Here is a 72,089-nt window from a genome sequence, read left to right as displayed (position 1 = left end):
TGGACACTGTAATTATTTTTGCTTTACAGTTGAAGGAATTCAGTCACAATCCAAGTAAATATCCTTTAGAAGGAAAGATCAGTCAATGGTAGAGCACTGGATCCAAGGAATTTCCGACCCATGTCTTGGCATCTGCAGTCTCCAGCTGTTCATCTGAACCCACATCACCACAGCAGAGTATCTTCTAGCTCTATAAAACAGTAAAGTTTTAAGACAGTTGTATAGCTCAGTTACATGAGCCAAAGTCAAACCCAGGTTATAGGAAAGTCCAGATTTGAAATTTGATCTTCTACTTATTATATATGAGTTTAATCATTCATTCATATTTAAGTGCTCATGGAAGCCCTCTGTTTTTGTGCAAAGCATTATTCTAAATCCTGGGCCAAGAGTAGGAACGGATCATTCTTGACTTTTAGGAATACCTATCTAATAAGAGAACTAAAATGAGCAAGTAACAATGAAAACAGTTAATGCTGAATCCTTACTATGTTCCAGGCACTGTGCCAAGAATATTATATCGCTTTTATTACTGAAATCTGACAACAGATAATATGATCATTTCCATTTTGCAGAAGTGTAACTTAATGTCCAGAGAACTTAGCCAACTGGATTAAAACTACACAATGGTAAGTGACAGAACTAGCTGGCCCCCCACACCTGTGTTTTTAACTTCCTCACTATGATGGCTCTGGAAAAGAATTTTTCCACTTCAAAGCTGCCATAAAGGGCGGTTTGAAAGTGGGAGTTCTTCTGAAGAATGGGAGGGAATGGCCAACAACCTATCATGGCCTCACTAGTTGCTCACTGCTTTCCATATGTATCACTCATATTTTCACACTGTTTTGCTTTTGTTGCTGCTTTGACTTCAGCTTGAAATGAGCTAACCCCCATATTATTTGAGATTCAGGTCATGTGGCACCAATTTCATGATGGGCTTCTTTGACATTCACAGCCAGAGTTAACTGTATTTTTCTTGCACCCCATTGCATGACATGCTACTTGTACCTGTTCTTCACTTTGCTTGGTATCAGATTTGATTTTTTTAACCTATTTATTCTCTCTGTGCCTTTCCTTAATGCAAAATGTGTTTTGTTCATTTTTTATGCCTAAGATTGGGCGTGGTAGGTATACCAGATGTAGGTAAGTGTTGACCTGCTAGAATGCTAAGGGCTAAAAATTTGATCAAGAAGGAGTTGGCCATGAAGTAGTTATATTTTACTTAAACAAGTACCATTTATTCATCTGTCTTGAGGTCAAATGCTTCTCCATCCTGGCTTATCCAGAAGATTTATCTTGGATCCAGCTTTTTTCCTTCTCTCCATCACAGGAGAGAATAGCCAAGTTGGAGCAGTTTGTGCAAGAGCAGTGATGAGACTCACTTACGCATATTAAAGACCAATATGTTCCTACTGTAACTCTCTAAAAGCTCAGGAATATCCTAATGGTCTAGGGTATAAAGATTCTTTTCTCAACAACAGTCTGCTTCCACTTTTTAAAACAATAAAAGCACCAAGGGAACTCTCTGATGGTCTACTGGTTAAGATTTTTGTGCTTCCATTGCAAGGGGTGCAAGTTAGATCCCTGGCTGGGGAACTAAGATCCCGTATGTGGCAAGAAAACCAAAACGCTGAGGTTTTTCTGAGTCCTATGCTCTCTGCCCGGGAGATTAGGAGGTCTCTGAAGCTTGAATTTGTAAAGCCCATGCACCCTCTCCATTTCATGGGCCTGACTATAAGCTCTTGTCAGCTTCCTGAGTGTTCGCACACTGTCTCAGAGAGGTTAATTGAGTCATCCAAGATCATAGAGCTACTTACTATGACTTTTTAAAATGAATTTCCTGGATCACATGGAGCTAAGACAGAGTTACCAGGCATTGACTCTCATTTTGGAATGTGAATCATGATTGACTTCTTTCCATCATATAGGAGATCTAAGAGAATATATCTGAACTTTTGAAAATGCAGATGCTGTAGAAGAAAGGGTATCTTAACCAAGGGGTTAAGACAGTTAAAAAAAAAAAAAGGCACAGTTTCTAGTTTCCCTGTCACCTAAAATCCTGTTGGATCAGGCTGTGTCCCTTCCCAGCCAAAGTATTAAATTAACTGCAAGCTGCTCAGAAAGCTGTATCTATTTCAAGGTCGCCGCCTTGGCTGTGTCCGCCCCCTCCCCCCCATCTTTTTTTTTTCTCACATCTGAACTGTTGCGGGGGAGAAGGGTCCAGGAGTGTGGGGAGACAGAAGGTGGAAGAGAAGGGGGAGTTACTTCAGGCCTTGCTTCCCTAAGCCTTCAACGTCTGAGCCCCAGGATAGACCTTCCTGTTGTGAAATAATGGACCAGTTGTTGCGGTCTGAAGATAAACAACATTCCAGTAGTTCCCCTGGAGGCTACCCGAGGTCTGGTGCTTTTTAACATGTCCCTGGCCGTACGATGATCCAGGAGCTGAGGATTACCGCATCACCCGCTTGGGCGCACACAGCAATTTCGTGGTCTCTGTGTCTGTCCTGGAATGGGAATAGCTGGGTAGGAGGCAGAGGAGGGGGCTTCCCTGGTAGCTCAGCTCAAGAATCCACCTGCAATGCAGGAGACCCCAGTTCGATATCTCGGTCGGGAAGATCCTTTGGAGAGGATACCCACTCCAGTATTCTTGGGCTTCCCTGGTGGTTCAGATGGTAAAGAATCCGCCTGCAATCCAGGAGACCTTGGTTCAGTCCCTGGGTTGGGAAGATTCCCTGGAGGAGGGCCTGGTAACCCACTCCAGTATTCTTGCCTGGAGAATCCCCATGGACAAAGGAGCCTGACGGCTACAATCCATGGGGTCACAAAGAGTCGGACACGACTGAGTGACTAAGCACAGCACACAGCAGAGTGCTCTTAATCTGGGTTATGGTAATGAGCTCAGGGTGAGATCTGGATGCCTCTGCCTAGTTGTTAAATCCCTGAAACACTAGCATCTTTTGTGTAGCCTTGGACACCTAAGCTGTGCTGATTGGAGGTTTGTAAGAACAAGGGTTCTTTGCCCTGATGTGCGAGGTTTCTGTCTTCATTAAAGTTTGAGACTGAATTAAGACTCTGGGGTTACATAAGGGCAAGTTTGGAAACCAGACACAAGCCATTAACAAAAGCAACCTGAGTTCATTATGAAAGGGTTGGGTCCCAGGTTGCTGTACCCAATAGAACAAGCACTTCAAATGAATTTCTTATAAGTTCTGCATTCTTATATAGGTAGGCGTGGCTTTCAAAGGCATAAAACCACAACAAATCAAAGAATGGCTCAGACTTGCCTTTCACTTTACAGCTGAGGATTCAAGTGATGATTCATGGACTGTGAATGTCGGCCCTGGTCCCTGGCTTTGCTCTACCTGCAAATACCATCAGGGCCAACAAATTTGGGAAACATATTCTCTCCCTGTCTGGTCACTTTCTACAGTTTATCAATTGCATTCATATCTACTGTTATAATTGTTCCCCATAATCAGCTATAAGTCATATAAAGGGAGTGTTACTAATCTCATTTTAATGATGAGAAACTGAGGCTCAGAGGAAAGAAAACTTTTCTAAAATCTTACAGCTGCCACCACAGTATTAGTAAAGCAATTTAAATTTCATTGCCTTTAGTGTGGGTATATGTATGTATACTTGCTAATTCAGATTTAAGGTGTCTGTGACTGGCAGACATCTAAACTATCAACAGTGGTTTCTGATTCTTTTACTCTTAACAAAAAGAAAAACATTTTTTCTGATGTAGCAACAACTTTATTATGCTCTGGTGTTAAAGTATGGAATAGCTTGAATAAATATTCTGATTGAAATATTGAATGTGATTTTCCAATAAAAACCCCAAGACATCATAAAATAATAGAAAAATTAATAAAAAGATAAATTGCTGCTTTAGCCACTAGCAAATAAATATAATACAAACCTGCATCTTCAGGATAAAACCTGGCATCTGGCATGCCTAAATTTTAAAACAATAACATGACGGTAACAAATTACAGATAACCGAGAAAATAAATAACAATGATGAAAACATCTGTGCAGTCCTCAAGCAGAATGGTCATGTATTACTAGGACATAGAAACAGCTAAAGAGAGGAACATCTGTAATATGATGGCAGATTCACATTACATGGTGAAGAGCTTGAGGAGAAAGTTAAAAAGTGAAATAAATATAATCACAGTAAAAATGCCTCACATGTACGATGCCATACAGTTTTCCAGATTGTTTACTGTGAATGTTTTCTTTTAATATATACAAAAATTCTGTGATACAGTGAAGGAGGCAAGGTGAAGATTGTTTTTTCCACTTTATAGATATGGAAACTGAGGACCAGAAATATTAAAAGTTTTGCCTAAGATCAAAGAAAAGAGAAAAGGTTAATAATCAGCTTTTGCACTTGGAGCTTTTCATTAGGCTTCTGAATTTATGTTGTTGGTTAGTCGTTAAGTCGTGTCTGACTCTGCAACTCTATGGACTATAGCCCGCCAGGCTCCTCTGTCCATGGGATTTCCCAGGCAAGAACACTGGAGTGGGTTGCCATTTCCTTCTCCAGGGTATCTTCCCAACCCAGGTATCAAACCTACATCTCCTGCATTGCAGACAGATTCTTTACTGCTGAGCCACCTGGGAAACCCTATACATTTATAGCTTAGTATGTTATAATACTATGTATGTCAAAATTTGTGTGATCTTTCAAATATATAACATACAGTTTTGATGGCCAATAAATATGGACATATGGGGGAAGACAAGACTCTACATATTTTGAAGCAGCAATGGAGTAATTGAAAAATAATTTTATTTTTCATTAAAAATCATTGAAAACTTTTTAATGAAACCAGCATTTGAATAATTCAATAACTGTGTCACATAGACCCTTCTTTTCTCTTCTTTTTTAATGTTTTGTTTGCTTTTGGGGATAAGAAGGCCAGTGCCTGTAAAACGTGTTTGTAAAAAAGAGATTTTTCCTTTTATATAAAAATCAATGTCGGTTAAGGGTTAAACTGAATATGATTATTTATATTCTGTTTTTGAATGTACTTAAATATGCGATGTGGACTCACCAGACCACAAGGCACACTTTGCCAAGGAGTGTGATGAGAATGCACTCAGCAGAGACAGCCACAGGGGGGGTATGGCACTTGGAGGTGGAGAACCACAGGAATGGCAGCCATGACCCTGGAGCAAAGCGGAAAGCAGAGGAGTCCTAACTCGTACTCTAAGCTGACTGCGCAGGGCCAGTGGGATTAGCAGAAGTCAGAGCTTAGAGATCCTCTGATATAGACAGAAAAATAAGAAGCCAAATAAGGAGATACTTGCAGGTCATCAAGAAGAACAGCCATCTTCTATGATCGCCACTCTCATTCTCCCCTCATATTTATAACCTGAGACTCAGTGGTGAGAGGAGAAAGTGGTGAGTGCATCTTACATCACTGCCAAGATCTCTGGGCTCTTCCTGCGCTTCTCCCATCTTCTCCAGGGGCAAGTGAGATTGACTTTTCAGCCAAGATGGCTTGGACGTGAAGCTTGGACTTGAAGCTTGGCCATACATCTCCATGATGGATCTCTTGCTTGGTTTGCAAGCAAGAGATATCATTGTATTACGAAGAGAGATGTAATGTGCTTAGATCCAGAAATTCTGTTTCTGCCCTTTCCACCTGTAAAATATGAGATCAGTTCCTTAACTTTACATGGTCTCAGTGTTTTCATCCCTTTCATGAGGTTTAATATAATAGTTTCTACTGTGACACCTTCCCACAGTTTATGAGGATTAAATAAGATGGAGGGTATTAAGGTTTATAAGCCATGAAAGACAACATAGGTGTTAATAAATGCCATCTGTTCCCAAGGGGACATAGAATAGGGGTTAGAAGCCCAGGATCTACAACTAAACAAAGTTTCTTCAAATGCTGATTCTCTGGTGACTCAGATCGTAAAGAATCCTCCTGCAATGCAGGAGACCCAGGTTCAATCCCTGGGTCAAGAAGATCCCCTGGAGAAGGGAACGGCTACCCATTCCAATATTTCTTGCCTGGAGAATTCCATGGACAGAGAAGCCTGGGTACACAAAAACAATTGCCCATGTGTTCTTTTGAGCTAGCCCTTAATTATCCTTGGGATTTTCTTTATTATAGTGGGCAGTAGGACAGAAAAAAAAATCAAAAGGATATTTCCTTTCCCATGTTTTCTTACTTCTGTATTACCTCTAAGTTTTTCTGGGGGGATAATGAGACTTGGGGTGGTGGTGATTGTGGGAGAATGTGAGGAAAGGGAACAAGAGATTGCGGAGATCACCCGATTGCTTTAAGTAAAGGTGTGAGCTATCATCTCAGGTTTCTCACCTGAGAATTCCAGGTTTCCACTGGTGAAATGGGAAGGTAAGATTAGAGTTCCTCAATGTGATAAAGTAATCATGATAAAGTATATTTCTAGTACCGGGTTACTACTACGTAAGTAGTCAGTTTCTGGCATTTTCCTTTTTAAAAAAATCTCCAGTTTGGATATTCAGTAATTTTAGGAAGTGTCTTTTGGCAAAGCGAGACCCCTTTGCCTTAGATATGTTGAGGTATTTAACATAAGGGCAGGACCTAGTGGAAAAGGTCCCAGGAAATTAGGAGGTGGTTTCCTGGTCTTAGAAACTCTTTTCTAGTCTACCTCAAAGGTTGTTTCTTTAATAAAAATTTTGTGATGTCCTTATGGTTGAGGCCATGACACTATAGGGTACAAAGCAATGTGTACTTTTAGTCAGTCTCTCCAAGTGGTGATCAGTCTCTTGGTGCTATTATATACAGAGTGATCCACCAGAGTCCTTGGAAACCAATGTTTATTAAAGCAGAATGAACTGTACTGAGCCAAGCTCTACAGACCACACAGAGAACTGAACTTCGAAGCCTCACCTAATTAGTTGCTCTAATTGGCTTTGCTAACCAGCCAGCTTCACTACAGAGATATTATCTCTGAGAGCTGAAAAAAGATTTTAAGCATCCTCTCTAATCAAGCTCGTCATTTCTGGGGTGCAGGGTGGGAAGAAGAGGGGTGAGAAAGTACAGTGACTCTCTAGAGTCAGAGATCAGTAGAAGAGGTAGCACTGGAAGCTAGATCGCTTGACTCCTAGCCACTATATAATCAATGCCCCAGGATAGTTCCAAGGGATAAGGAATACATTTTTCTCCACGTACAACTGCCCTTCTTGCCACCAAACTTTCCAAATCTCCTCTAGACACTCAAGTTCAGTAACCTAATGGATAGTGTTTTGTATTCCTTAAATGAAAGGCACTGCAGAGGGTGTTTAAAATGGCCGAGAGATTGAGTTTGCTGCTCTTGCATGGGGTCAGTCTCTGCTCAGATATCACTTACTAAATGGAATCTCAATGCATGGATTTCAGTTTTGTCCTGTGGCTTTATTTGGTTTATTGTCCCAGCTGTTGGGAGTACATGTTATGAGTCTCTCGCCTCTGTTGCCCCTCTGGAGAGACTTCTGCTGGGTAACGTCAGGGCATGAGTCCTGCAGACAAGGTGTGAGGTCACTGGGAGGCCTGTTGCCTGGTGTGACGGATTTATGGAGAACCCTGAGGAAGGTGAGCAGTATCATGCAAGTAGAGCAAAGGCTGTCAATCTGGAGCACCAAAATCACCTAGAAGGTTGGTTAAAACACAGATTTTGGGCCCTACCCTCAATTTTCTGATTCAGTAGGTCTGAACAGGTCTCGGAAAAACTACATTTCTATCCGTGTCTTTGGTGATGCTAATAGTATTCATTTGAGGACCACACTGAGATCCACGAGGCTTCAGCACAATATGTTGACACACACAGCTGATGTCCAGCCACACACAGCTGATGGCCAGTAACTTGAATGGAATATAAAGAATTCTGGAGGCTTTCTCCGTAATGGGTTCCCTAGTTAAGGACTTCAGTTTTTCCTTTGGGTCAACTTGGGTCTTTAACGATCTGGCTAGCATCTAGGAAGGCATTTGATATTCTGGTTTTAATGTAAACACTTCCCACCTGTCCCAAGTATTTGTATCCCTTTCCAAGAGCCTCAATATTTCTGACATTAGCAGAACCCTAATCTTCCCTCTCCTCCCTTCTTGCTCTCTCCCTCTCTCCTGGCCAGCATCTGTTCTTTTTCACAGCTGTGGCCACTTCATTCTGTCTGCCTCTTTCTCCTCTTGTCCCCAACCTCTCACTGGCCCCTCCCCCCAACTCGGATCAAAATACTCTGTTTTTATTTATTTACTCCACAGCTGTCAGTGTTGTGTCTGGGTCATTGCAGTGCAACTTGCAGGGAAACGCGATCCGTAAAGAGTCCTTAAAACTGCAGATACTTGTAGTCACTAATGTAACCACACTCAATAACACAGATACCTTCTTTGGTCCCTGGGTCGATCTGAAAATGGCTGGCTTAGGGCTGTGTGTCAGGGTGACCCCAGGAGGAATGAAGCCTAATAGTCCTTGGAATTTACACTAGGCCATTTAAAGGTACTAAACAATTCTGAGTATTTAAGACTTTAGCGCTAGAAAAGGGGATGGAATTGTTTAGTGGAAAGAGCTCTAAATTAGGAGTCCAGAAACTAAAGTTCTAATTCTAACTCTGCTTCTAATAAGCTCAGTGAGCTTAAACCATGAGCCCTCCCCCTTCTCTCCTTCTCATCCTTAAATTGAAAATATTGGACTTGATAATTTTCAAATTCCCACCCTCAGTAAGTGTAAGTATATGAAGACTTCCTTGAACATTGGATTTCTATATAGTTGTTCCACATACTGTGTACCGATCCCAGGTTGGGTTTGAGAGAGTTTCCAATCTTTCATTGGGGAACTAAAAAGCGAGACAGATGCGGATTTTGAGGCAAGAGACTAGGACAATGAGAGCAATATAATAAATCAACCAATGAGGATTTATTCAGCAAGTAATATGTCTAAAGGAGATTTGAGAGAGGCAACTTGACATGTATTTATTTCACCAGTGGTTGAAAAGACACTGAACTGGAACAGATATAGGAAAGGTGAAGTGAAGTGAAGTTGCTCAGTCGTGTCCAAATCTTTGTGACCCCATGGACTGTAGCCTACAAGGCTCCTCTGTCCATGGAATTTTCCAGGCAAGAGTACTGGAGTGGGTTGCCATTTCCTTCTCCAGTGGATCTTCCCGATCCAGGGATCGAACCCAGGTCTCCCACATTGCAGTTGCTTTACCATCTGAGCCACCAGGGAAGCCCATAGGAAAGGTACTAGATACGAAAGAGAAATCAGTGTGATACAGAAAGAAAGTGATCAGATTCTATGAGTCTGTGCTCTCTTTTATCCTTTATATCCATGTTCTGAGGTAAACCAGCCTGAAGGGTGAAAAGCACAGAATCATGAGACAACAGTGGGGATATGACCTAATGGATGAAATGAATAATGAATACTGCTTGATAACATTTTTAATTCAATTGCACTGGTTTCTCACGTTAGTAGGTAATCTTTCTGGGAAGTTCTTAATGTCATATAGTTTAAAGGAAAAAAAAAACATTTTAATGTCCAAAGTGCAATCCTGTGTAAATTTATTTTCTCTTATTTAGTGCTGTAATAATTTTTTTCTTTTTTACTAAGTGGTGACCACCAAAAAATATGAAAAATTGAATTAAATAATAATTCATTTTTAAAGCCAGTTACAATCACATCCTCTTTTCCATTTGATTGATACAATCCCTCTGTGGCCAGGTAATCACTGTTATTCTCCTTTTTCACATTCGGGTGTGGGGTCAGAGAGGATCATTAACTTTGTTCATATGGATAGTAAGTGTAGTAATGTCACCAAAACACAGACCTTAATTTTCATTAATTAGTTTAAAAACATTTAATATGTCTTAGAAATAGGTCTAATCTGAGTTTATGAAGATAGGTATGTTTTCTGTCCTCAAATACAGTTCAGTGGGGAAGGTCAAGTGCATGAAGAAGCAGGTTGCAACCATGAGTTCCAGGTACCGTGATGAAAGCCCTATGTCAAGGAGGTGAAAAAGTTGAAAGCTTCAGGAAAGAAAGTCATATGGTTTAGTCTTAATCTCCAGGTTATAAAGGTTCCTGCCTGACAAACATTTAGACTGCATTTTATTATGACTGTATTCGTTAACATCAAACAAGTGATATGTAGTGTGCATACTAATAAGCATTTATGTAGAATAAATACCTTCTAGAAATATTGAATCTGACACCTATTTCTGTAAAACAAATACAATTTATTATTTCCCATAAATTATAAATCAAACATATTTCCATGATGATAACCATCTCAAAGTGTAATTTTGAAAATATTTTGCTGAAGAAAGAGTAAATAAATGACCCGTTCTAGGCATTCTGTGCAATGTTAAGCTATTGGTCTATGGCAATCAGGTCACCTTTCCATAGCACTTTCATGACATTGCAGAAACTTTTTTAAATGTTATTCTTTAATTGGAGGAAAAATTCTTTACAACATTGTGTTGGTTTCTGCCATACAGCAATGCAATTTAGCCAAGAAACTTTTTAATTTAAGAATTTCCCAGACATTTTAGTCTTTCTCCCACCTTCACTTCATTACCTTTCATTTTATATTTTCCATGTTGGTGAATCCTCAGGCTAAAAATTCCTTTGTGAATAGAAGTCATTTCAATAGGGGGCTTACTTATATATTTTTTTATATTATTTTTCAAGTTTTTGTCTCCTTTCAGAACTAAATGTGTGTATTTATTACTACAGAGCACTAGGGCATAACCTCACAAAGATTACATACAGTATAGTTGTTTGTAAAATAAATCAATGTGCTTAGTTAACATTTCCTCATTAATTTCTTTCAATGAAAGACATACTTTGAACTTTACATGACAAAAGAATTTTTCACTGAACATATGTGCAAAATTCTTTTAATAAATACTTATTGAGCAGGAACAGTTATGCTGGTTGAACTAGTGGAGCTCTCAGAGGAGCCTTAGGAATGATTTAATTAAATACCTCTATTTTAGAGAAGTTCAGTAAATACCAGAACTCACCCAACAATTTAAGGGCTTCACTGCTGGCTCAGTGGGTAAAGAGTCTGCCTGCAGTGCGGGAGAACCATGTTCGATCCCTGGCTTGGGGAGATCCCTTGGAGAAGGGAATGGCGACCCATTCCAATATTCGTGCCTGGAGAATGCCATGGACAGAGGAGCCTGGTGGGCTACAGTCCACTGGGTCACAAAGAGTCAGACATGACTGAGTAACTAACACCTTCACCCAACAATTCAGAGGTAGAGATGGCACTAAAGTATTCCCCTGCTGATTTCCATCCTCAGGGGCTGTTTTCCTATAACTGAGTTAAGGTCAATGGTATTTTCAAGCATGTAATTTTCCCAGGCCTAATCATTTCACCACAACTTAATTTAATCATAGGTTTTTAGAGACTTCTAGTGCATCAGATGTTGTACCAAATTCTGTTGAAGCTGTTTGGGAACTGATCCTTAAAAACTTCAATCAGATATTTGCAGAGTTTCTAAGAAATTAATTGACAGTAGTATGCTATAGTGCAAAGATCTCTGGTTTGTTAAGAAGTAAAGAATCCTACCAAAAATTTTTGATAAGCCTAAGCCTAAGTAAGTCCCTTGATTTGTCTAGGTCTTCATTTTTCTTTAGTTATGAGACTAGCTTAATGATCACATTTTTCCCTTACATTCTGATTCTATAACTCAAATTTGGCTATTGTATATATATTCAGGATGATAATTACTAGATGAGTCCCTTTATTTTAAAGGGTGAGTAATTCATGTCTCAAAAATTTTGGTATCTCATTTTTAATTGATTTAAGTAACTTTATTTTATATAGAATTCTAGTTTTATTTAACAGACATAAATGACATATGTGTGTGTGTGTATATATATATATATTTATTTATTTATTCATCAATGTATGAGGATTTTGGAATTTTGTTTATCCTAAAGTAACTGTAATATGAAAGAAAATGGGTTCAGAAATGTCACTTTCATGGGAAGCCAGTCCACTTAAAACTACCTATAAATAGACCATTAACACCTCTATGCTTTTCTTTATGAAACTGACAGAAGTTTAGCCTAGGTAAGTAAAATCAGTTCAGCATACAGAGAGATGAATGTGGTGGCCTGCACCACCATTGGAGAACCGACTAAAAATTCTTAAGTGGCCTGCAGTTGGAATAAATTGCTTCGTGAATTCTTTCCATATCCAATTCTCATGATTCTGCAATAACGCTACTTCCTGAATGTAAAAATAGGCTGTTAGCAGATCAGGGGAAGGGTGACTCCCTTCCACCCTAGGAAGGAAGGGTCTCTGTTAGGTGAATAAGCACAAAGCTGACCAGGTCCAGCTCGCAACCAGATTCACCTTTTTTTCAACTCAAGTGAAATACCACTCTGACCTCTTTTTGTAAACCACCTAAATTTTGAGGGCCTGTTATGACTGAAAGTACCAAGCTGTAGTGGACACATTCTTGGAAGTGAAAGGTACTCTAAAAATACAGATATCATTGACCTGGCGTCAATAGGCTCTCACTCCAGCCCTTACTTCCCCTCCCCCACCCCTGCAATCTATCTTCAGTAAAAGTGCATCCAAATATAAAGGAGATGGGTCGTGTCCCATTCCATGGGATCTTGAAATGTCTGTACTTAAAATGGGATAAAGCTAAAGCTGTGTTTGAAGTGTCCCAAACTAGGGCACCAGGAGCAGCTGCTCTTATTTCCATCTGGATCTCTTAGCCTGGCAGGGAATAAGGGCAAAAGTTACCTTGATAAATTCTGAGTTCGAGGCATCTGGAGATTTAGTTGTGGAGATTGCTCAAGGTAAAAAGCTGATACAAAACCTAAAAAAACAAATCAGAAAACCAGAATCAGAATAATAATAACAAGAATTATTCCCTGGTTTTTAATGGAAACCATCTATTTAAAGTGTGAATAAAACACACTACAATCTGTGATTCAAACTGACAGATTTTTATATCATCCTATAGCTTAGCTGTTTCCAATGTTTGTAGTTGTTCATATTCCCGATAAGGAGATAGGTGTTCAAAACTTTTCAGGTAGATTTTGATGACTACATTCAGAAGATGAGATATATTTGTGTAGAGGCTTGATCTATAGAACCAGGCTTCAAGTAATGAGGAATGATTTACAGTTACAGAAAAATTCATCATTTGCATTAGTATTACTACCTCTCATTTATTGAAATTCTATACAAGTCTGTCTTTAAAAATACTACATTGTGTGACAAGGAAAAAAAAATTGAATTTATTAACTGATACTTTTCTTCCTTAACCCTGGTGCTCCCTTTAATGCCATGATGTTACTCAGTTGAACTGCTGCTGCTGTTGCTGCTAAGTCGCTTCAGTCATGTCCAACTCTGTGTGACCCCATAGACGGCAGCCCACCAGGCTCCCGCGTCCCTGGGATTCTCCAGGCAAGAATACTGGAGTGGGTTGCCATTTCCTTCTCCAATGCATGAAAGTGAAAAATGAAAGTGAAGTCACTCAGTTGTGTCCGACTCTTAGCGACCCCATGGACTGCAGCCTACCAGGCTCCTCCACCCATGGGATTTTCCAGGCAAGAGAACTGGAGTGGGGTGACTCAGTTGAACTAGGTATGTCTAAATTTATTAATTAAGGAAAGAGATGGCAGAGCAACACCCATATTTTTTAATTGTATCATATAACTCAATTCCTAGCCCATGTGGCAATAGTGGTAAGTTTGCCTGGCAATGCAGGAGACATAGGTTTGATCTCTGAGTCAGGAAGATACTGCCTGGAAAATCCCATGGAGAGAGGAACCTGGCAGGCTACAGTTCATGGGGTCACAAAGAGACGATCACAACTGGTGACTTAGCACACAACACAATTCCAAGTGGGCTTTGTTGAGAGCTTTCTTAGAAGCCTTAAATTAATGTTCTGTATATAGAGTTTTAAAGGAGTACAATTCTGGCAGAAGAATAGTGCTTGACCTGGGTCTTTGCAGTTTGAGTAGAATTTTGTGACACGTGGGGTGGGAAGAATTGGGAAAGATATTTCAGAGTGGAAAAAAGCATCAGTAAAGTTTGAAAGAAAGAGAATGTAGAAAATTATCAGGGAGGCAGGGTGGGGGTGGGGGGTAGTGGTGGTGGTAGTGGAAATTTCTGCCACACTGATGTACTCAGAGTCATGGCCAGGTTGGAAAGTAGACCAGGGGTCTGGAGCTTGCCATGAAACAGGGAGTAGAGTTATCAGTAAAGGAAACAAACAATGGTATGAGTTTGGTTGACTGAGAGTCTCTTATAATCAAATTTTGGCAAAGTTAACCTGATCCCTGTTTGGAAAAATACATTGTCCGCTTGTTTCAGCAGTATACCTAAGCATGGGAAAGCGATAGAGGGGAGTTTTATCTGAGTCCTTAAGGAGGTAAGGGTTTAGCTTCACTGGGAATATTGTTTAAAATTTGAATTCAACTAGATACCAAATTAGGACTGGGAAGATGCTGGCTTCAAGCCAGAACACAGAAATACAATGGTAAATTAACTTAAAGTGGTTTGAATCATTTTAAAATAAACTCATTTGCCCATAAGAACTTGAGGGCTGTATAAGGGCCTGAAATAATTCACAAGTTTGCATTTTCACAGTGACAGGAGCAGCTGACAATGTCTATTCTGATTTTCCTCCTGAGGGCTTATTTTAACACAGTCCTATTTTCTCAGCATATAAGTTTTAACTTTTGGTAACGAAAGCTAATAGTCAATTCTAAAAAATGACACTAGGGTTTTCAGGCTCTGGGGCTTTTGTCAGTCTCCATCTGTATCACCTCTGCTTTTATTATATCTGGATGGTACTTAACAAATAACTATTGTCCCAAGGGAATCATTTATGCCATGGAAATAGAAAAATGAATGAAATCTACATGCTTTCTTATGATAGCAGCTGATCTTGCAAAAATTCACTCCATAATTTTTAAATTACTTAAAATAATGTATAAAATAATGTGAACTCTGGCTCTGGAGACCAATGAAAGTGAAAGTGTTAGTTGCGCAATCGTGTCCAGCTCTTTGTGACTCCATGGACTGTAGCCTACCACTGTACCCCGCCAGGCTCCTCTGTCCATGGGATTTTCCAGGCAAGAATACTGGAAGGGGTTGCCATTTCCATCTCCAGGAGATCTTCCTGACTCAAGGCCAAACCTGGATCTCTGGTATTGCAGGCAGATTCTTTACCATCTAAGCCACCAGGGAAGCCAATTGGATTTTAATTATACTCCTACTACTTTCTTGCTCTGGGGCCTTGGCAAACAATTTTTCTGTACTTAGTTCTTCATTTGTAATATGGAGATATTAATATGAGCTATCTCATAGAGTTGTTTTGAGAGTTAACTGAAATATCATATGCAAAGAACTTAGAAATGGTGCTTGACAGAAAGTGGCATCATAAAAGTGTTATATATAATAAACACAATTTTAATTAATTTATTTATAATCCTTACCCAGCTCCTCATACCCCAACTACAGTGGACTACCTGTTCTTCCCAGTCAAGGCAGGCATGTTCCCATAACTTTCCCATCTCTTTATTTATGCTGAAATCATTCACTTTGATAAAATGAACTTCCCTCACTTTACCTCTTGATGAAATATTCTCACTGTTTAGCTTTGGATATGGTGACATTGCATTTGTGAAGTCTCCTCACACCATGCCCTTTAGTAGCAACCCTTAGCAGAATTCACTACAACCTCTTTTTTTTTTTTTTTCCTTTTAACTCCATTTTCATTTCTAATTTATTTTCTTTTTTTTAAATTTTATTTTATTTTTAAACTTCACATAATTGTATTAGTTTTGTCAAATATCAAAATGAATCCACCACAGGTATACATGTGTTCCCCATCCTGAACCCTCCTCCCTCCTCCCTCCCCATACCATCCCTCTGGGTCATTCCAGTGCACTAGCCCCAAGCATCCAGTATCGTGCATCGAACCTGGACTGACAACTCGTTTCTTACATGATATTTCACATGTTTCAATGCCATTCTCCTCTTTTGTACTCCCATAATATTTTTCATGTTATTTCATTCTTATATATTTATCCTCATTACTAAAGTATGAGTCCCCCAAATATTGCCCTTTGACTTTTTCTCTCCAGAACCTTAAACAGTGTTCTGTTACAAATGAGCACTGTATGTATGGTTTAGTCACTCAGTCACGTCCAACTCTTACAATCCCATGGAATGTAGTGTGTCAGGCTCCACTGTCCATGGGATTCTCTAGGCAAGAATACTGGAGTGGGTTGTCATTTCCTTCTACAGGGGATCTTCCCGACACAGGGATCAAACTCAGGTCTCCTGCATTGCAGGCTGATTCTTTACTAACTGAGCTATGAGAGAAGCCCGCTGTATATATAGTCATCAAATTAATTAATTAGTTGGCACAGTGCATATTGATAGCAGAAAAAGTAAAATCATCATAAATCATAAGAATCCAACAAAGATATCACTGGTTTGTTGAACTTTCTAGATGTAAGAATTTAAGTAAATTAATACCACATGTAGGACTACAATGGATTAAAAGGAGGCTTTCAAGAGTGTTTTTTTTTTAAACTAATGCCAATTAATTTTTATTCAGTGTGAAAACAATTATGCTGTGATTTCCCCCTACAATTGCCAAAACAAAATTTTTTTAAAATTTTGAAGATTTTTTAGCATGATATATTACCATACTTCAAAACTTTTCAGTCCACCAGGTTTTATTTATCTAGTCCTAAATGCTGCAAGTTGTATTTATACACACATTCACATATAAACATACCACCAGTACCACTGCTATCATTCCACTAATCCAGTGCAATCTCTTATGGATCCCCTCAGTTAATTATTAACATTATTTTGCATTGCTGAGCAACATCAAATCCTTTCTTTTCACCTTTGGGAATTCATGAAGTAAAAGTACTTTTAACACTGATGAGTCTGCAAAGTAAAATATGTCATATAAATAAGAAGATAGTACCTAAAATACAAAATGCAAATTAATTGTTTTAGTTAAGTGGAATTAAGAAAGGCACAATGACAAAACAACATAATGATAATGATAATGATAAATGCTGCTGCTGTTGCTGCTACTAAGTCGCTTCAGTCGTGTCCGACTCTGTGCGACCCCATAGACGGCAGCCCACCAGGCTCCCCCGTCCCTGGGATTCTCCAGGCAAGAACACTGGAGTGGGTTGCCATTTCCTTCTCCAATGTATGAAAGTGAAAAGTCAAAGTGAAGTCCTCAGTCATGTCCGACTCTTAGTGACCCCATGGACTGTGGCCCACCAGGCTCCTCCATCCGTGGGATTTTCCAGACAAGAGTGCTGGAGTGGGGTGCCATTGCCTTCTCCGAATGATAAATGCTACAACCCAACAAGAACAGAGGACAATCATAAACTTGCAGTTGCCAAACAATATTGTCTCTAAATACAAAGTTCACAAAATGAATTGGACAAATTCATAATCATTGCAGGCAATTTTAAAAACACATGTTTCAGAAACTGATCTGTTGATTGAACAAAGTTTAACACTGACTATGGAAGATTTGAAGACAAAATTAACTAGTTGATCTAAAGATCTAAGCAGTTGGTCACAAAGGGAGTTTCACTAAGTTTCAAAGAATGAATGTCATGTTCTTGAACTGAAGTGGATCTAAATTAGAAACATCTACAAAAAAGAATGCCCACAATGGTAATACATGTTTGCAAATAAAGAAACACATTCTAAAATAAGTCATAAGTGTATGAGCAAAACATATTCAACTCAAGAAACTGCAAAAGAGGAACTGTGTAAAACTAAAGAAATTTGGAGGAAAGAAATGTAAATGAGAAGAGCCAAAATGATTTAAAACAAAAAGTAAACAGCAAATCAAAGGCTAATTCTTTAAGAAACAATAATTAATTAATTTTAGCTGCATAAATCTCTATACAAATTTAAAGAAAAAGAGAAAAGGCAATGGATGGGATAAATGTACTACCTATTCACTAATTAGTATTACATTTCAATAAGTAATTTTAAATTGTCAATAAATCTAGGGAATAAGAAGAATAAATGACTGTTTTGTAGAAAAATGTTAGTTGTAAATTTGAATCAGCAAAAGTAATAAATGATTAACTGAATGGCAATTATAAAAATTGAGTTTGTCAACTACAAATTGACACCAAGAGCATTGCCAATGACTGAACAAGGCATTTGCACTCTCTCTCTACTGAGATTGAACCCCGTGCTGCTATAGCTGTTGACCTTCAACAACCCCTGACTGAGTTCAGGGTGGAGTGAGGCACTCTGTGCTCCAGGGAATCTGGTGGGACAGGTCTTTAGATAGTTGGATGTTTTTAGGAACAGATTTTATTGTCTCAATACTTGCATCTCCTCATATCTAGAGAAGCACTAAACCCCTTCATGGTGACATCAGACCCTCAAGACTAACAAAAAACCTTTTGTAAATTGAGTGCTTCATGATATTGAACTCCTCCTTCACCAAAACCTTATATATTGACTTTCCCCGACTGCCCTTTTGGAGCAGTGTCTCAGAGCTATCTGAGGTGCTGCCTCCCAGGCTGCAGTCTTCATTTTGCCCCGAATAAAACTTAACTCACAACTCTCAAGTTGTACATCTTTTTTTAGTTGACAGGTTGATAATCAAATATTATCAGTATTTCCTTCAGAATATACAGAGTCAGACACGACTGAGCGACTTCACTTCACTTCACTTCACACAAAAGCACAAGCACTCGAGGCTGCATGCGTGTGATTCCAGACACAAGAATCAACTTATGTGACTGGACATGTGGACCCACGGGCACATCTTTGAAAGTTCGCAACTTGAAGATTTGTATTTGGAAGACTTACTGTAATAGTAAAACTTATATGATATTTTACCATTATAACTGAGCAGGACCCTATGGTGCCTTCCCAAAACAGACTCCCCATGTCTTCTGCCTGCTTCTTGTTTGTAGATAAACTTTAGCCTAGGCCTCTAAGTTTCAAAGAATGAATGTTATCAGAGAAGTGAGAAAATGCAGAAACAACAGAAAACAATCAAGCAAGACAAAAGAATAATAGTTTAGCCAGTAAACAAAGTCAAGGAACTTTCATTCCCCCTTAAAGGCTATAGATAATATCCTGAGCCATACCCTTTGAGCTGTTTGGCATGCACTAAAACTCCCACCTGGTGAAAGAAGTTAACTATATGCTGCCCACAAGCACACAGACCCAGACCAGTTGAAACCAGACTGTTGATGATGTTCACTCTCAATTACCTCCCCAATAACCAATCAGAAGAATGTCCATGAGTTGATCACACACCCCCCAAATCTCTCCCTCATCCTGCCTTTAAAAACCTTTCCCTGAAATCCATGTAGGAAAGCACTAGGTGCCTGAACAACTTGGGCTTCCCAGATGGCTCAGTGGTAAAGAAGCTGCCTGCAATGCAGGAGCCCCAGGTTTGATTCCTGGAACAGGAAGATCCCCTGGAGGAGGACATGGCAATCCACTCCAGTATTCTTTCCTGGGACATCTCCTGGACAGAGGAGCCCGGCAGGCTACAGTCCATAGGGTCACAAAGAGTCAGACACATCTGAAGCAACTCAGCACGCATGCACGCCTGACTCCCTGCCTGACACCGTGTGATGTAAACACCGCACTTGCCTTCACCACTGCCCTGTGGCAGTAGATTGGTTTTACTGCACATGGGCCAGTGAACCCAAGATGGTTTGGTAACACCATGTGTTACACACTATTTTAAGGGGGAGTTGTAAGAAAGAAATCCTTCTACACTTTTAGTGGAAAAATAAGATTATACAATAATTTAAGAGATACCTAATAAAGCTGAAGATAAACATATTCTTTGACTCCTCGATTTCTCCCCAAGAGATGCTCTTGTATTCATGCCCTGAGAGACATGTATTGGGATGTTCACTGAAGTGCTACATGATTTTTGCTTATAAATATTAACTTTCCATTTTTAAAAAATGAATATTAGAACACAATATTCATTTTTAAAAAATGGAAAGTTAATATTTATAAACAAAAATCATGTACATTAATATGAATGCATCTCAGAAACATAATATGGGATTTGGAAAGTAAAAGTAGAGCAGTCTACAGAGATTTGATAAAACACAAAGTCAAAATAGAGGTTCCAAGGAGATAAGGGGTGGGTTCAAATCAGGAAGGAAATTTTAAGTAGCCAAATTGGATCTCTCTGAAAAAGAAAGAAACTGAAGGAAAATCATAAAGGAATTGTTCCAGCATCTAATAGAGAAAGCTGATCTAAAAGATATAAAAATTCAGGCCAAAATCAGACATTGCTCCAGAAACATTCAATTTTGGATTACAACAGAGCAGTGTCTTCAGGTATCTAAGGAAAGAAACTGTGAAGGATATTCTACTAGTTGAGATTCATTCATTGTAGTAAAATAAAGGCAATTATAGGTCGACATCCTCTCACATGAAAAAATCCAGAAAGTATAAGTATGCCTGAGTCCTTTTGGAAAACATTTCTTGACAATAATTTCTAGTGAATTAAAGGATGACTAAAAGAATATGAAATTTCATTTCATTTCATTTCAAAAATGAAAAAGGTATGATTTTAAAAAATAATAAAGATGACCAATAAGCAGTGATTCCACTTAAAAACAGACAAAATGCCAAACAAGTCACTAATTAGAAGAGAAAGTATATGTTATGAACATGAGTGGTATAAAACTAATAGAAACCACAAGCTGAGAGGAGGGGTTTGATGCAGTAATTGTCAGAGCTCTCAAATGTTTAGTGTTGTAGCCGAAGGATTCACAATCCTGTCTACATTCCAAGTACATAGGTAAAACATAATGACTTCATCTATCTTTTCATAACTAATTTTTTTTAATTTAGAAGCTTTTAAAAAATAATATTTCTTGTAGCAAAGAAAAAATCATCAACTTCAGATTAATTTCACTTTCTATTGTCTCTGCTAAATTTAAGTAAAGTGCTTATAATTATTGTTAGCACTTATATCACTACATAATATTATATTAAACTATTATACTATTAATTATTATATTAATGCTGCTGCTGCTGCTAAGTCGCTTCAGTCATGTCCAACTCTGTGCGACCCCATAGACGGCGGCCACCAGGCTCCCCCGTCCCTGGGATTCTCCAGGCAAGAACACTGGAGTGGGTTGCCATTTCCTTCTCCAATACATCAAAGGGAAAAGGGAAAGTGACACAACTCTTAGCGACCCCATGGACTGCAGCCTACTAGACTCCTCCATCCATGGGATTTTCCAGGCAAGAGTACTGGAGTGTACTACTAATTACCATGTTGTTGCTGTTGTTTAGTTGCTAAGTTGTATCTGACTCCTTTGTGACTCCATGGATTGTAGCCCACCAGGCTCCTTCTGTCCATGGGATTTTTCCAGGCAAGAATACTGGAGTGGGTTGCATTTCCTTCTCCATGGGCTCTTCTTCATCCAGGTATTGAACCTGTGTCTCCTGGATTGGCAAGCAAATTTTTGTTGTTGTTTGTTTGTTTTAATCACTGAGCTACCAGTGAAGACCACTAATTATTACATTAAATAATATACTAATATACTACTAAAATAGTATACTATACTATTATATTTATCACTTAAAATAGCATACTTTTAATAAAAAATCTAATTCTCTGTCTCTTTCCTTTGGTCAATAGCTGTAAACAAAAAATTATTTGAAATGGTTTCATCTAGTGCTATCTGTGCTCATAGGTAATTATTTTATTATTCTGCTTTCCTGAGCAATAAGTAAATTGAAACTTCACCAGTTTTACAGAAACAATAATATGATTTTTATTAAGAAGTTTCCTGTGGTCATGTATGGATGTGAGAGTTGGACTGTGAAGAAAGCTGAGCGCCGAAGAACTGATGCTTTTGAACTGTGGTGTTAGAGAAGACTCTTGAGAGTCCCTTGGACTGCAAGGAGATCCAACCAGTCCATTCTGAAGGAGATCAGCCCTGGGATTTCTTTGGAAGGAATGATGCTAAAGCTGAAACTCCAGTACTTTGGCCACCTGATGCAAAGAGTTGACTCATTGGAAAAGACTCTGATGCTGAGAGGGATTGGGGGCAGGAGGAGAAGGGGACGACAGAGGATGAGATGGCTGGATGGCATCACTGATTCAATGGACATGAGTCTGAGTGAACTCCAGGAGTTGGTGATGGACAGGGAGGCCTGGCGTGCTATGATTCATGGGGTCTCAAGGAGTCGGACATGACTGAGTGACTGAACTGAAACCTAATCACTATCTTTTCTTGACCTACTCAAAAACCTTAATTTCCATCCATTCTCTGCCCATGATTTTCTGACACATATAATAAAAACATTTCAGGTATTACTTTTGAATATATATTAATTTTTTATAATAGATAATTATTGAATATAGAGATGATAAGTTTATTGATTTCTGTGTTTTTATATATATATATATATATATATACACACACACATATATATATTCTTTGTACCTCACATCTTCCTCTCATTTTCAGCTTTTATTTTGTGGAGCACATCAATCAATAATTCTTTTAAGAGAAGTTATGTGATGGTAAACTCTCCAAATTCTTACATGCTGAAAGTGAATTTATTTTGTCCTTACACTTAAGTAATAGTTGGTTATCAAATTAGAAGATCAAAATAACTTTTTCTCATATTGTAAAGATGTTACTCAATTCTAGTGTTTAGGATTGATAATTTTATTCTTGTTTCTAAACTATACTTCTTCTCTCTCAAAGATTTAAAGTCCCCCCCCCCCACCATACTTCATTTTAATGTGTCTAAATTGTGGACTTGTTTCTTCACCCTGCTTAATGATTGGTAGACTCTTCAATATAAAGAATTATGTCTTCAGTTATGAGAATTTATATTAGCCATATATAAAAAATAAAAAAGCTATATAACAATAGCCATGACAGTATTTTTATCAAATTATTACTTCCATTGTCTCTAAGTTTCTTTGAGATGATTATTAAAGTTTGCATATTCTCTTAACTTTTTTATATACTTTATCATTGACATTTCCCCTGTTTTTGGAAGAATTTATCAGATTTATCCCCACTTACAGCTATTTTACTATTCACTTAGCTTACTGTGAGAAAAGAATTTACTGTGGTTTTAATTTTGGTCATCACATTTCACATTCGTAATATGGTAAACTCTCATTACTCTGAAGGTATTAATTATAATTTTCAGGGTATCTTTTTGAACTAGGAACTCTGTTTCCTTAAGTGTCACTTCTCATGTTTATTGACATTGGTGACCATCTTTATCCCTCATTATTGATTTTCCTCAAATATTGACGATTCTGATTTGTTTCTCCCTCTTTGTATTTGAGAATGTTTAATCCTTTGAAAATTACTTCTTTATTTATTTTTGGTTGAGCTGGGTCTTCGTTGCTGCATGGGCTTTCTCTAGTTGTGGCTAGTGGGGGCTACTTTTCCTTGTGGGGACCTGGCTTCTCACGGCGGTGGCTTCTCTTGCTGTGGAGCGTAGGCTCTAGGTGCATGGGTTCCAGTAACTGTGATGCACAAGCTCAGTAGCTGTGGCACATGGGCTAAGCCGCTCCATGGCATGTGGAATCCCCGCAGACCAGGAATCAAACCTGTGTCTCCTGCATTGGCAAGTGGGTTCCTATCTGCTGTTCCACCAAGGAAGTCTAAGAATATTTCATCTTTTGAGACTATAATTTATGTGTCGTCAAAATTGTAAAAGAGTGAAAAAATGTGCTGTTTGTAAGGTTACACTAATAACTGGCCTTGAAAATATGAAAATTTCCTCTTCTTTTTAAAAGTAACCAACCATCCACGGTCCTACCTTGTGTCTCAGGTTTAAGTGTTCATGGTTACTGATTTTACTAAGCAAAAGCACATTTTTCTCTATTGTTTATTTCCTGGGGAGTGAGAGATGTTAAGAGGAGATCTCTTTGCATATTACCTTGAAGTTTTCTCCCAAAGACTTCCCTTCTTAAGGATCAAGCTTGGCAAACACGTATCCAAAGCCAGTTTTACCTTTTATAGCAGTGCTCCCTTTTAAGTGTACTGATCTGTGACTTTTCTCAGGAATTCTCTACATGTGTGTGCGTGTATGTGTCATATATATACATATGACAAAGATCTAGTATAATTTTAGTTAAATGGATGTGAATCTGCCTTGTTTTCAGCACTGTAACTCATTAACATTGATTCAAAATTCATATATGCTAATAATAGATACTTAATGCATAATGTCAAGTACTTGATACATAATTATTATTTATAATTTTGCATATACATACATACATTTAGTGATTTTTAAAAATGTAAAAATTAGAAGGAGGTAGATATATGTTCAGATTTGATTAACTTCACTCAGTGTCTTTTTAATTTGGGAACATAATCATTTTCCTCTGCGGGGTCTCCTGGTACACACAAGGTTTTGTTTGAGCCTTCTGAGTCTCTGGCAGGTATGCGGTACGATTCTAAATGCAATCTCATGCCTCCTACGATCTTTCTGGGGGCTTCTTCTTTGCCCTTGGACGTGGGGTATCCTTCTTTGGTGGGGTCCAGCATTCTCCTGTAAACAGTTGTTCAGCAGTGAGTTGTAATTTTGGAGTTCTCACAGGAGAAGATGAGCTTACCTCCTTCTCCTCCACCATATGATCCTACAGAGACTGAGCTAGACCTGCCTTTGAGTGTTTGATTGTCTTCTGTGCAGGCACAGGTCAGCAGTGGCCTGACACATGGGCAGGGGCTCTAGGTGCAGCAGACCTTGGTATGGCATAGGCCCTCTTGGAGGAAGTCTATGTGAACCCCATTATAGAGCTGCCATAACTTACAGAGGACTGGGATAACAGACTATTGGAGGGTACAAGCAAAACCTTGTGCACACCAGGACCCAGGAGAAAGGAGAAGTGACCTCACAAGAGGCTGACCCAGACTTGCCTGTGAGTGTCCAGGAGTCTCCACTGGAGGAATGGGTCAGCCAAGGCCTGCTGCAGGGTTGGGGGCACTGAGTGAGACCTCCTTTTGAAGGAGGTCGCACACAGCACCGCCCATCAACAGAAAATTGGATTGAAGATTTACTGAGCATGGCCCCACCCATCAGAACAAGACCCAGTTTCCCCCTCAGTCAGTCTCTCCCAACAGGAAGTTTCCATAAGCCTCTTATCCTTATCCATCAGAGGGCAGACAGAATGAAAACCACAATTGGAGAAAACTAATCAAACTGATCACATGGACCACAACCTTGTCTAACTCAATGAATCTATGAGCCATACCGTGTAGGGCCACCCAAGACCGATAGTCATGGTGGAGAATTCTGACAAAACGTGGTCCACTGGAGAAGGAAATGGCAAACCACTTCAGTTTTCTTGCCTTGAGAACCCCCTGAACAGTATGAACAGGCAAAAAGATAGGACACGGAAAGAGGAACTCCTCAGGTCAGTAGGTGCCCAATATGCTACTGGAGAACAGTGGAGAAATAACTCAAAAAGAATAAAGAGATGAAGCCAAAGCAAAAACAACACCCAGTTGTGGATGTGACTGGTGATGGAAGTAAAGTCTGATGCTGTAAAGAACAATATCGCATAGGAACCTGGAATGTTAGGTCTGTGAATTAAGGTAAATCGGAAGTGGTCAAACAGGAGATGGCAAGAGCGAACATGGAAATTTTAGAAATCAGCAAACTAAAATGGACTGGAATGGGTGAATTTAACTCTGATGACCATTATATCTACTACTGGGGGCAAGAATCCCTTACAAGAAATAGAGTAGCCATCATAGTCAACAAAAGTCCAAAAGGTAGTACTTGGATGCAATCTCAAAAATGACAGAATGATCTCTGTTCATTTCCAAGGCAAACAATTCAATATCAGAGTAATCCGAGTCTCTGCCCCAACCAGTAATGCTGAAGAAGCTGAAGTTGAACAGTGCTATGAAGACCTACAAGACCTTCTAAAACACCCCAAAGATGTCCTTTTCATTATAGGGGACTGGAATGCAAAAGTAGAAAGTCAAGAGAGTAACAGGCAAATTTGGCCTTGGAGTACAAAATGAAGCAGGGCAAAGGCTAACAGAGCTTTTTCCAAGAGAATGCACTGGTCATAGCAAACATCCTCTTTCAACAACACAAGAGAAGACTCTACACATGGACATCACCAGATGGTCAACACCGAAATCAGATTGATATATTCTTTGCAGCCAAAGACAGAGAAGCTCTATAGAGTCAGCAGAAACAACACCAGGAGCTGACTGTGGCTCAGATCATGAACTCCTTATTGCCAAATTCAGACTTAAATTAAAGAAAGTAGGGAAAACCACTAGACCATTCAGGTATGACCTAAATCAAATCCCTTATGATTATACAGTGGAAGTGAGAAATAGATTCAAGGGATTAGATCTGATAGGGTGCCGAAGACCAATGGATGGAGGTTCATGACATTGTATAGGAGGCAGGGATCAAGACCATCCCCAAGGAAAAGAAATGCAAAGAGGTAAAATGGTTGTCTGAGGAGGCGTTACAAACAGCTGAGAAAAGAAGAGAAGCAAAAGGCAAAAAAGAAAAGGAAAGATACACCTATCTGAATGCAGAGTTCCAAAGAATAGCAAGGAGAGATAAGAAAGCCTTCTTCAGTGATCAATGCAAAGAAATAGAGGAAAACAATAGAATGGGAAAGACTAGAGATCTCTTCAAGAAAATTAGAAACACCAAGAGAACATTCTATGCAAAGATGATCACAATAAAGGACAGAAATGGTATGGACCTAACAGAAGCAGAAGATATTAAGAAGAGGTGGCAAGAATACACAAAAAAACTATGCAAAAAAGATCTTCATGACCCAGATAACCATGATGGTGTGATCACTCACCTAGAGCCAGACATCCTGGAATGTGAAGTCAAGTAGGCCTTACTAAGAATCACTACGAACAAAGCTAGTAGAGGTGATGGAATTCCAGTTGAGCTATTTCAAATCCTAAAATGTGATGCTGTGAAAGTGTTGCACTCAATATGGCAGTAAATTTGGAAAACTCAGCAGTGGGCACAGGACTAGAAAAGATCAGTTTCATTCCAATCTCAAAGGAAGGCAGTGCCAAAGAATGTTCAAAGTACTGCACAATTGCACTTATCTCACACGCTAGTAAAGTAATGCTCAAAATTCTCCAAGCCAGGCTTCAACAGTACATGAATGGTGAACTTCCAGATGTTCAAGCTGAATTTAGAAAAGGCAGAGGAACCAAAGATCAAATTACCAGCATCCATTGGATCATTTAAAAAGCAAGAAAGTTCCAGGAAAGCATCGACTTCTGCTTTATTGACTATGCCAAAGCCTTTGACTGTGTGGATCACAATAAACTGTGGACAATTCTGAAAGAGATGGGAATACCAGACCACCTGACCTGCCTCCTGAGAAACTGTATGCAGGTCAAGAAGCAACACTTACAACTGGACATGGAACAACAGACTGGTTCCAAATCCGGAAAGGAGTACATCAAGGCTGTGTATTGTCACCCTGCTTACTTAACTTGTGTGCAGAGTACATCATGCAAAATGCCGGGCTGGATGAAGTACAAGCAGGAATCAAGATTGCCGGGAGATATATCAATAACCTCAGATTTGCAGGTGACACCACCCTTGTGGCAGAAAGTGATGAAGAACTAAAGAGCCTCTTGATGAAAGTGAAAGAGGAGAGTGAAAATGTTGGCTTAAAACTCAACATTCAAAAAGCTAAGATCATGGCATCCAGTCCCATCACTTCATGGAAAATAGATGGGGGAACAATGGAACCAGTGAGAGACTTTATTTTGGGGGGCTCCAAAATCACTGCAGATGGTGACTGCAGCCATGAAACTAAAAGACATTTTCTCCTTGGAAGAAGAGCTATGACCAACCTAGACAGCATGCTAAAAAACAAAGACATTACTTTGCCAGCAAAGGTCCATCTAGTCAAAGTTATGATTTTTCCAGTAGCCATGTATGGATGTGAGAATTGGACTCTAAAGAAAGCTGAGCGCTAAAGAATTGATGCTTTTGAACTGTGGTGTTGGAGAAGACTCTTGAGAGTCCCTTGGACTGCAAGGAGATCCAACCAGTCCATCCTAAAGGAGATCAGTCCTGAATATTCACTGGAAGGACTGATGCTGAAGGTGAAAGTCTAATACTTTGGCCATCTGGTGCAAAGAAATGACTCATTGGAAAAGACTCTCTTGCTGGGAAAAATTGAGGACGGGAGTAGCAGGGGACGACAGAGGATGAGATGGTTGGATGGCATGGACATAGGTTTGAGTGAGTTCCAGGAGTTGTTGATGGACAGGGTAGCCTGGCGTGCTGCAGTCCGTGGGGTGGCAAAGAGTCAGACCTGACTGAGGGACTGAACTGAGCTGAATCATTTTCCTGGTTTAAGAAAAAGTTACACTTAGAAATTTCAGCACAGGTTACACTGTCTGTGTATGTAGATTAAGGATTTAAAATAATCCTAATGTAAATAAATATCACTAATTAATGCTCTTTCTATTAAAAAAGTAAAGTTCTAAATTGTATCCATCATATTCTTTTTTATCAATATTAAGATACTTGCTATTACACTTAAAATTTTTGGAAGTTTAATTTTTAATTTCAGAAAGCTGATGAGCTATTGACATTTCATAACATGTACATTAATAAAGATATAAAAAAAACTAATATCTTATTACCATATATATGTTTCACAATTTAGAACATTAAATTAACTGCGATATATCATACTATTGACCATTTTCTATTAACTTCCCTTCTAGGTCTGTTTAATGGCAGTGTTGTTAGTGATGTGAGATTATCATGGTTTTATTCCATAGAACTACTAGGATTTACTGGAATTACTGACCTCACAGCTTCTTATATGAGATAGAAAACTCTTTATTGGTTAAATTACTTTTGACTGGCTCTCTGTTATTGCAAATAACATCCTAAGAAGGAAAAATAATTATTTTTTTAAGTTACTGACAGAAATACAATTTTCCCTTTAGGAAATAAGTTTTTAAATATAAGCTGATACTGTTTTATATAAAAGTTAAATTTTATTTGTAAATATTGTTTGCTTTGTTTTTTGCTGCTGTCTGATGGTGGTTAAAATCTGTTTTATTCTGGCTTCCATGATTTTAAGAGCAGTTCCAGAATGGAATTAAATGTTAACCTTCACAAACAACTTAGCCTAGTTCTGAGGCACAATGGTTGAAATAAACTACAATATTTAGCACTGGCAATCTATTTTTCAGGCTACATAAAAATGAATTGCTATCAGACTCACCATTTGATCCAGGAAGATAAAACTGTTCTGATTGTGAACTTTTAATTATTACATATGCTTGCATGTGTGCATGCTAAGTTGATTCAGTCATGTCCAACTCTGCTATTTCATGGACTGTAGCTCCCCAGGCTCCTCTGTCCATGGGATTCTCCAGGCAAGAATACTAGAGTGGTTTGCCATATACTCCTTAAGGGGATCTTCCTGACCCAGGGATTAAACCCTCATCTTTGTCTCCTGTATTGACAAGCGGGTTCTTTTCCTTAAGAAATGGTTTGAAATGAGCCAGAAGTAATATTTAACCTACTGAATTTAGGATCAGAACACCTAGGTTTACGTTTTCATTTGTTGTCTTTGAGACTGTGGGCTTCAGTTTCTTGTCTCCAAAGAGGAGATAGTAATAGTAATAATAACAACAATTTGTTCCAAGGAAAGGTGAAACTAAATGAGAGTTAAGTTTTGTGAGAATTCTCTTTAAATGAAAACTTTATTTTCTGTCTATGGGATTCTCCAGGCAAGAATACTAGAATGTGTTGCCATGTCCTCCTCCAGGGGATCTTCCCAACTCAGGGATCGAACCCATGTCTCTTATGTCTCTTGTATTGGTCAGTTCTTTACCACTAGTGCCATCTGGGAAGCCCATAGAAATTCTAAGTATTCTGAAATACTATGTGATGGGCCATGTAAAATATTATCTTAAAAAAAAAAAAGCAGGTGGCTTATTTAATACTCATTCTGAGAAGAGTTCTGTTTACAGTTTTTACTTTGGGGCTTTCTTATTTTGTTATTTGGGATTACCCAAAAGTGATCATTTATTTTTAAGTTCTTAACCTATTGCACGGGTCAAATGTTTCTTGGGGAATCCCACAGGTCATCTTTATAGAGCCATATAAGCACTAGAATTGGAATCTAGGAAATCTGGGGTCTGTTCACAGCTTTCATATTAACTATGTGGCTTTAGGCAAATCGCTTTAACCAAGCTGATCTGGGGCAAACCCCGAGTTTCATGAATAACAGATGACATTTTGAAAGTGTTCTGTTAACTGCCTCTGGTCCCCTTTGTGAACCTGAACAAACTGGGTACTCTCTGTGTGCCTCGGTTTTCTCATTCATAGAGTAAGTTGAACTGAATAATTTCTGAATTCCTTTTAGTATTTCTATTAACTCAGTCCATAATTCACACTGAAAGAAGTGTATTTTAATTTTTCAAGGGTTTAAACATTTTTGGGAAATACTAAAGCCTTAACGTAAATATTTGTTTTTGTCACTGTTTGAGTAGGAAGATAAAATTGGTGAAAGGACAATATCAGGGTCTGCCAATGTGTTTTATTCTATTTTCTCCAACTTGCACCTTTCTGTCTTCCTGGGTATCCAGGACTATGGTGACAGGATGCCTGGGGAATACAGACACACAGAGGCCCCCATAGGCTGACTCTCCCTTCCTCCGTTTTTTATTTTTAGGAAGTTCAAAGTAAAGATGAAACAAACTCTCCCAAGGATTTGTGTTATGAGCACTAAAAGACTGGCCCAAGTTTAGATCAGTTCAGTTGCTTAGTCGTGTCCGACTCTCTGCGACCCGCAGCACGCCAGGCCTCCCTGTCCATCACCAACTCCTGGGGTTTACCCAAACTCATGTCCATTGAGTCAGTGATGCCATCCAACTATCTCAGCCTCTGTCATCCCCTTTTCCCCCTGCCTTCAATCTTTCCCAGCATCAGTGTCTATTCAAATGAGTCAGCTCTTCACATCAGTTGGCCAAAATATTGGAGCTTCAGTTTCAACATCAGTCCTTCCAAAGAACACCCAGGACTGATCTCCTTTAGGATGGAGTGGTTGAATTTCCTTGCAGTCCAAGGGACTCTCAAAAGTCTTCTCCAACACTACAGTTCAAAAGCATCAATTCTTCTGCATTCTACTTTCTTTATAGTTCAACTGTCACATCCATACATGACTACTGGAAAAACCATACCCTTGACTAGATGGAACTTTTTTGGCAAGTAATGTCTCTGCTTTTGAATATGCTGTCTAGGCTGGTCATAACTTTCCTTCCAAGGAGTAAGCATCTTTTAATTTCATGGCTGCAATCACCATCTGCAGTGATTTTGAAGCCCCCCAAAATAAAGTCTGACACTGTTTCCACTGTTTCCTCTTTTATTTCCCATGAAGTGATGGGACCCGATGCCATGATCTTAGTTTTCTGAATGTTGAGCTTTAAGCCAACTTTTTCACTCTCCTCTCACTTTCATCAAGAGGCTTTTGAGTTCCTCTTCACTTTCTGCCATAAGGGTGGTGTCATCTGCATATCTGAGGTTATTGACATTTCTCCTGGCAATCTTGATTCCAGCTTGTACTTCTTCCAGCCCAGCGTTTCTTATGATGTACTCTGCATATAAGTTAAATAAGCAGAGTGACAATATACAGCCTTGACGTACTCCTTTTCCTATTTGGAACCAGTCTGTTGTTCCATGTCCAGTTCTAACTGTTGCTTCCTGACCTGCATACAAATTTCTCAAGAGGCAGGTCAGGTGGTCTGGTATTCCCATCTCTTTCAGAATTTTCCACAGTTTATTGTGATCCACACAGTCAAAGGCTTTAGCATAGTCAATAAAGCAGAAATAGATGTTTTTCTGGAACTCTCTTGGTGGCTCAGAGGGTAAAGTGTCTGCCCTGCCTGCAATGCACGAGACCCGGGTTCGATCCCTGGGTTGGGAAGATAACCTGGAGAAGGAAATGGCACCCCACTCCAGTACTCTTGCGTGGAAAATAACATGGATGTAGAAGACTGGTAGGTTACAGTCCTTGGGGTCTCAAAGAGTCAGACACAATTGAGCGACTTCACTTTCACCTTTCACCTTTTTGGAACTCTCTTGTTTTTTCGATGATCCAGTGGATGTTGGCAATTTGATCTCTGGTTCCTCTGCCTTTTCTAAAACCAGCTTGAACATCTGAAAATTCATGGTTCAAGATTGTTAGCCAAAGAATTCCTCATCCCTTTATGAGAAAGGTGGGTCTGATCATATACATTTGACTTTCCTCAAAGGGTGTACTTGAAAAGAAACTGTAAAGGGCACACAAGGTTTTAAAAATTCCTTTATTTCCTATGGTTTCTAGCACACACACACAAAAAGTACCATTTATGACACTTCCAAATTTTCAGATGCTTATTTCAGAAGGAAAGGAAAGGATCTAAGGGACATCAGAGAGGAGAAAAACATGGCCTTTCACATCATGTGCTACGATGGAAGGAAGGGTTTCCTGAAGGACAGGATGTCATGGATACTGCAGGATTGAGATATATCCCCTGGTATTTGTTCTGGAAAAGATGTTCTGTTCCACGTTTTGCAGGTCCCTGGTGTCCTGTGATCATTTATCCCTTATCCCTTTGTGTTCTCACTCCCTGCCCTCCTGGACCCTTGGAGTCTTCAGCTTCTGCTTCGGGAAGGTAGGATTGAGATTTTCCAAGTAATCCAGATTAAAATCCGTCTTCTCACACAAAGTTGGTTGTATTTCATACAGTGTTATAGGTGCATTATGGGCTTCCTAGGTGGTACAGTGGAAAAGAATCTGCCTGCTAATGCAGGAGATGCAGGTTCAGTCCTTGGTACGGAGGATCCCCTAGAGTAGGAAATGGCACTCCCCTCCAGGACCCTTGCCTGGAGAATCCCATGGACAGAGGAGCCTGGTGGGCTACAGTCCATGGGATCGCAAAGAGTCAGACACGACTGAGTGATTGAGCACCAACTCACATTGGTGCATTATAGATGAAGTAGATTTTGTGAAATAAACCTGCATCCCTAACCAACATGTTTTTCCAGTAGTCATGTATGGATATGAGAATTGGACCATAAAGAAAGCTGAGTGCGGAAGAATTGATGCTTTTGAACTGTGGCGTTGGAGAAGACTCCTGAGAGTCCCTTGGACTGCAAGGAGATCCAACCAGTCCATCCTAAAGGAAATCAGTCTGAATATTCATTGGAAGGACTGATGTTGAAGCTGAAACTCCAATACTTTGGCCACCTGATGCAAAGAACTGACTCGGTTGAAAAGACCCTCATCCTGGGAAAGATAGAAGGTGGGAGGAGAAGGGAACAACAGAGGATGAGAGAGTTGGATGGTGTCACTGATTCAATGGACCTGAGTTTGAGTAAACTCTGGGAGTTGGTGATGGACAGGGAGGCCTGGTGTGCTGCAGTCCATGGGGTTGCAAAGAGTTGGATGTGACTGAGCAACTGAACTGAACTGAACCAACATGCATGCCATGATTCACAAGAGAAATTCAGATCTCAGTTCCAAACTACTACTCAGTCTCTATATTAAGGAACACTTGAAGATAATTTTTTATGCCCTTCCAAGTTGAGGTTAAGAGGTATATGAGAAATGAGGGTCCACTCTAATTATGTTTTTGTGCTTGATATCACCTGAGTCTTGGGAGAATCGGTTGCTGGTCTCTTGAGCTTCCATTTGCTCAACAACAAAGGCAGATGGAAAATTTCTACAGTGAGTTGATAGTGATGTGCCAAGCATCTTCACAGACACAGGGCACAGATTTGTGGTTCCAAGTATATAGAATGAACAAACAATACAATTCTATTGTATAGCACCGCTGCTGCTGCTGCTAAGTGGCTTCAGTCGTGTCCGACTCTATGCGACCCCAGAGACGGCAGCCCACCAGGCTCCCCCTTCCCTGGGATTCTCCAGGCAAGAATACTGGAGTGGGTTGCCATTTCCTTCTCCAATGCATGAAAGTGAAAAGTGAAAGTGAAGTTGCTCAGTCGTGTCTGACTCTTAGCGACCCCATGGACTGCAGCCTACCAGGCTCCTCCATCCATGGGATTTTCCAGGCAAGAGTACTGGAGTGGGGTGCCATTGCCTTCTCCGTTGTATAGCACAGGGAACTATATTCATATCCTGTGGTAAACCATAATGGAAAAGAATATGAAAATATATATAAATATATATATATATTTTTTATATTGTTGTTCAGTTGCTAAGTCGTGTCTGACCCCATGGACTGCAGCACATTAGGCTTCCCTGTTCTTCATTGTCTCCCAGAGCTTGCTCAAACTCATGCCCAGTGAGTCAGTGATGCCATCCAACCATCTCATCTCTGTCACCCCCTTCTCCTCCTGTCCTCAATCTTTTCCAGAATCAAGGTCTTTCCCAATGACTCGGCTCTTCACATTAGGTGGCCAAAGTATTGGAGCTTCAGCTTCAATCTTTCCAATGAATATTTAGCATTGATTTCCTTTAGGATTGACTGGTTTGATCTCCTTGCTGTCCATAGGTCTTTCCAGGGCCTTCTCCAGCACCACAGTTTGGAAGCATCAATTCTTCAGTGTTCAGTTTTCTTTATGGTCCAACTGTCACATCTGTACATGACTAATGGAAAAACTATAGCTTTGACTATACAAACCATAGTCAGCAAAGTGATGTCTCTGCTTTTTAATATGCTTTCTAGTTTTTCAGAGGTTTTCTTCCAAGAAGCAGCTATGTATGTATCACTTTGCTGTGTAGCAGAAATTAACATGATATTGCAAGTCAATTATACTTGAATAAAATAAAAAATAAAGTATCTTCTAAAAATCCTTTTTTTAATTTTTATTTTGTACTCTGGCCACATGGAATTATTAATTACTTAGAACAGCCACTCTATCTCAGCCCTCTGACATTATGCTCCCTCTGTATCCTTAAAGATTCAGCTCAACCATCATTTCAGGGAAAACTTTTTGAGCACCACATACATGTGCAACACAAACACACACAAGACAGTCCTCCTGGAGCTTCCACACATCTGTGCTCACTACCATTACAGCATATACCTCACTGTGTCGACTCTGGCTCTTGAACCGTGGTCTCTCACTTTTTGAGAACGCGGGTCACGCAGTTTGACTTTGTGTCCCTGAACATTTGCATACCTCCTGGCGTGGTAGGTAATACATGACCATCTCTTGCACAAATGAATGAATGCATGAAAAATGATAAGGATGTGTTCCTGCAAAAGTAAATCTCTATTTTCACTTTTTGTATGCTGAGAGATGCCCCTCTAATTCACAGCTCAGCTTACCGAGGCCAAGCAGATCTTAAGTTGAGTGAGTAATTGAGGCTGCTCCCTGTCCCAGAACTCAGCAGCAGGAGCCCTGCAGGGTGAAACCACTCTCCTCCCCTCTCTTTCGTGCTGACACACCCTTCCTTTGGACTGTATCTCAGCCCCACAGGCACCAAGTAAGTGTTCTGCAGTCTGAGTCAGCCACTTCTGCTTGACTGCTGTCCAAGACTCCGATGAGAAACCACCCAGGTGCTCAGCCTCAGAAAACCAACAAGGTGGTCAAGGCCAAAAGAGGCCAAACTAACTGAGTGCAGAAGTACAGAGGAAGCAAGCTCTAGCCGAGAATCAGGAAACTTGGTCTAGTTTCTCTACTGATAACCTGTACAACCTTCAGGCTACAGTCCCTTCTCTTAGGGCCTAATCTCATCCTCTGGGAAGTAAGTGGGTTAAGCCCAATGAGCTCTAAGATCTTGTCTAATTCTCAAAATCTTGAGAGATCTAAGATCTTGTCTAATTCTAAGATCTGAAATAAAGAGCAGCCTAAGTATTTTCCCTACCTGAGAGGATAATGATTATTTGCTGTAGCAACTCTATCCACAGGGGAAGGGCCAGGAGCTCAAGTTCACTATCAGTGCTGATTCAAAATGTACACTCTTGGCCCTCATTCTATGATACTAGATTCTAAGAAAGTTTAGTTTCACAGCCTCTATGTAGTGGTAATCCTGTACTAGAACCAAGCAAGGGCCATGGTCTACTTTGCATCTGCCACTTAAACAAGCAATTCAGGGGACTTGCCTGGTAGTCCAGTGTTTGATTGCACTCCCAATGAAGGGGGCATGAGTTTGATCAACCTTAGTTCCTTAGGTCAGGGAACTAAGATCTCAGATGGCATGCCCCCAAAAACTCCAAAATGAAACCAACAGTCTAGTCACTCGCTATTCCAACCCACACACCATGAGTGATGGTACCATGCCTTCTGCACCATCTATCTGCAGAGTCACCCTCCAAGCATTGCATTTGTGCCCTGTGAATAGGCTAGGATCAAGTACTGATTTCTCTGGACTAGAGCAATAGGAATAATAATAATAAAAGCAATACTACTACCAAGAGTACTGCCTTTTATTCAGTGTGTAATGTTTCCAAAACTTGTGCCGTATGCTCTGTGTGTTTCCTCATTTTGTTCTCATAACCACTCTGTTTAGGAAGTATCCTATTATATCCTCCCAATACAAAATACAAAAGAACCCAAATTCATTGTTCAACCAAAAGTATAAACTGAGAAAGACAATATGACAATTTCAACCCCTCACAGGTGGATAGCATTTAAGCTTATAAAGACCATTTGGCAACATCATTCAATTTGGTTTTTACTGTGATGTAGTGGCTGAGTCACAACTGTTTATGCTTTAAGGAATGGAAACTTGAAGTGAGGTGAGATGATAATTCAGGTCACTTGATTCTCAGTCTTGGGCCTCACCAAGAAAACATCAATCTGTGCTGGATTCCTCAGAAGTAAAGAGGGATTGAAGGCCATGGGGTTTCCTGGAGAACTGACCTGAGGTTAGATACATGGTTTGAGGCTGAATTTCTGGAGTTTGGATTGAAATGGTGGGTGAGATCAGGGTATGAACAAATGCAGAGATGGACAAAGGACAAATGGAGGGGAATCATTTTGTTCATGGTATCGGGAACCATGCACAGATAACACCAGCAGTGCACAGCCATAGCTATGCTGAACTCATTTTCAGCAGCACAGATAAAGGTCCCAGAGAGTAGTAAGAAGAGAGGTCATTATGGGTGGAGATATTTCTGTTTCCTCAGGGGCTTTTGGTGCTTATTCAACTTGAAACTTCTAAAATAACTCATTTTGTGTGGAATAGCAGATGTTCACATTCAATATATTTGCATGGCCTCATGTTATCTGTTGTTCTACGGCAATGTCTCTTCTTGTCTTTTACCTACTGTCAGGTCATTAGTTAAACAGAGTGAATCATGCATAATGTTTAGAAAGGAATTATATATCTGAATCCTTAGGACAAGGAAAACTGACATCTCAGCTTCTGGGTGGAATTAGACTTGCCAAATAAAGCTGGTGATGGTCATTCTGTCCTTCAGTAAAAGCCAAAGCTTAGAAAATCCAAGGTTGCTCTTCTTTTGTGTATGCTTAGTCTCTAAGTGGTGTCTGACTCTGTGACTCCATGGACTGTAGCCCACCAGGCTCCTTCTATCCACCTGATTTTCCAGGCAAGAATACTGGAGTGGGTTGCCATTTCCTTCTCCAGGGGATCTTCCCCACCCAGGGATGGAATCTGTGTCTTTTGTATTGCAGGCAGATTCTTTACCCGCTGAGCCATCAGGGAAACCCCAAAAGAAGGGTGGATGAAATTCACCTTAAGAAACTAGGGGTTCTATTTAATTTGTGCTTTGGCTTCTCCTGATTTAGTTCTAGAAGTCTATATTTTGAAGGATGATCAACATGGAACATTGGAATCCTGGTAGGGGAAGGTGGGTGAATATGTCAGCAGTGAGGAAGATTTTTTAACATATGAGGGGTTAATCAAGTAAGCAGAACTATTAAGTATCATGGGGCCAAGTGTCTTAAGTGTTAGAAAAGGGAGTCACTAATATGGAAAAGGAAAAAATAAGTAGAAGTATGGTGTTAGGTTAGAATTGAAGATAAAAATGTGAACTCACTGTTTTCAGTATAGATAGATAAGTAGGTACACAGATAATTAGTAGATATATAAATAAACATAGGCATAAAATGAGTGTGTGTGTATGTGTGTGCATTCCCTTGCACTATTCACCAAGAGGACTTGGGAACAGTGTTGTTTACTTGTTGCTGTTTACTTAATAAGTCATGTCCAATTCTTTTGTGACCCCATGAACTGTAGCGCATCAGGCTCCACTGTCCATGGGATTTCTCAGACAAGAATACTCAAGTGGGTTGCCATTTCCTACTCCAGGGTATCTTCCTGACCTAGGGTTCAAACCCACTTCTTCTGCATTGGCAGGTAAATTCTTCACCACTGAACCAACTGGGAAGCCTGGGAGCAGTGGTATCCTTATTTGAATGAGCATAATTATCACTTAATTCATGGTTTTGATACATAATTCTTCACTAAAAGAAACCAGGCATCTTTGAAGGAATGGTTATTTCCAGCACTTGGACAGGAAAAGCACATGATGGGCCTGGAACATTTTGCAATGGTGAAAAGTAAAGAGATACTCTTAGAATGGTAGGTACATGTCAAAAGCACAGGGATGCTAGCTTGACAAGCCCCTCACTGGCCAAATCTGAGTCAATTTAAGCACCCAAATAAATAATAAGGTTGGATTATAGGCATAGAATAAAATAAACACCTATGAATCCAGATAATATAAATAAATGGTAAATGGGAATTTTTAAAGTCACATGAAGTAGAAAATTTAAAACAAGGCAAAATGTGCTTAGGCACCTATGCTAATAAAATCTGTGGTTAAAAAAAAAGGTATCAGTAAATCCTTGAATTCTACTTCAGTTATACTTTAAATATCTTAGACTTAAAAAAAAAAAATCTTAGACTTAACCTCCATTGTATTTAAGTAATATTATATTTGGCTTCCTTGGTGGCTCAGTGGTAAAGAATCAGCCCGCCAATGCAGGAGACAAGGTTTCAATCCCTGGGTCTGGAAGATCCCTTGGAGGAGGAAATGGCAACCTGCTCCAGTATTCTTGCCTTAGAAATAACATGGAAAGGATCCTGGTGGACTGCAGCCCATGGGGTGGCAAAAGAGTCAGACATGACTTAGCAACTGTGGCTATAAACCCTATCAGCCCCAGCTCCTTAAGGGACCTGCTCCTGCAGCTATACATCATGCCAGGTACTGGCAATTGCTTCTTCCACCTGCCCCTTGATGTAATGTGTGTACTTTATTATCCCTAACATTTTTTTCCTAAACATGGTCCATAGTTTTTTAAATTGCTGTTAATTAAGCTTTCTTCAACAACAGAGTGTCACCTGCTTTCTACTCAAACTCCAACTCACACGTTATCTAATGACTCCCTCCTATGAAAATTATACTTCCTCTCACCATTGACTCACAAGTTTATAGATCTTAATTTTCTATTACTTTGCTAGATACCTTTTTAATTCTAAATAACAGACTGTAATTTCTATTTATTTGTACATTTTAGGTATCCATTGACTTCCCAAAGGAAAGATGAATAATTTAGCACCCCTGCAGTTACTAAGAGAGAGGATTTGTCAGACAGCAAGGAGCTGTGCATTCTTAAAATTATTAATAGAAAAATATGTTAAAACTGCCTTTGACTTTAGTCCTTCAATCACTATATCCTCCATTTTAGCAGGAACTTTATCTTCCATTGTATCTAAAAGTCTATTTTTACTTCATACATGATATTTAATATATATAAAATCATTTCCCCACTAATATATAAAAATGTATTAAATAATAATTAGGATATGCAAGTATCTCATTAAGAGAGTATACAATTTAGAAAACTGGGGCCCACCTTTATGCTGATAACCTTATTTCGACATGACCTTTTTAGAAACAGGCTTTTTTCATATTGAAATATCTGAACAGCCATTTGTAGAAATCTGATGCCATAGAATCCAACAAAGTATAGCACATGTGTGCTAGGACTTGGGCTAGATAATGTACTGGACAGAACTCTGATTCCTTCAAATTCTTTGACTTCGGCTGTTAACTGTCATCAATGAGGTGGGGAACTGTCTATTGAACGAGGGTGTATTGCAGATGCCCCCTCCACAGGCTCTGTCACCTCAAATGATGGCAACACCATCCTTCCAGACCCTCTGACTAGTTACTTCAAAGTTGTTCTTGATACCTCTCTTTCTCTCACCATTGCATTCAATCCACCAAGATATTCTGTTAGCTTTTCCTTCACCATTTATACCAAAAGACAGATGAGTTAGATTATTGATTTAATGTTATTTTGAGACTGGAGAGACTCATGGAAGTTAATGCTGTAAGACTAAAGCAGCAGGGCATAAATGTATTCTGACAAATTAGAAGATGTAAGCAGAAAAATAATCATCCACACAGATCCCTCCTGCCCTGAAAATCCTGTTCTTTAGGGTCACATCAATAACATTTATTATAATGATGTTTGACTATGCTTTATGTTTGAAAATGCTGATGAAGGCACTTTCTTATTTATAAAAACATCCCTTTTTCTTAACCATGGGATACAACTCTTAGAGTCTCAGAAACTGAGTCCATGGTGTTTAAATCTGTTTCTGAGTTACACTGTTGGCATTTTTGCTTGTTATTTCACTACACTTTTACCAAATACTCATCCTAAGAGTTTTATTTTTGAGTCTGTTTAAATGGATTATAATGGGTGAGGTTTAATTAAAAAAACTTTAGTAAAATAATGCAGCATGGGCTTACATTAGCTATTATTAAGTTGATCATGACTAGTTTGAGAACATATTTCAGGTTTGTCTATGACACAGGCAGTTCTCACTGTCCTTCATTTGGTTTGTATGTTTAACTAATACTTTTGTGTCTTTGTGATTGGGCTTGTTTGGATAAAATTCCTTTGTTATTCCTGAATCACTCTTGCATTTGTTTATTTTTATCTTTCCAACTTGTTTAAGTAAAGGAGGTAATGAGAAAATTAGTCTATATCCTTTATTTTAGGAATATATTGAAACTCTGTTAAAGCAACCAATTTTCTTTCTCTTTCTCTCTTAGTTGAGCATATGGATAAATAAAAATTAAAAAATGCCAAAGAAATAGAATTGTGGGAATTTAATAAAGCAAAAATGGTTTAAAAAAAGTTTTAAAATAACTTAGCAGTAATAGGAGTTTTGGAAAGCACTGGAGGTAAGAAAAATAGTTTATGAAAATAAGGAATCCATTGACAAAAAATTCAGGTTATATATGTCTCTTATATATATATGTGACATATAATATGTCTCTTATAACCTGCGCTTTAATTGGTGGGAGTTGTCTTAAGAGTTATCTAAGGCAATTCACAGTGCATATGATAGCTGATGTGAGGTGTAGTATGAAAGCAGAGAAAAAGTTTGGATTATTTCTAGGTTGGAGATTTATGTTTCTTAACTCTTAAATTACAAATGGGACAGAGGGGTTAATGTGACCTAGTTTAGATACCTGGATTCTAAGCTTGGCTCTATGAGAACTAGCTCTGCCACCTTGGAAAAGTCATTTCCTCTCTATAAGACTCAGTTTCTTGTGTGGAAACTGGACCTTTAATCTGTCTTTCTTATTCTACATCTTTCAACTGAGCAATATTCAGACTGGCTGAACTGTCTGAACTAAAATGTCAAAAAATCCTATTTGTAAATATTTCAATGCTTCTAATTGAATGCATACTTTTGGAAGTGAATAATAAAGGTTCAGAAGTACTTTGGTTTAGCCTTGCCTGTTAAGGGATATGATAGCCTTCAGAATAGCATGCTATTTTGCTAAAAAGCATAAATATTTATTTATTTAGACATCTAAGTAGCAGATTTCATCTACAAGTTCATAAGATAATCTAAAACTATAAATATGAAAGTTACAATATATAATCATACTTTAAACCATAGCTATGAATTATTGAGCATGTACTATATGCCAAAAATTTGGATACTTCACCTGTAGTTGAATTGTAAGAAGTCTATAGAGTCTAATATTCTCCCCACTTACAGATAGTCCTTAGAGATGCTTAATGGTTGTTGAAGATCAAACATGCTAATTAATTACAGAATTTATTTCATATACTAATTAAAAAAGCTTTTAAGACATGAATTAAAATATGGATTTGACTAACATTAAAGTATGTATTCTTTTCCATAAACTAAACTGGTAAGAAAATGAGCTGAAAAATCCCATTTTCCCCCAATAACTTACACTGTCACATTGAACAAAGCATTTCCTTCCTCTGGATCTTGGTTATAATAACCATAAATGGAAGGATTAAACGAAGTGATCTCTATTTGTCTCCATAGTCTTAAAATAACAAATTGTGAAGGCATTTCTCTGGACTTGTATCCCTTTTTCTCTCTCTCCATGTATACACAAGTTATTGTGAATCATATTTTTAAAGCACCATGATGTGCTTTTTACTCCTAATGTTTCCTTTTTGACTCTTCTTCCATTCATCCAGGTAGGCATTCTTTGTATTGCCTCAAAGAAGAGATGACATAGCAGAAATAAAAGAGAAAACCAGAGTTAGCTCTTGGTTTTTGAGCTTTGAGAGTCTTAAATTTCACAGTGATGGGTAGAATTCACATGCTTCAAATGAGATTATGAACAAGATGGTATGTGAGGGACAAGAGAGATGCTTCCCCTTCTGGAAACTTCAACAGATCCCCTGGGCTGTGGGACAAAAGATGTGGTGAGTGGCTGTGCTGATGTGGTGACTGGGGAATGGAGTAGGTCCAAATTGACCTTGAGGAGCACAGAGGGTAGCAGCATCGGCAGCTAAAGACCTCTGAATCTCACTTGTGCACCTAAGATAGAACCTTTGCTGGCTGGGGCTTAGGAGCCACATGGGAATAGAATCAGAGCCATGACCACTCACTAGAATGAGAAATGGACATTGCCTGGGTTAAGGGATGTAGTTATCTACCTTTCTTTTTGGCATCCAGTGAACACAACAGTAACCAGCAAGGTGTCCAACAGAAGTGTTATCCTGCCTGATACTTTGCTTATTCACATCTGATTTGCTCCACGTATGGACTCTATTTTAATGTGCTAGAACATTTACAGTGAAATATTACAAACTCTTCCACTGTAGATGGAGACTTAGATTAGGGGAAGTAGAAGGACCAAATGAAGTGTAAGACAAAGTTCCTTTGCTCCTCAATCAAACATTCTTATTTGTATATGGGCAGGACCAAATGCAACCAGCTCTTGGCCTCTTCCACAAACTGATTCAATGATAAAACATTATGAGTGTGTGTGTCTGTGTTTTAAGAGAATATCCCATGATTCACTATTCCCAAATGGCATTTGTTAATTGTTTGACATCCCAGGAAAGCATGCTGCTGCTGCTGCTGCGTCGCTCCAGTCATGTCTGTGTGACCCCATAGACGGCAGCCCACCAGGCTCCCCTGTCCCTGGGATTCTCCAGGCAAGAACACTGGAGTGGTTTGCCATTTCCTTCTCTAATGCATGAAAGTGAAAAGTGAAAGTGAAGTCGTTCAGTCGTGTCCAACTCTTCGCAACCCCATGGACTGCAGCCTACCAGGCTCCTCTGTCCATGGGATTTTCCAGGCAAGAGTACTGGAGTACTCTTTTGTACTCCATTGTACTGCCATTGCCTTTTCCCAGGAAAGCATAAACATATGTAATTCCAAACACTGAGCACAACCAGCACTAAGTAACAAAGAACTTAAAATAGTTATACATACTCCTTTAATGTACTGCTGGTGATGTGTACATATTGCATTGAAAGAACAAGATGAGATCTTTGCAAAAGAGAAAGATCTGTCTTTAGAAACTCTCTGGGATGAGAGTATTGGCAACTAGACATTTAGATGTAAGCTCATGGTACAATCTATTGTCCATGGCATACCTTTTTATCCAAGGTCATAATTCAAAGGGGCCAGTTGAGGGCTAGAACTTTGGCAGTAGCTCAAGTTAACTTTTATGTTCCAACCAAGAAATATTACCATTATGTTCTTGTTCCAGAAACCTGGAAACAAGGGGTCACCAGCTTCATCGTTTCCACCAAATTGCTCCATTATTCATCAAATACATATTGATTATCTATGTGAGTTGTTTTTCTGTGCAAGAATTGGCAGTGGTGCTGTGAGATGCTGAGGTACATAAAACATGGCTGCTTCCCTCAAATTACTTTAGCTCTGCCTGAGAGAGAGAGGAACTCTGAGTCATATGATGCAGAGTATCCAATCTAACCACTAATTTTATGATCTTTTCTTGTGATATTAGATGTTTCTAGCAATTAAATACCTTATCAACTGATAAACAGTGATGAGCTGTTTTATTTAAAAAATATTTGTGATGAACTACCATGTACCAATTATATGCTAAGTGCAGAAGATACAGGCAAAATTGAAGACTGGACTCTTAATGAACTCATAGCCTGGTAGCTAAGTAAATCATTAATAATGCACCATAGACTAGATATGATGCCCAAAGAGGAATTCTAAATGTGTTTTGAATAACAGTAGAATTATTAAAATATTGAAAACTTCTTAAAAGACTATTTTGAATGGACAAAAATAAATCTACGTTTATTTGGAAATGTGGTTTCTGGACTGTTTAGAAAACAAAAAAACAGCATAGCAAGATGCAAAAGACTCAGTCCTCGAAATTCTAAGATCTGGCTTCTAGTCCTATTCTTTCTGTATGATTTCAACTCTTATCCACTCTAGGCCTTAGTTTTCTGTGCTGTAAAATTAAGAAGTTTGACAGATTAGTTTCTGACATCTGGGTCAATTCAATGACCACAACTGCATAGAAATCACAGACTTCCTTGATTTCCATCTGCAAGGTCAATAGTGGAAAAAACCAACCTTGTTGGTCTAAAGTTACAGGACCAGCTGTATTAAGAGCTTCATAAAATGAACTGAGAGATGGAATGTAGAAACCAGAGGGACTTCCCAGGGAGCTGGTGAAAATCCCTTCTTCCCCACAGCCCAGTTCCTAGCTTCCATTTCAGATCTAACAGTTTTAATGAAGAGAAAGCTCCTGAAATGAATCTGTTCGAGAAGGCAAATTCTTAAAGATCCAGGACATCGTAATCCCTTGACCTGAAGTTGTGCTGAATAGATGGATTAGGGTATTTGATGTGAAAGGTGAGACATCCTGAGGTTAGAGTCTCGAGGTGATATCACTGGTTTGGCCCCTTGCTTATGAGACCACAGACAAGTTCATTGCCAAGATATGGGAGATTTTCTCCTTATTTGGTCTGTGATAGGTACTGGACAATCACAACACTTATCACAAACAAAATATGGAGGAAACAAAACAGCTGTTTGTTTGCTTAATATTTTACCTTGAATCACAGTGAAGGGGTGGTACAAATACACAAGGGGCCATTTCTAACAGCTTTCTTATCAGAAATCAAGTCCCAAAAGATGAACTGCCTTTGTCTGGTCTACCTCATTTCTCCAGCTATTGATTTTGAGTTAATCTTGGCAAACTATTATAACTAATTTCTCTTATGAATGTATATTACTAAATTGAAAAGTTGTATTCCTGATATTTTCGGTTCCTTAGTATAAAAAATTATTCTATGGGTGTTTTGATCAAAGCAAGTTTTGCGAACATTTTACATAGAATAAATAGAAGGGAGATTAATATTTTTATGTATCTTCTCACTGAAGTTTATGAGACTGGCTGATGGTTGGTCTGGTTCATTATGTCAATGAGGTAGACTCCTGACTATCTAGTTCTCAGACAGGCAAAAAAAAAAAGGCTGCTGACTATTAGTTCTCTCAATGCAAAGAGAAACACAAGATGAACTTTGCTCCTCTCACAGACTAACACAGAGAAAATCTTTCTTGAATTATCAAAGGACGAATATATTCTCTTTTCATTTATATTTTTCTAGCCAAATGTTCTTTCTCATGTGCCACAGGAGACTGCACGATGCAAAGGTTTTAGTCACTAGAGGGAGATGTAATCACAAACTGCCTTTAGCAGGTTGGAGTCCATGGGACAGATGGAAAGGCAAACAAGCCAGGAAATTACTTGGTCCCATACCCTGCCAGAAATCTCGGTGGTAACAGAGCTCCAGTGGGTATCTCATGTTAAGCTCACTCTCTGGTATTCTGATGGCTACTTACCAGAAAACAGCTCATCCATCCAAACCTATCAGGACCTTGCTATTGAAAAATTGGCAGTCTTAAAGGACCACAATTTCCATCTGTGTTTAAGTAAACACCTGTTACAGTTAGATGTCGTAGGTTGCTGAAACCTGGCCTAATTAATATTATCTTGAAATGTGTGTTTTTTTATGAATATTTATGGACCCTGTAAATACTTTTCTTTTTAAAGAAACAGAGTCTGGAATTCAGAGGGTATAGGAAACAAACGTGATCTAAGTCCCTCCCCTCCATTTATAGATGAAGAGACCGGATCTCACAGGAAATTTGTTCAAAGACACTATTTGGTAGCTACTTACTGGACTAGAATCTAAATCTCCCAACTCCTAATTCAATGTTCACTTTACCAACTTCCTTTCCGTATTTCTTGAGTACCAACTATTTGCTGGGTGCAATTAGTTATGCGAAGATGAGTGAGACCTGTCTCTCACCTAAAGGCGTGTATGATTTAGTGAAGGAGGCAGAGTACAGTAACAATTACTAGAAGACTATGTAAGTTTCTACTGTGGAGGGACACACAAAGGCTGTGTAAAAACAAATGAGCTAATTAGTATACATGGTTTGGGTTGCTTGGACACACTGAAAAGAAACTTTTTCATTCAGGTTCAGTCTCTAAACCTTCCATCTCTGAGTACTTCAGCATCTACTGCTCTTTCTTTGAATTATTATGCTTTTTTAAATATTAGTAAATGCTGTTCAATGAAAAAAGTGTACAGAAATATAGGTTATCCTACTTATATAAGATAGGACATGAGTCCAGAAATGAAGTTAGAAGTATGTAGAATAAATGTTAACAGTGCTTGACTTCTTTTGGTTTATATTATGGATGGATTTTATTTTTCTGGGCTTCCCAGGTGGCACAGTGGTAAAGAACCCACCTGCAATGCAGGAGACTCTAGAGACACTGGTTTGATCTCTGGGTCAGGAAAATCCCCTTGAGGAGGGCATGGCAACCCACTCCAGTATTCTTGCCTGGAGAATTCAATGGACAAAGGAGCCTGGGGGGCTACAATCCAAGGGGTTACAAAGAGTCAAACACAATTGAGCACAGTGTCATGCTTTATTTTTTTATCTTTTTATTATTATAGATATAATAGATAAATATATTTTTAGTATAAAAATAAAATATGAAACTTGAAACACTAAAATATTTAGTAGAACACATAGGTTAGTGATATTGGAATTAAGAAGGACTTTATAAACAAGTCCCAGAAGGCACAAAGCATAAAAGAAAAATATCGATAGTTGTGACTACATTAAAATTTAAAACTACATTTTTTTTCATATTAATTTATTTTTAATTGAAGGATAACTGCTTTACAGTACTGTGTTGGTTTCTGCTAAACATCAGCATGAGTCAGCCATAAGTATACGTATGTCTCCTCCCTTTTGAACCTCCCTCCAACCTCCCTCCCCATCCCACCCCTCTAGTTTATTGCAGAGCCCAGGTCTGAGTTTACTATGACAGGATGCTGAGAATAAAAAGAAGTCAAAGATGTAAAGAAAACTCTTGCAACTCAAATAAATGGTAATGCATGATGAGAACTCTGTTCAGAATACTGAGTGGGTTGCCATTTCCTTCTCCAATGCATGAAAGTGAAAAGTGAAAGTGAAGTCGCTCAGTTGTGTCAGACTCTTACCGACCCCATGGACTGCAGCCCACCAGGCTCCTCTGTCCATGGGATTTTCCAGGCAAGAGTACTGGAGTGGGGTGTCATTGCCCTCTCCAAAAGAACTTCTAAAGTTAATGAAAAAATGTCAAATAACCAAATAGAAATATGATCAGATATTACATATAGGAATTTTGAAGAAAGAAAAAAAACAGAGACCAATAAGTATCTAAAACTTTTCTAGCAACCAGAGAAATGTTCATTACACAATGAATTTCACAACCATCAGACTAGCAAATTGAAAACTTAGAAAACATCAAAGATTAATGTGATGTGGTAGAAGGAAGCTTATATACTGCTCGGGGAGAGCAAATTGGAAAAATCACTATCAGCACAAATTAACAATAACAAACAGATTTGAATGTGCTATATTCTATGACTTAAAAATTCATTTCTAGGAATATTACAGAAATGCTCACATATGCACTTGAAGAAATATGTTTAAGAATAATCATTATGATAGAATTTGAAAGACTGACAAGGGGATAACTTTAACATCCATCAATGAAAGCATAGACATATAAACACAGTGGAATTCTAGGCAGCAATCTACAAAAATGAGCTTCATCTTCATGTATCAAGATGGATAAATATTAGAAACACAATATTGATGGTAAAAAGACAGTGGGATACATACAATATGCTAGCATTTACATTTTAATTAATAAAAGATTATTTGCATGTTCTTATGTATGTATTGGAGAAGGCAATGGCAACCCACTCCAGTACTCTTGCCTGGAAAATCCCATGGATGGAGGAGCCTGGTGGGTTGCAGTCCATGGGGTCGATACGAGTCGGACACGGCTGAGGGACTTCACTTTCACTTTTCACTTTCATGCATTGGAGAAGGAAATGGCAACCCACTCCAGTGTTCTTGCCTGGAGAATCCCAGGGACGGCAGGGCCTGGTGGGCTGCTGTCTATGGGGTCCCACAGAGTCGGACACAACTGAAGCGACTTAGCAGCAGCAGCATATATGTATTAAGCTTATAACGCATATGATGGAAAAGGACGTATATTAACAACAGAACAGATATGATCTCTGGGGAGAAATCAAGGGAGAATAGAATTTTAGAGAAGTGTAGGATAAATTTCTATCATGAACTTTTGATTCCTCAGCAGTTTTACATCTTTGAAAAAAACATTTTGTATTTCTCAAAGAATTACTGTACTTTTTTTTTTTTCCAAAATATGTTTTTGTTTCTTTAAAATTCTGAAGCCAATATGGCAAAATACAACAACATATAAATCTGGTTGGTATTTATGTGTATGCCTGTTAATTATTTTCCATAATTTTGTATATTTTAAATATTTTGTGACACAAATTAAAACATTAACAAATCAAGCATATTGGATAATGACTTTGACAAATTGTAAAAAAGTGCATTTATAAATCTTTTGGAATATTGAACATTGGATATTTGATGACATGAAATGATTAATTTTAAAAGTCTGGATAATTATTTTGTAACATAATAAAATGTTACAAAACACGAAATGTTACAAACATATGAAATATTTACAGATGATATTATGCCTGAGATTTTCTTCAAAATTATCTATAAACAGTGAAAATGGGTAGGAGTAGAAATATAATAAGATTGTCTTTAAGCTGATAATTATTAAATCTGAACGAAGCACACATGAAGCTTCCTTGCAAAGTTTTAAAAAAGAAAGAAAGTTATAGGGGGAAAAAAAAAACTGTGTACAGTGCAAGTTCCCCTTCTAGACCATACCACTCTGATGTCAAGTCCAGACCTATTCCCTGAAGTCCTTTGTATCTGAAGTATTTGTATCTGTAGAAATGGAGCTGTGTGCTTCTTATACATGCTATCACAATGAACATATCCTGTTGTCTTCTTGCCCTCACCAACAACGCTGACAGTACAGTTGTCCTCATATAATTATTAACGCTGAATTGAATTCCATATAAGGACATGCCACATTCTCTTACCGATCTACAGGTTTTAAGTCCAATTTGAAACTTTATGAACGTCCTGCAACTAACATCCTTTTGTAAATGTTATAGACATTTAAAAATGCTTTTTAATTTTTAAAAGTTCTGCAATTGACATATATTTGTAATATTTAAAAATTATATGCACATCATGAAAAACAAAATACACGAAGGCTTCCAGTGACAATCACTGTCCTAGCCTTTCCCACTGTCCAGGACATTTCCCCTATTATGGGTTAAGTTCACCTGCCGGTTACTTCCAAAACCTTAAATAATGTGCTTATACCTCAGTTATTTTTATTTGAAAATATTATAGACATCTTTTGATTTTCTAATTTTGCAAGATGAGAATTTAACATGATTACACGATTTTCATTTCTTCTCAATGTTTAAACTGTTTTTGTATTATTTTTCCTTCTCCTATTGATTGTATTTGTAGCTTTAAATGCAAACTACTTAAGATTTTATAATATAGTATTTACACCTCTGTGTCTTGTTTCACCAGTTTAAGACAGTGCTGCTTAGCTGCTCACTATGGAAAGTGAGGAAATTAGTGTTCTTGTCTTTATTTTTACACGTTCCTTTCTAGCTCTCAATTCCTGCCAGCTGTACCTTTCAGGGTTAACATTTGTATTATGTTAAATAATTGTGAAATTAAAGATAATGACTTTTGTACTTTGTATATACACTGACTCTTAAAGTTGGCTACAGTAAGCAAGAGCATCATTACCATTCTATAAATCTTGGTCATCTCAAAGTTAAATATGCCAAAGTGTTTTATGATAAATTTTCTTGTCTAAAAATGTAAAACAATGTCCCTTTATGTTACTTGGTATATAATTTTCTTAGAATCTGTGTTAACTGGATTCACTTTTTTATATCCTATCAATTGCTCAAAATCCTGGTCTATTTAATTTACTTTATGTTCACATCATTATTCTATATAGCTTTTTAAAAATAGTACCACCTCTTTATTCTTAAAAATCAATAGCATGGCTTCCCCTTATGCCCACATTTTTCGGGCTCTTGATCACACAGTCAATTCCATGGAATTCTCATTTTCTTCCTCTTTATCCTCTTGAAATCCTCTCTCCCAGACTCTGATGTCCCACTGCAATCAGGACTGCTTGTTCTCTATGCTTACTTGCAAAGGTATTGTCCTGAAACTTCATTGTGTTCTTGGGTCAGAACCTCTCTTTGTTAGATTCTGTATTTTCTTCTTTCTTCAATACATTCCTCTTTTCTTGGACTATTTTATCAATTGACTTGCTTATAGAAGATGTGTAGGAAACAAATTTCGGTGTTACTGCATATCAGAAAATCTATTTTGTAGCAACATTGGACTAACAACTTGTTATGATAGAGAATTCTTTACTAAAATACTCTCCTCTCACAGCTTTGGAACCTATTTTTCCACTGTTTTCTAGTTTATAATGCTAGATGATGAGAGTCTGGGGCCAGTTTTTCCCTCACTCTTCCATACTTTTCTTTCTTTTTCCCTCTATTCACTTTAGGGATTTTAAGATTTTTCTCATATCCTTGATATTCTCAAATTCTGAAGGTATGGGTATTAGGTATATTATTTAATTTATCCTTACACTGTCTACACTTTTAGCCTTCAAAATATGAAGACGGTTGTCCACTTTTCTGTGAAATATTATTCTGTTATTTCTTTGATAATATGTTCCCACCATTTTTCTATTTTCTCTTTCTGAAACTTCTTTAGTTGTTACCATGCTTCTTGATTGGTTTGCCCAGTCACTCATATTTTCTTTTATCTTTTCTATCTATGTTTCTTTATCTCTGCATTCTAAGAGTTTCTTCCTTCTAACTATTCTTCAAATACTTTTGTAAGCTTTTATTCCTATGAATTTTTCATCTCCAACAAGTCTTTCTGATTTTGTTATTACCGATCTATTTTTTTGCCTTCATTCTTTTTTAATGCATGAACTGTCTTCTCACATCTCTGCTGCTGCTGCTGCTGCTGCTGCTGCTGCTGCTAAGGCGCTTCAGTTGTGTCCGACTCTGTGTAACTCAATAGATGGCAGCCCACCAGGCTCCCCCGTCCCTGGGATTCCCCAGGCAAGAACACTGGAGTGGGTTGCCATTTCCTTCTCCAATGCATGAAAGTGAAAAGTGAAAGTGAAGTCGCTCAGTCGTGTCCGACTCTTGGCGACCCCATGGAACTGCAGCCCACCAGGCTCCTCCATCCATGGGATTTTCCAGGCAAGAATACTGGAGTAGGTTGCCATTGCCTTCTCCAGCAAATCTCTCTAAAAATATAATTACAAATCAAAATATTATTTCTATTTCCTGTGTCATTCTTGTGTCTTTGGGGTCAGTTTTTCTTTGTTCATCTTTTATCCTTTTTGATGGCATTTTCTACAAGTCTTGTTGCTATTTTGTTCTGTTCAAAGATAAATATGAAGGATTTAATTAGATTTCAACTGGTTATTTGGGTTGATAAACATTCCTCAGTGGATCAACAGGCTTCGTCTGATGGGAAACTCTTCTCCACATCATAAAAATTATTTCTGTAAATAAGAAATTCTTAAGTGCAATGTGATATGCTGGATTCAGTCTTGGAACAGAACAAAGATAGTAGCGTGAAAACTAGTGAAATCCAAATAAAGTCTGAAGTTAAGTGATAGCAATATGTTAATGCAGGTTTCTTGGTTTGGACCAATATGCAAAATATTAACATTGGAATAAACTGAGTGAGAGGTATATGAGAACTCTCTACTATATTTTCAGCTTCTCTTTACATCTAAAATTACTTCAAAGTAAAGTTTACTACTCACACACAGAACTCTATTCCCTCTGTTTCTTTTCTTGGCTCAGGCTATTTTATCAGAATTGTCAAGACTTTAACTGGCTTCCGAGGTGGCACTAGTGGTAAAGAATCCACGTGCCAAGGCAAGAGACATAAGAAACATGGGTTTGGATCCGTGGGTTGGGAAAATCCCCTGGAGGAGGGCATGGCAACCCACTCCAGTATTCTTGCCTAGAAAATCCCATGGACAGAGGAGCCTGATGGGTTACAGTCCATAGGGTCATAAAAAGTAGGACATGACTGAAGTAACAGCACATAAGCAAACTTCTTTAATAAATATTTATGAAGTGAAGTGAAGTGAAGTCACTCAGTCATGTCCAACTCTTTGCAACCCCATGGACTGTTGCCTACCTGGCTCCTCTGTCCATGGGATTTTCCAGGCAATAGTACTGGAGTGGATTGCCATTTCCTTCTCCAGAGGATCTTCCCCACCCAGGGATCAAACCCGGGTCTCCTGCATTGTAGACAGATGCTTTACCTGAGCCACCAGGGAAGTCCATGTGTCAGATATGGCAGTAGATACATGGAAGATATAAAGATGCATAAGGTGTTTTAATTTATATTTATGGAAGTCAGATTTTAAGAAAGACATGAATGCCACTTATAATTTTGCATTTATATTTGCTAAGCTGGTAGTTTTGCCTTTGTAGAATGGAATGTAAAAGGGCCCACTTATTAGGTAAAGAAGTAAAACAAGTTTTATCTTTAAGATTTTAGCTATCTAAGCAGTTTCTTATTTAGAGTCGATACACATGAAAGATGAAAATAGTGCTCTATTTGTGGAGGTAAGGATAGCCTGTAATTCTGCCTTAGTGCCTAATGCAATGTCATATGTATAGTAGGACTTTGAAGATGTTGAATAAAAGATGAATTTATTCAATAAGTACACAATGCATGCTTACCATGACCTAGGCATAGCTTTTACATTTGAAGAAAATACATGAGTATCAAAGAGGAGAGGTGATCTCTTAAAGGTAAATGTTGAAAGTAAAGGGGTGACAAATGTAATAGTACAGAGAATACCTGAGACCCAGAGTCAATACACTCAGGTTAGAAACTGGTTCTGTCACTTACTGTCTACTGTCTCTGTCACCAGATTTGTCTTGTGTCCAGTGGGATTTAAAATATTCACTCTCAGAATGTGTTTGTGGTGACCTCAGTCGCTTAGTTGTGTCCGACTCTTTGCAACCTCATGGACTGTAGCCCACTAGGCTCCCCTGTCCATGGGATTTCTCAGGCAAAAATCCTGGAGTGGATTGCCATTTCTTACTCCCCGGGATCTCCCTGACCCAGGCATCAAACCCAAGTCTCTTGTGTCTCTACAGGTATTTAAACAAAACAATATATCTTAAAACGTTTTGGGAATTAAACTGCTAATCAAAGTAGGCATTTTAATATACACAGATCCAAAATAAAGTAAAACCAATTTTCATTATTTAGTCTCTTTAAAAAATTTTGTTCAGAAAAACATTAATAAATACCATTGGAACATATTTTAAAATATTTTTAACAAACTGGAAGTCAACTTTTGAAGTTTTTTTTAGCACTGTCTGTAATAGTGAGTCTAAAAAATTTCAGTTTTATATTTTAAGAAAAGTGTTGACAAATAATGGCTTCATTTCAAGGTAAAAGTAGGTTCTGGTTTTTTAATTTTTAAATTGCTATCAAATATGTCATGCATCAGCTTCACAGACATTCTTTTTCATATCTTAGAGTATGCTCTCCATTGCTACATCACCCCTAAGTGTGGAGGCCTTGAACAACTCCCTGGTCATAAAAAGTTGAGAAGCAACCTAACCAACAGCCTCTTGTAGGTCAGAAGGTTCAATTCTGAAAAAGTCAGTATTCCTTCACTTAATACAAACACTGTGTGATCTAACATAAAAGCAAAACAAACAAGACAAAAACAGACCTACAGAAATTGAACTTGTGGTTTCCAGAGAGGAGGAGGGTGAGGCTTTGGGTGAAATCAGTGAACGGGATTAAAAGGTACAAACTTCTAGTTACAAAATAAACAAGTCACAGAGATGTAATGTATTGCACAGAGACTTTAGTCAATCATACTGTAATAATTCTATGCTGAGACAGATGGTTACTAGATTTATGTGGCAATCATTTTGTAATATATTTGACTACTGAATCACTAGGAAACCAGCATAGTATTGTACTCAACTGTATTTCAATTAAAAAAAAATTAAAAACCTAAACTTATATAAAGAGTGATCAGTACCAAGGGCTGGAGGGTAGGGAAGAGAGGAAGGAATTGGGGAGGTGTTGGTGAAGGTATGTGTGCTTGCTAAGTAACTTGGTCATGTCTGACTCTTTACAACCCTATGGATTGTAGCCCATCAGGCATCTCTGTCCATAACAAGAATACTGGAATGGATTGTCACGCCCTCCTCCAGGGCATCTTCCCAACACAGGAATTGGGCCTGTGTCTTTTATGTCTCCTGCATTGGCAGGCAGGTTCTTTACCACTAGTAGCTCCTGGGAAGCCCCAAGGTGTATAAACTTTCAATTGTAAGATGTGTAAGCTCTGGGAATCTCTGTGTAGCATGATAATTATAGTTCATAATATTGAATTATAGATTAAAAGTTACTGAGAGTAGATCTTAAATGGTTTTATTTTTAAAATCAAAATATTATATACACAAAGACTATATATATTATATTTATATGGCTTAAAGAATGCTGGACTGGATGAAGCACAAGCTGGAATCAAGATTGCCAGGAGAAATATCAATAACCTCAGATATGCAGATGACACCACTTGTGGCAGAAAGCAAAGAACTAAAGAGCTTCTTGATGAAAGTGAAAGAGGAGAGTGAAAAAATTGGTTTAAAAACTCAACATTCAGAAAACTAAGATCATGGCATCGGGTCCCATTACTTCATGGCAAATAGATGGGGAAAGAGTGGAAACAGTGGCTGACTTTATATTTTGGGGTTCCAAAATCAGTACAGATGGTGACTACAGCCATGATATTAAAAGATGCTTCCTCCTTGAAACAAAAGTTATGACCAACCTAGACAGCATGTTAAAAGCAGAGACATTACTTTGCAACAAAGGTCCGTCTAGTCAAGGCTATGGTTTTTCCTGTAGTCATGTATGGATGTGAGAGTTGGACTATAAAGAAAGCTGATGGACGAAGAATTGATGCTTTTGAACTGTGGTGTTGGAGAAGACTCTTGAGAGTCCCTTGGACTGCAAAGAGATCCAACCAGTCCATTCTAAAGGAAGTCAGTCCTGAATATTCAAAGGAAGGACTGATGCTGAAGCTGAAACTCTTTGGCCATCTGATGCAAAGAACTGACTAATTTGAAAAGACCCTGATGCTGAGAAAGATTGAAGGTGGGAGGAGAAGGGGATGAAAGAGGATGAGATGGTTGGATGGCATCAGCGACTCAATGGACATGAGTTTGAGTAAACTCCAGGAGTTGGCAATGGACAGGGAGGCCTGGGGTGCTTCAGTCTACAGGGTCACAAAGATTTGGGAATGATTGAGCAACTGAAAGAATGATAGAACAGTTTTTGCTCATAAATCTATTCTATTCCAAATTTGAAATTCCCCAAGTGCTTGTCATCTATTAAGAATCTTGTTCCCCCTCATCCAGAGGTTTCCACTACCTGAATGTTAATTATTCTTTATTCTCTTCTTTCATAAGTTTCACCACAGATACATATGTCCCTAATTATATATTGTTTAGCTTTTTTGATCCTTATATAAATGAAACCCTATTATACATAGTCTTCTGTGATTTCTTTTTTATTTGACATTATGCTTTTGAAATTCATTACTACTGATCCACACAACTGTAGTTCATTCATGTGAGTATATTTGAGTCGTGTCTGGTTTATTTCTTTCTATTGTAAGCAATGCTGCTATGTACGTGCTTTCATGTGACTAGTAGGTGCACACATATGATATTTACCTTTGTTCAAGAATATTTAGGTATGGAAATGCTAGGTCCTAAAATATAAAATCACACCTTGAAGTGTAACAGCTAATCAGACTGCCTTTTTAAAATGAACGTGAAAGTGTTAGTCACTCAGTTGTGTCTGATTCTTTGCGACCCCATGGACTGTAGCCTGCAGGGCTCCTCTGTCCATGGAATTCTCTAGGCAAGAACACTGGAGTGGGTTGCTATTCCCTTCTACAGGGTATCTTTCCAACCCAGGGGTTGAACCTGGGTCTCCTGCATTGCAGATGGTTTTACCATCTGAGCCACCAGGGAAGCCTTCTTTCTAAAATGAGTGTGTCAAAATTCTCCCACCTGAAGTTTGTGTGTGTGTATGAGACTATTTCAATTACTTCATATCCTTGAAAGTAGAAGCCACCTTTTTCATTTATGTGTCCTGATATCCTAGCACAACACTTGGGCCATGGTGGGTCCAGTGTAATGGTTGTTGGTCAAATGAATCAATGAAGAGAGATGATGCTTAAGTGAAACCTCAGAAAGAGGACATGGATTCTTCTAGGCTTTGTTATAGAATACATACTCTTTTTTCTCCCAATGGGAAGTGACAGATGACCTTATTGATAAAGAAGGTGTTTGTTGGCAAAATTTCATTTTTTTTTTGTATATGGTAAATGAGGAGTTACTTTACAGCTTGTACTTTGATTCTTGCTAACATTGTTCCTTGCATTCTTCCTGGCTTGAACAACACTTTTTCTTTTATCATTTTTAGTACTTAAGGAATGAATGTTCATGAGAATTGAATAAGAAACTATAGTTAAAGATAGTTTTTGTACATTATCATCTGAAATTGCACCATTATGAAATAACCACTGTCAACATGGTGTGCATGCACCGTGGTCTATTTAATTATTCTAAGGTCATTTTGATGTTAGTGACTTCAAGGCTAAAGGAAGTAGCTAGGGGGAGTGTGCTTATTCACATGGAATGCATATGGAATGACACAACTCTGGTTTTAAAAGCAATCAGACATTCGAAGCAGCAGCATGGACTTTCAGAACATCAGAGCAGGGAGAGAATTACAGAACATTTAAATCATTCCCTCAATTTCTGTAAGAGTCAAGAATATTAACCTCAATAATAATGGTTACACTTCTTCCCTCTGAAACTCCAGATTATTCCTAAAGTGCTAAAGAAAGGTCAAAGTCTTCAGTTGGGCATGCAAGAACTTAGTATGGTGCTCTTTCCAGTATGCCAGATTCAGTTAATACAATATGTTTACCACCTACTACATGCCAAGCTCTGTCAGAGTCCTTTTACTCATGTCTAATAAGAACAGTGATGCAGTTGTTTATTGCTACCACCAAAACCACTTGCTTTTACAAATGAAGAAATTGAGGCTGGATGTTCAGCACTTTTTGCTGAAACTTCAGAATAAATCACCACAGTGCCTGGAGAAATCAAGTGTCCTGATCCCCAGGGCACTACACTGAGATAATTCTATTCTAGGAACACATTCTACTTTCAGTGCACTGAGAGCAAGTGTCATCTAGATTTTCCACCTAGCATTATCCTTACCCATTAGGCCTGTCTCTCTTCTTCAGTCACTTTCAGGTGGCTTTGATTTCTTACCTTCAACTTGTCTTCAGCCTGACATGTGGCTGTGACACAAGAAGCAAAGAAGGGTGGGGGCAGAGGTGGGGAGTGTTGGGGAGGGCTGGGGCAAATGGAAAGTAGATGACTGGGTGCTGTTTTTGTTCTGATATTATTGTCTAGTTAAGATCCCTCTCTTGTTGCTGTGTATTCTTTGCTTTGTAACTCAGAAGTGTTTATCACGACAAGCTGTGAGCAGATGGACTGGAGAGAGGAGAGAAATTTGACCCAAGAAAGATGTCACTTAAACAGCTGAGGCTAGTATTTCACCAGATGTCCAAGCATTTAACCCATTAATGGCTTTATGTAGATCAGTAGCCATGCTTCCACTGGCTAAATTATTAACTTTTTTTATGCTGAGTTAATGGTATTAAGTATTTGCCTGTTATAAAACATATTTTGTTTTTAATGGCATTTGTATTTAGCTTTCTTTAGGATGCATTCTTCAATCCAGAGAGATGGTCATGATAAATATCATGACTCTAAGTTTACAAAAAAGGCAATTGAGGCCCAACATGTCCAAAATGACATGGAAAGAAAAGAAGAGTTGAGAGGGAATCTCTCAGCAATTACCTGGTCCAAAACCCAGACTCAACACATGAGGGAACTGAGGTCTAAAGGAGTGAGTGATTTGCTGAGCCTCTCTTAGTACATGGGGAATTCATATGGGACTTGAACCCAGGCCTCTCCTTACAGCCCCAGGGTCTCCTCCCCCAATTTTTCAGTCCCTGCCTTTACACTGTTCCAACATGCTTTCCTTACTAGCTGGCAAAAAAAGCAATTCAGTATGCTGGCTGAAGATGAAGGGAAAAGGGACTGCCATGTTCTATCCAGTCATCCTGCACAGTTGTATCAACCTTCAAAAGCCCTACTGACTCTTAATAAGTAAATGGATTACCTAGAAAGATTGAAATCAAACATTCCTAGTAATTTTGAGAATTGTTTAACTTTCTGGGCTTAAAAAAGATAAAAGTTCATCTCTGACTTAATCATTCTGCCAACATTTGGGGGAAAGGAAAAAAAAATTCTGATTTTAAATTTTCCCTAAAGTAAAAAAGAGAACTGAGAAAACTAGTATGGAATGAATAAAATAATAATGAATCAATAGTCAAATAACTGGGATCTGAATTTCAGATTTGTGTTCCTCTGATTCTCTGAGTCTCAATTTTTTTCTTATGGAAAATAAGACTTAATAACAGTCTTATCTACTTCCTGGGATGATGGTGAGACTCTGTGGCTAATCATTGTGACTGCTGTATGTAAATTTAAAACTATGGTACACTAATATAAAGTAGTGTTAAAAATAGCCTTAATGGCCATCTCTCCTTTGGCATAATGAGAGAGTCAGGAGAGCTTAGCAGCTCAGACAACAGACTGAGGAGTTATATTATCTGGGTTGAAATTACAGTTTTATTATTTACCATCTGTGTGACCTTAGGCAAGTAAGTGATTTAAGCTCATCGGTAAAATATGGGTAATAACAGAATATCCCTCCACTGCTTTGCTATGAAGATTAAATGGGTTAATGTAAGTAGAATTCTTAGATTAAAGCTTTTTGCATTTTGCATGCTAAGTGCTATATGTGTTAGTTAAATAGGTAATTTTTAAAATATATTAATACTTCAAGACAAACGTTATGTTAGGGAGAATAGGGGTGTTTTCTTATGGTTTTGCTTTAGCTGTCTTCCTATCTCAATTTCTAGCCACAAGCCTTTACTTACATTACATAAATAACATCTGACCTTCAGGGACCTTACATGAATTCCTACCCAAACTCCTTCAGTTCAGTTCAGTTGTTCAGTTGTGTCCTACTCTTTGCGACCTCATGGACTGCAGCACGCCAAGCCTCCCTGTCCATCACCAACTCCCGGAGTTTACTCAAACTCATGTCCATTGAGTCAGTGATGCCATCCAGCCATCTCATCCTCTGTCGTCCCCTTCTCCTCCCACCTTCAATCCTTCTCAGCATCAGGGTCTTTTCAAATGAGTCAGTTCTTTGCATCAGGTGGCCAAAGTATTGGAGTTTCAACTTCAGCATCAGTCCTTCCAATGAATATTCAGGACTGACTTCCTTTAGGATGGGCTTGTTGGATCTCCTTGCAGTCCAAGGGACTCTCAAGAGTCTTCTCCAACACCACAGTTCAAAAGCATCAATTCTTCGGTGCTCAGTTTTCTTTATAGTCCAACTCTCACATCCATACATGATTACAGGAAAAACCATAGCTTTGACTAGATAGACCTTTGTTGGTAAAGTAATGTCTCTGATTTTTAATATGCTGTCTAGGTTGGTCATAACTTTCCTTCCAAGGAGCAAGTATTGGTTAATTTCATGGCTGCAGTCACCATCTGTAGTGATTTTGGAGCCCAAAAATGTAGTCTGTCACTGTTTCCACTGTTTCCCGATCTATTTGCCATGAAGTGATAGGACCAGATGCCATGATCTTAGTTTTCTGAATGTTGAGCTTTAAGCCAAGTTTTTCACTCTCCTCTTTCGCATTCATCAAGAGGCTCTTTTGTTCTTCTTTGCTTTCTTCCATAAGGGTGGTGTCATCTGTGTATCTAAAATTATTGATATTTCTCCCGGCAATCTTGATTCTAGCTTGTGCTTCATCCAGCCCGGCATTTCTCATGATGTACTATGTATATAAGTTAAGTAAGCAGGGTAACAACATACAGCCTTGATGTACTCCTTTCCTGATTTGGAACCTGTCTGTTGTTCCATGTCCAGTTCTAGTTGCTGCTTCTTGACCTGCAAACAGATTTCTCAGGAGGCAGGCAAGGTGGTCTGGTATTCCCATCTCTTTCAGAATTTTCCAGTTTGTTGTGATCCACACAGTCAAAGGCTTTGGCATAGTAAATACAGCAGAAGTAGATGTTTTTCTGGAACTATTCTTTTTCGATGATCCAACAGATGTTGGCAATTTAATCTCTGGTTTTTCTGCCTTTTCTAAAACCAGCTTGAACATTTGGAATTTCACGGTTCACATATTGTTGAAGCCTGGCTTGGAGCATTTTGAGCATTACTTTGCTAATGTGTGAGATGAGTGCAATTCTGCTGTAGTTAGAGCATTCTTTGGCATTTCCTTTCCTAGGGATTGGAATGAAACTGATCTTTTCCAGTCCTGTGGCTACTGCTGAGTTTTCCAAATTTGCTGGCATATTGCATGCAACACTTTCACAGCATCATCTTTTAGGATTTGAAATAGCCCCACTGGAATTACATCACCTCCACTAGCTTTGTTTATAGTGATGCTTCCTGAGGCCCACTTGACCCAAACTTCTTGAAAAGCTTCAATTATATGACCTTTGTTAGAGTTCCTGAAGGGGTCAAAGTGGCTGGTCTTCCCAGGTCTACGATAGACCAGATGGCCTTGAGAGGGTCTGCTGGATCAAAACACAGGTTCCATAACATTGGGAACACTGCCTAATAATCTCAACATTGCTATGCTGACTTTCAGGAGCAGGGAGAGTGTACCCTGGGAAGTCTGAATCTCCTTCAGTTTGAGACCCATGGCTTGTTCCCTATAAATAAAGACACACAACATCTGCTCTGGGCTGAAACCTTATATTGGCATTCTTGATGCATTTAGTAATGTTTATACTTCTCTCAACTGCTGCCTCCTGACTCTTGGTCTAAGAATTTAGTATGTATTCTCTTATTTTTAATGCTTAAACTTTGAGGTAGCCACTGTGATACAATTCACTTTACAGATGAGGGGAATGAGGTACAAAGTGTTAGATAACTTGTTTAAAGTGATACACTAGGAAATCTAAGCTTGGAACCTAGAGAATCTGGAATACTTGGAGTAGCTTAGATTAATTCTACACTCATTTCGATCATTGGAACTTAGCCAGATGGCTCCATCTAAATGCAAAATGGGCTAGGAATTCACTTTCCAGAAACAACCCCACCCAATGGAAAGGGAGCATGAATATCAGCTACAGGAATAGGTTTTCCTTTACAAATCCACATTTATTACTAAATTATTCAGAATGATTTTCCCAAAATATAAAGAACTATGAATGCTTTTATACATTATTGAAATTTACTTTCCAAAGAGTTCAAATGGTAACTGATAGATGTGCCTATTTCACTGCACACTGGATAATTTTATGAATTGTCATAAAAATGTTTTTAACTTGGTAGTTCAAAATTGTATCTCATTTTAGATTGCCTTTTCTGATTACAAGTGAGAGAAGCATATTGCCCTGTGTGTGAGCTAACTTTGTTTCCCTTTTTGTTATGTTTATTTTCCCTCCATTTAGTTTAGTTTCTTTTTTTTTGTATTAATTTTGATAGATCTTTATCAACAAGTATTTGGTTCTGTGAAATTTTCAGAAACAGGTTTTCCAAGGTTATTTTAGTCTTATTTGCTGCTATTAGTTTTGTACTTTAACTGTATGAAAATATAAAAACTATTATCTGTTTATCTATGCAAGTTCATAAAATACACTTGTGCTTATATTTAGCCATGATTTTATTCTGTCTTTACAAATATTTTTAAAGGTTTAACTCTAGAAGTTAAGAATTCACAGTATGAGTAGGAATCTAAATTATTTTTATCCAAATGGCAAACGTGCTTCCCAGTTCTATGCACTGATTAGTACATTTTCTACTTTTGATTTTCGATGCTTCTCTTTCTGTAAGCTATCTTTATCTATAATGTGGTCTACATCTGAATAACTTATTCTGTTTCACTGAAATACATATTCTTATGCTAATATCACATTATGACTTTATCATATATTCTAATAATGAGTAGGGGTTTTCCCTCTGATATGAATCTAATTATTCATAATTTTAAAAAATCTTGATTTTTTTTCCTTCTAAATAAACATTAGGGAAAAGTTTTCCCAGATAAATATAGGGTTTGATTTACCATAAACTATAAATAAATATATGAAATATAAGTATTTACCAAATATTTAGTACTAAACTAGAACTAAGTTTTAAGTCCTTAAGGCATAGGGAATGTGTCATTTGGTGCTTTAAGAATTACCAGGAATTTTTCAGGCAGAATAAGATTTGGTCATAATGAAAGACTTTAACATTATAAGTTTGTAATACAGTAAGATATCAGAAATAATCACAATACAATTAATTAGGTAGCATTATTAGATATGGAGCTTACTAGGTAGCACAGTGGTAAAGAATCTACCAGCAATGCAAGAGCTGCAGGAGACACGGGTTCAATCCCTGGGTTGGGAAGATCCCCTGGAGGAGGAAATGGCAACCCCCTACAGTATTCTTGCCTGGAAAATCCCATGAACAGAAAAGCCTGCTAGGCAATATTCCATGGGATTACCAAGAGAGGGACATAACTGAATAATGCAACATGGCTACTGATGGATGGAATGGAGTTTTAGATAAATGTCCAATTTTGAATACAAGAAAAAAGTGCTTTCTGAAGTCTTCAAGTATCATTTATAATAATAGTTAACTATTATTAGTAGTATTATTAATAACTTTTTCATTAACAATAATATTTTAGAGGAGAAACTTCATTATGATAAACAAATATAAAATGATAGCATTTAAAGATTATTAAAATCTTTCATCTAATTAAATATTGGGTAAAGGAAAAAGCAATTTACTTATTTATTAATTTTTACTGAAGTACAGTTGCTTTATGAAGCAATTTATTTTTAAAAAACCTACGTAACAATACTGGCAATTCAGACAGAAATACAGAGATATACTACATGTGTGTGTGTGTGTGTGTGTGTGAAAGTCTTCTAAGTCCTCAGGACATAGCTACATTTTCTCTTTTGCTACAGAATACATTCATGCCTTCCAAGTTAACTTATGTTTCTATTTGCCTTAAAATGAAGAGAAATCTCCATGGTTCTTATGCAGGCAAAAATTTAGTATGATCTGAGTTTAGTTTTTACTGGTCAGTTGACTTCTGAATTAAATAATAATAAAGGAAGTGTATGAATTAAAGAGAATAAAAATATGTAGATCTTTTCAGAAGGTTTTTCAGAAACACTTTTTCAATTTTAATATATGTACATACATACACATTAAATAGATCATATTTTGTGGTAGTGCCCACTAAGGCTTTTTGTAGTTTCAGTATCTTTACAGTGGAACAAAGATGTTATAAGACACTTGTGAAGCACTCTAAATGCAAAAATTAAAAGCTTTTATAATTCTCTCTCCCCACCTCAGTCTTTTACCTGACAAGCAACTAACCTGACATTTTTTTAAAGCAACATACCTTAAGGAGTTTTCCAAAATATGCTACTTATCATCCAGAGAAAAACAGAGATTTAATTTACATTTGTATTTCATTAGTTACCTAATATTTAATTAAATCATATTAAAAAGAAGAGACTCATAAAGAGATCTGGAAGCAAACATATCTGATCCTCGATAACCCAATTGGAAGGATTCACTGGACTAGTGACCTAGAAGAGTAGATCTCAAAGAATGGTCCCTGGACCAGCAGCATCAGCCTCATTTGCAAACGTGTTAGAGACGCAAATAAGAGAGTCCTTCTGAAGACCTACTGTATCAGGAGTTTTGAGGTGACACTCAGAAGTCTGTGTCTCATTTGCATTTTTACATTTCTACATGCTTATATTTTATTTTTTATTGTTGAACATTATCTTTCTGATTTTTAAAACCTAATAAGCTTATCTTTGTGGATTCGTATATGGGTAAGTATGTCTCCTGTGGCTCAGATGGTAAAGAATCTGCCTGCAGTGCATGTGACCTGGGTTCAATCTCTGTATCAGAAAGATCTCCCAAAGAAGGGAATGGCAACCCACTCCAATATTCTTGCCTGGAGAATTCCATGAGCAGAGGAGCCTGGTGGGCTACAGTCCATAGGGTTGCAAAGTCAGACACAACTGAAGAGACTAACACCCATAAAGGTTAAGAACCACTTGGCCTCAAGTTGGCCTGAGTAGTCTAGCGACTGGGAGATTGTTGTGTGGCAGACCGGAAGAAGTCTGTTTTATGTCTCAGGCTTTACTTTCAAGTCTTCTCACTCTCACTGAAAGTTGGCAGGTCCTCTTTATAGACTGATGCTTGAGACTTAAATGCTATATGCACAGGCATACCAGAATTCCCAACTCTAAACAAACCGTCACAAAATACTTGTTTTTATTCTTAATAAGGGAGGCTTTTCTAGGCTTTCAGGTAAGAGAAAGAACTTTCTGCCAGGACTCATATTGCAGAAAGAAGAGGATGGGGTTCAAAGGCAGCAGGACTAGACCTTTTGCTTGCTCTTCCCAGGTTCTACTGTGACATGTGGGGTAAAAGGATCGGGCTCCATCCACCCTTACTCTATTTGTCATATTCTCCTCTCAAGTGAATAAAGCTTTGCTAGTCTGAAATGGAGACGCCTCTCCTTTCCCGCTGCTGTGCCATTTGAATGTCACCAACAGACAGATCAAAAAACGCCCCTCACCTACCTCTCTGCTCTGTTTACTGGGTCAGTGTAAACAGCACTGTGCAGTGAGGCCTGGTGCCCATTTTATTCTGCATGCAGTTTCCTATGTGTGGCTGGAACTGCCTGGTTGAAGGCAGTGTTTGTCCAGTGTTCTGTACATTTGAATCACTTGAGAAGTTTTTGAAAAATATTAATGAGCTGTTCCATTCAATCAGAATTTCAGAAGATGGGACCCTGTCAAAGGTCTTTACAAAAAGAAGTGATGCTAATATCTGGCTTGGGCTGAGAATCATTTGTCAAAGAAACTCAGTAAGAAAATTCTATCAGGGGCCTTATGTTGCCAATTCACAGGTGAGCAAACTGAGCCCCAGAGTAGTTTCATTGCCTTGGGCCACAAGTAAGTGGCAGGATTGGAATTCAAAGCTCCTTGGACTAAAATCTCATGCTTCCTGCAATCCACAATGTTTTATTAACTAGTACATTCACAATCCTGCCAGTTCAGGCAGTCAAAAAGATTTCTTGTGGAAAAGTGCTATATGAATACCAAGAATGGAATAGTCAATGATGAAAATAAAAAGTCCAAAGGAGCATACATTCAATGGAAGGAGGTTTCTAAAGCATCCAGGCTTTTAATTCTGAAATCCCAAAGATGATGAGAAAATGTTCTTTTTCCATGAGTGAAGTGTTCCTTAATGGCTCCCCAAATGGAGTAACTTTTAACTGAGAGCTAATTAGCAAGTGCATGTTAGTGATCTCACTAATTAATTAATTTCCTGAGAACAATCTCTTAGCAAAATGTTGTCCTTGATGTCACTAATTTTTGATTCTTTGCAAAACTGAAAACCCAGTATTCCAGCTTAGGAGGAGTTTCCTATAGTTTTTCTTGTCCTCTTTTCTTAATAGAAACCCTAGTTCCTAAAACAACTCATTACTGAAGCAATTATACCCTCTGTCTCTGTAATCAGGGCCTGATTATCCCAAAATCTGTTCTCTCTCTCTCCCCCTCCAAAAAGTAAGAAACACAGCAACTCTTAAAAATGCAGTTTTCTCTCTTCTCTCTTCCTCTCCTCTCTCTCTTACAAGAACAGTGTTTCTGAACTTGGAGTATTACACTGGAATGTCTCCAGAAGCTTTTGAAGATATGGGTTCCTTGTCAAAGGGAGGGTTTTTCTTTTCTGGGTGCATGAGGACAAGTTTTGTGTGAATGGGTATTCTCAGTTCAATTTGCTCAGTGCTCAGGGAACCACCTTCTTCTTCTCATTAAAACCCTTTGATGACTTCCTATTACCCCCAGGTACCTTTGGCATTAAAAGCTTCTGCTTTGTCTTCTGTCTTCCTCTGCAGCCTAGCCTTCTGGCACATTCCTTTTCCTTTTAAAACTCTGTTCCACTTACTGGAAATGGAAATCTGTACATCTCCTTGTCCAGTATGACTCTCATCTTCAGTCCGCATGATTAACTGCTTTCTACAAATTCAGTCATTACTTTTTCCTGGAAATTTATCCTGCCTCTTCTAATTCTTCTAATTCTCTTTCAATCCCTACCTCACACTTGCCCACACAAAAAAACAAACATGTATATATATGTGTGTGTGTGTGTGTATTGCTTTTGTTTACTGGCTAAATCATGTCCATCTCTTTTGTGACCCCATGGACTGTAGCCTGCCAGGCTCTTCTATCCATGGGATTTCCCAGGCAAGAGTACTGGAGGGGGTTTCCATGCCCTCTTCCAGGGGATATTTCCAACCCAGGGATCGACCTTGTGTTTCTTGCTTGGCAGGCAGATTCTTTACCACTGAGCTAGCTGGGAAGCCCATGAATGTGTGTGTGTATTTGTATTTGACTTAGAATCTTCTTCTCTATGTTTTTATAACAGACTGTACTATTATTAATATTTTATTTTTCCTCTCTCTCTCAATCTCTGTAAACTGTGAAAGATGGTATCTTCTTTGTCTACTATTCCTTTCATATAACCCCTTGCCTGATACTAAAGAGGATCTTTAGATTCATGTTGCAGAGACATAAAGCATGAATTCCTTAGATGTGTCATGGGCGATAAGGATACTCTTATCACTCTTTGATTTCTATACTCTGTATTCTACCTACTAGAAACCATGTAATAGCCATTCATCTAGGTGTTCACTACTTCCTGAAAGATATCAATCTAATCTCTCTCTAAATGGATACAATAGAAAGGAAGAAAGACTGAAATTAATAAAATAAATATATGTAATTAAGAGAGCTTCCCAGGTGGCCCTAGTGGCAAAGAACCCCCCTGCCAATGCAGGAGACTTGAGACATGGGTTTGATTTCTGGGTTGAGAAGGTCCCCTGAAGAGGGCATGGCAACCCACTCCAGTATTCTTGTCTGGAGAGTCCCATGGAAAGAGGAGCCTGGCGGGCTACAGTCCATGGGTTCTCAAAGAGTCGGACATGACTGAAGCAACTTAGCATGCACGCATGCATGTAATTAAGGCAACACTTTCAAGGTCATATAACAGGTAAGATCCAAAAACTAAGTAACAATAAAGTTCAGTCCTCAATCTGTGACAGTGGAGTGTGAGTACTCCTGATTATATGGCAATCATTATGGCATCAGGTACCTAGGCTCCTTTCATCTTGTTGCTTGCTCCCCTGTAGGTTCTCAGAGTGGTCTCCCTCTGGCAAATAGAAAAGGAGAGGCAGAAATTGAAAGAGTACATGTAATTATTTGATGAATAAATCCTGGAAGTAGAATGCTAAAATTTTCCCTAAGTTCTGTTGATGAAGATTCAGTCGTATGTCCAGTCATATGATATTACAAAAAGAAACTGGGAAATGTAGTCTAAAATGTGGCCAGGGCAATTCTGGCTCTCACCACTTCTATTCAGCATGGTGCCAGAGGTCTCAACTGGTGAAGTAAAAGGCAAGATAAAGACATAAAAGTTAAAAAATGAGAAACAAGCAGTTAGGAAATAAATATGCCATTCACTGTATTATAAAACAATAGGCTGTACCTAAGAATAAAGCTAGCAAAAGATGCACAAGATGAAGAAAACCTAAAACTTTTTGAGTGACATGAAGGAAGATATTCAGTTCAGTTCAGTTCAGTCACTCAGTCATGTCCGACTCTTTGCGATCCCATGAATCACAGCACACCAGACCTCCCTGTCCATGACCATCTCCCAGAGATCACTCAAACTCATGTCCATCGAGTCGGTGATGCCATCCAGCTCTCATCCTCTGTTGTCCCCTTCTCCTCCTGCCCCCAATCCCTCCCAGCATCAGAGTCTTTTCCAATGAGTCAACTCTTCACATGAGGTGGCCAAAGTACTGGAGTTTCAGCTTTAGCATCATTCCTTCCAAAGAACACCCAGGACTGATCTCCTTTAGAATGGACTGGTTGGATCTCCTTGCAGTCCAAGGGACTCTCAAGAGTCTTCTCTAACACCACAGTTCAAAAGCATCAATCCTTCAACCCTCAGCCTTCTTCATAGTCCAACTCTCGCATCTATACATGACCACTGGAAAAACCATAGCCTTGACTAGACGGACCTTTATTGGCAAAGTAATGTCTCTGCTTTTCAATATGCCATCTAGGTTGGTCATAACTTTCCTTCCAAGGAGTAAGCGTCTTTTAATTTCACGGCTGCAGTCCCATCTGCAGTGATTTTGGAGCCCAGAAAAATAAAGTCTGACACTGTTTCCACTGTTTCCTCATCTATTTCCCATGAAGTGATGGGACGGGATGCCATGATCTTAGTTTTCTGAATGTTGAGCTTTGAGCCAACTTTTTCACTCTCCTCTTTCACTTTCATCAAGAGGCTTTTGAGTTCCTCTTCACTTTCTGCCATAAGGTGATGTCATCTGCATATCTGAGGTTATTGAAATTTCTCCCGGCTATCTTGATTCCAGCTTGTGCTTCTTCCAGCCCAGCGTTTCTTATGATGTGCTCTGCATATAAGTTAAATAAGCAGGGTGACAATATACAGCCCTGACATACTCTTTTACCTATTTGGAACCAGTCTGTTCTTCCATGTCCAGTTCGAACTATTGCTCCCTGACCTGCATATAGGTTTCTCAAGAGGCAGATCAGGTGGTCTGGTATTCCCATCTCTTTCAGAATTTTCCACAGTTTATTGTGATCCACACAGTCAAAGGCTTTGGCATAGTCAATAAAGCAGAAATAGATGCTTTTCTGGAACTCTCTTGCTTTTTCCATGATCCAGCAGATGTTGGCAATTTGATCTCTGGTTCCTCTGCCTTTTCTAAAACCAGCTTGAACATCTGGAAGTTCATGAAGCCTGGCTTGGAGAATTTTGAGCATTACTTTACTAGCGTGTGAGATGAGTGCAATTGTGTGGTAGTTTGAGCATTCTTTGGCATTGCCTTTCTTTGAGATTGGAATGAAAACTGACCTTTTCCAGTCTTGTGGCCACTGCTGAGTTTTCCAAATTTGCTGGCATACTGAGTGCAGCACTTTCACACCATCATCTTTCAGGATTTGAAATAGCTCAACTGGAATTCCATCACCTCCACTTGCTTTGTTCGTAGTGATGCTTTCTAAGGCATACTTGACTTCACATTCCAGGATGTCTGTCTCTAGGTGAATGATCATACCATCGTGATTATCTGGGTCATGAAGATCTTTTTTGGACAGTTCTTCTGTGTATTCTTGGGAGAAGGCAATGGCACCCCACTCCAGTACTCTTGCCTGGAGAATCCCATGGACGGAGGAGCCTGGAAAGCTGCAGTCCATGGGGTCGCTGTGGGTCGGACACGGCTTCACTTTCACTTTTTATTTTCATGCATTGGAGAAGGAAATGGCAACCCATTCCAGTACTCTTGCCTGGAGAATCCCAGGGACGGGGGAGCCTGGGTGGGCTGCCATCTGTGGGGTTGCACAGAGTCGGACACGACTGAAGTGACTTAGCGGTCTGTGTATTCTTTCCACCTCTTCTTAATATCTTCTGCTTCTGTTAGGTCCCTACCATTTCTGTTCTTTATCGAGCCCATCTTTGCATGAAATGTTCCCTTGGTATCTCTAATTTTCTTGAAGAAATCTCTAGTCTTTCCCATTCTGTTGTTTTCCCCTATTTCTTTGCATTGATTGCTGAGGAAGCCTTTCTTATCTCTCCTTGCTATTCTTTGGAACTCTGCATTCAGATGCTTATATCTGTCCTTTTCTCCTTTGCTTTTAGCAAGTGGGAAAAAAAATACATCATACACTTGAATTTGTTGTTTTTCAGTCACTCAGTCATGTCTGACTTTTTGCGATCCCACAAACTGCAGCATGCCAGGCTGTCCTTCACCATCTCCATACTTGGATTGGGAGAGCCAATATTGTAGCGATGTCAATTTTCTGCAACTGATCTGGTGTTTCAATAGAATACAAACAACATCACAAAAACACTTTCTATAGTTTACACAGAAGTAAAATAGATAAGAATATACAGGTGCTCTTGAATAAAAGAGAATAAAGTGGAAGAACTTGAGGTACCAGATATTGAGACTCATCATAAAGTTACAATAATTAACACAATGTTATATTGATACTTGGTTATTCAAACAGACTAATGGAACTGATGTTTTAAAAAGTTTTCACAAAGGAAAAGATAAATTATTCTGTAACCATGAAAACAACCAATTCTAAGCTTGTCCAAATAAGCAGCAAAAATTTGCCTTAGTGAGTACACTTTTGTAGGCCAACAAATTTGGTATCATCCTTATCATCTGAAAGCCCCCAGTTTGTGATGTATGTACTCTAATAACCTCTGAGTGCCAATCAGTCAATAACAGTCTTACTTGAGTTAAGCACGCATTTCCAGATTATGTCAATTCTCTTAAATTTCCTAAAGTCCATATTTTCCAAAAACCCCAAATAAGATAAGTCTGTTCTTTCAGAGATTGTTCTCTGAGAATAAATCTCTCCTTACTCTAGTAAATAAACAGCACAGCTTTGTCTTTTATGTTGAACCATGATCTCATCATCTCTGGATGAAGAGTGTAAGGAATTTAGAAACAAATCTCCACATAAATGGACACTTGATTTATAATGGAGATGACATCACAGGTAAGTAGAGATGAATGATGTTGAGACAAAGGCTGATCTTTTATTATACAACATGCACAGAATGAATTTCATGTGAATTAAAACCTTAAGTATAGAAGTCAAAGTTTTAAAGCTTTTCTAAAATAGAATGTCTTCTTGACCTCATTAAGATTTAAGATTTATTAAACCAGTACCCAGAAAGTAGCATCATAAAGGAAAATGTGATGAATTTGTATTAAAAATTTGAACTTTTATCATTCAAACACTATTAAGAAATGAAAGCCACAGATGTTAGGAGAAAATATTGGTACTAGTGTCTGAAATAAGTACGCAGAATATGTAAAGAGCTCCTACAAATAAACTTTAAAAAGCAGACAACTCAATAAAGAAACGGCAAAATACTTGAACAGGCAGATCACAACAGAATTCATCCAGATAGCCTATAAAGGCATACAGAGATCTTTAATTTCATTAGTAATCAGAAATATGCAAA

Source organism: Bos taurus, chromosome 1, assembly GCF_002263795.3.
Source record: "Bos taurus isolate L1 Dominette 01449 registration number 42190680 breed Hereford chromosome 1, ARS-UCD2.0, whole genome shotgun sequence".
NCBI lineage: Eukaryota > Metazoa > Chordata > Mammalia > Artiodactyla > Bovidae > Bos > Bos taurus.
Note: the sequence above shows the minus strand (reverse complement) of the source record.